Source organism: Grammomys surdaster, unplaced genomic scaffold (assembly GCF_004785775.1).
Source record: "Grammomys surdaster isolate TR1022 unplaced genomic scaffold, NIH_TR_1.0 172, whole genome shotgun sequence".
In the NCBI taxonomy this organism is placed as follows: domain Eukaryota; kingdom Metazoa; phylum Chordata; class Mammalia; order Rodentia; family Muridae; genus Grammomys; species Grammomys surdaster.
In genome coordinates, this window is record NW_021604620.1 from 3,420,879 (window position 1) to 3,490,262 (window position 69,384).

Consider the following 69,384-nt stretch of genomic DNA (forward strand, 5'->3'; position numbering starts at 1 on the left):
GGCGGCCCACAACGACTAAGGTGACTTCAATGCCACAGCAGAATGGTGACATGCTGCCCCCTTCTGGTAGCTGAGGATAATGCCACCTATTTCAAATTCCATTTTCTGTCCCTGGAACCACGTGTCCTAGCCTAGCCTAGCACTCCCACTTTATTTATATGACTCTTTCCTGATGGTTGGTCGGTCAGCCCGTCGGTCAGTCAGTTGGTCTGTCTGTCTGTCTGTCTGTCTGTCTGTCTGTCTGACAACAATCCTGGCCCGTGTGTTAATTTCCATTTGAGTCTCCCTTGTGGCTCAGACCGTCGTCCTCTCCTGAAGTCCCAGCCAGGGTTGCCATGCTTCACCTCTTGCTCGGCCGGGATCCCACAGGACATACTGTGGCTCCTGGCAGCCGGTCTTACCCACACTGCACCACTCTTTCTTCCCAAAATAGCTTCTTGTCTCCGAGTGGCCTCCAGCTACTCTCTGACTGTAACCTCTCCCCCCCTCCCCCCCCACACACACACCCTGTCATATCTCTAGTCTCCCTCCTCCCAGGTCCAACACTGAGCCCACTCTCTTCATGGGTCATTTGGGAGATCAGCACCCCTCAGACCCCTACAGGTGCAGGGGATACCAGCTCAGTTCTCTCTCTCTCTGACTTCCAGCTCTGAGTGTGATTCACAGGCTCCTCCTGGCATCTCCTGTTCAAAGCCACTGTTCCCCACCACTCTGCTGTCCTACCTCTCTCCCCAAGCCAGACAATAAAAAGGGCCTCGATTTTCCTCGACAGCGTCATGTAATCTTCTCTTTTGGCTCTGTGTGCTGGCTAGATTTTATGTCAACTTGACACAACTTGACACAAGTTCCTGCCCTGACTTCCTTCAAAGATGAACTCTGAGATGGAAGATGCTTTTGCTCACAGTAGTTCACCTCAGCAGTAAAATCCTACAACACTATGGCTTGTCACCAGGAACTTTTGTATGCTTTATTTCTGTTCTTTGAGACTGGTTCACCTTGTATGCACGATTGCAGGCATGCTCCTGCAGCAGGCCATGTTCTAAATCTTGTCAGATACAAAGGCAACCCTGTATACCAGTGTTCAGCTTCTGTCCACCTTGCAATCTCTCTGTGACTCTCTGATGACTGTACTACTACTTCTGCCTGACTAGAATCTTCTAGAAGAGCTGGGGCATAGCTCAGTTGATACAGTATATGCCTGCCTTGGACAAATCACTGAGTTCTATCCCCAGCACTGAGTAACTCAGCTATGTTGGTAAGTGCCAATCATTCCAGCATTCAAGAGTTTGAAGGAGCCAGGTGGTGGTGGCGCACGCCTTTAATCCCAGCACTTGGGAGGCAGAGGCAGGTGGATTTCTGAGTTTGAGGCCAGCCTGGTCTACAGAGTGAGTTCCAGGACAGCCAGGGCTACACAGAGAAACCCTGTCTCGAAAAACCAAAAAAAAAAAAAAAGTTTGAAGGAGGATGATCACAAGTTTAAGGTCACCCTCAGCTACCTCACATTGACCCATGGGCATGTCTGTGGGGCACTTTTCATAGCTAATTAATGTAGGCGAGCCCTAGCCCACTGTGGCTAGCACCATCCCAAAGCAGGTGGGCCTGGGCCAGGGAACTAGCCAGTAAAGCTGCTTTCCTCCAGGTCCCTGCCCTGCCTGAGTTCCTGTCGTTTCCCTCAGTGATGGGCTGTGATGTAGAACTATTAGTCATGGTGTTTATCACTGCAACAGAAGCAAACTAGAACAGTCCTCCAAGCGTCTCCATCCATCCAACAGAATACTCAAGGCATAAAAATGCCGTGGGGACCACTGAGGTGGCTCAGCAGCTGAAGGTGTTTGCAGCCAAGCCTGACCTCATTCCCAGGTGGAAGGAGAGAATCAACTCTGCCACGCTGTCTTCCGATCTCCGCATGTGCCTTGTGTCACATGCCGCCACTACCCACACGGTAATAATAAATAAATGAGATTCTTAAATCATCGCAGGTAAGATTCAAACCCAGGCAGTGTGTCTCCTGACCAGGCCTTGATCTACTGGACCTGCTCTCCAAGGACTTCCTCTGTGTGGAGGCAGGCTAGAAACCCCTTCTCAATCCTGTCATGAACAGACCCTGCCTAGAAGAGGCGCTGGCAGGGAGAGACAGGGCCCTGGAGCATCAGGTCATGAGCCAGCTGAGAGGCAGTGGTGGCACATTTTAAACCCAGCACTCAGGAGGCAAAGGCTGGCAGATTTCTGAGTTTGAGGCCAGCCTGATCTACAGAACGATTTCTAGGGCAGCTAGGGCTATAGAGAGAGCGAGACCAGAGGTGGAGGGGCTGGGGCACTTGTGACACCAAAAAACAAAACAGAACCTTACAACAATCCTCTTGGATACACCTGAATGTTGGGATTACTGGTTAATAACTTAAATTTAACCAACAGCTTGTTTCCAGTGAGGTGTGGGGGGAGGGAGCCTGTCACCCCTTTAATGAAGATGGAAGCCTGGGGATTTCTCCAGGAGTTAGCACACTTGACACTGGGAAAGCAAGCTTGCCTGCGTGTTCCCCCCACCACCACCTCCCTCTGATTACTTTTTGGAGGAAGGGGGAGACAGGATTTCACTATGCAGCCCTGGCTGGCCTGTAGACTAGACTGGACTCAAACTCACGGAGAACCACTGTCTCTGCCTCCCATGTGCTGGGATTAGAGGCCTGTACCACTACACCCTGCTTAATTTAGACCTTTTTTTCAGAAACTATTTTCTGTTTAAAGGCCACAGGACAACTTGCAGAGGTTAACTCGCTCCTTCCGCCAGGTGGGTCCCCAGGGATTGAACTCAGGTCATCAGGCTTGGTGGCAAGTGCCTTCAGCAGCTGAGCCTCTCCTCAATGCTGTGTTGTTCTTATGACATAAGAGCAGGCAGTTTTATAACACACACTATGTGGTAAGCACTCTCCACAGCTGTCTCATATGATAATTCATTCAGTGCTCACAATCACCCAGGGAGGTATTCACTCCTGGTTGTAGATGCTCCTGCCTCCTCTGGTATACCCCGTGACAGGGAGGCTCTGCCACTTCTGTTCCTTCCAGAGACAACCAGGATTCTGAGGAAGGAGATAGGGACAAGAGAGGGAGGAGAGACAGAGAGAGAAAGGGTCCAAGATGTACCTCCCAGGCCGGAGCTGACAGCAGGATGGTATTGACACCATGGAAAAGATTCACAACGCCTGTCATCACCCCTGGCGTCTGAAGGTACATGGAATTCAGAAGGAAGACCGAACACTCACACCCAGGGAGGAGCCTGGCTTCCCACCTGTTGCCTGTGCCCTGGACTACTCGCCACCGACCCTACATGCCCTTGAGGGTTGGAGGTGAGGTGGCGCAAAGTCAATAACACGGACTCTGGGAGCAGGTGAGAAATGCTGCAGCAAGCTCATCTGAACGCTGCTGCAAGGTCCTTTAATACCTCCCACCCGCGCCCCATTGGTCCCAAAGAAAGTATCTCTTCTAAACGGCGATTCCTGATTGGCTGGCATTGTCTGCACCAGCAATCCTTGGTCTCTCAGGCAGTCCTCAATTAGATCCTCCTGCGGGAGATGCTTCTGTGGCTACGAGGCCCCCAGCGTTTACTCAGAGGCAGAGCTGTTCCTGCTACACCCACCTGGGACAAAAGCCTCTTCCGTATTTTCTGTGGCATCTCTCCACACGGGCCTTAGTGCCAAGTAAGTGACGAAGCCTGCCAGGTTCCTGGGGCTCCGTGTGACTGAGGAGGAGACAGGTGCACAGTCTGTCACTCCATCTGTGACCACGAAGATGATGACTCCAGGGTCAGAAATAACACCACAGTCAGCTTCCATGTGTAGGTCCTCCCAGCCATTCCCAGAGAGTCTGGGCCCTGAGTCAGAGGGAAGAGTCTAGAAGTAGCCATGGACCCAGGTTACTGGGCTGGGACACCATGGATCCATCCTTCAAATTTTTTGATAAATCAAGGGCCTGTTCCTTCAGAAATCCCTCTCACCCCCAAGTTTACTTCCCTCATAGCTTCGAAGACCTAGGCTGTGGAACGAGGGCAAGAATGGATGGAAGACAGGCCAGCTTTGTTTTTGCACAGAGAGAAACAGAGGTTGAGCCTTTCCGGTAGTGAGACATCCGGTCCTGCCCTCAGGGAGCAGCTAGGCTTTGGGCATGGTGGAACACATGTGAGTCCAGCATAGAGAGAGGGGACCTGCAGGATAAGAGGACAGGGTCACTCATATGTCAAGTATCCCCCTATTCATCTCCTCAAAATAACCTAGATGTCTCCATCCACGACTGAGTCACCCACCCCAGTCCTCCGGGCAGACTTGGGATGAATGGGACTCCTCCTCCACTCTATCCCTCCCCAGCCCAAAGGACTTGTAACTGATTCCCCAGGATGGAAAAGTGACTTCCACAAGCCCTAAAAATAACCGGACCACTTAATACTCCGAACATAGCCTCTCCCCCGCCTCCACCCTCACCCACCCCCAGCCAGCCAGATAAAGGCAGCTGCCTGGCTGCCTGAGAACAGAGACCCAGAGCCAAGGTAGAGAGAGGCGTGGGACCCAGGAACAGAACAGAACCAACAACAAAGAATCCCAGCAGAGCGACAGACCCCAAGGTAGACACTCAAAAGCACCCAGACACCAGCCAGACCTTTGGTGAGTACCCTCCCCTCTGGTGGTATAGGCTAGGCTACCTCTCTAGGCCATGGCCCTCTGGACTTTGCAATGGTGGGTGTCAGGAGGGAGTCTGGTAGTAGCGGGGAGGGTGTCGAGAGGATGTGGCATAGGTGTACAGGCCCCAGAGAGAAAAGCCACCAAGACTTTTCTCTAGAAGGTAGCAAGTGTTTGGATGTGGTCAGCAGTTGCTGTGGCTACCTCAGGCAGGCCCATAAGCGGATTCCCTCTGACCTAGTATAGTCAAGAGATAGTTTCAGATTGTTGCCTGGAGCTTTGTGTTTTTTAATTTTTAAATTATGGTTTTATTTTGTGTGTGTGTGTGAATGGGTCCATACATCATGGTGAAAGTGTAGGGCTCAGACCCCATTGTTTCTCTCTTTTCCCATGTACGTGGCTCCCAGGAATAGAACCCTGGCCCTCAGAAAAAGCAGGAGGTACCTATACCACTGCTCCATCATTCTGGTCTGGAGTTTTGATTGTTTTTTGTTTTGTTTGAGACAAGATTTCTCTGTGTAGCCCTGGCTGTCCTGGAACTTGATTTGTAGACTAGGCTGGCCTCAAACTCTGAGATCCACCTGCCTCTGCCTTCAGAGTCCTGGGATTAAAGGCGTGTACCACCACTGCCCAACTGGAGTTTTGATTTTTTCAAATACAGCTATGAGCCTGGGACATAGCTCAGCTAGTCAAGCACTTGCATAGCATGCACAAAGCCCTAGGTTCCCCACAGAAAACCAGAAATGACGTTCCATGCTTGTAATCTGTCTTGGGAGGTGGAGGCAGAAGAGTCTGAAGTTTAAGGTATCCTCAACTACTGAGTTCGAGGCCAACCTGGACTGAGTGAGATTCTGTCTGAAAAGGAAGTAAAAATGCTGATATGGGGTTCCTCTTGCTTCAGGGCTTCCTCTCAAGTAGCCTGAGCCTGCGAGAAAGAGAGAAGAGAGGTGGAAGGTAAGGGACCCGGGACAGCCAGGGCAAGCCCAGTCCCCAGCTATTGTTGGTCACAGTCTTGGCATAAATGGCCCCAGTGATTCTGTGCCCAGGCTAGCCTGTGAGCAACTTTCCTCGTGAGGCAGCTTAGGTAGCATGACTTTGTCTCAGGCCATTTTCTTGTCCCATGGGGAAATCCTCCAACGAAGCCTGGAGAGATCGGATCTGAATATGCGTGCCCAGCAGTGGGCATCTAGAGCAGGCTGGAGCCAGAGAGGGGTCCGAGGTGGAGGTGGGTAGTCCTGAGTGGTCGGCAGTGCTGAGAGGCGATCTCAGCATATCTATGTGCGGATAGTCTTCGAAACTTACTATATCCTAAACCTGGCCCCATACCTGCCCTTAGAAGTCTCAGGCCAGATGACAGTAGAGCTGGGAAGGCCAGGAGCCTGAAAGCCTGCCTCAGGCTTTTCTGAAGCCTCAGCTGAGCCTCTATGGGCAGCCCCTGTCTTCTCACTGGGCTACTATATCTCCTAACAACAGGCCATTAGATTCATTGGCCTCTGTGGCTCCTTGTCTGACCTTTCTGGCCTCTGTGACCCTAGCAAGGATTTTGGGGATCCCTGGGAGTCTGGGTTGAGGGCAGCTGGTGGTCTGTATAGGAAATCTGAAAAGGCCGCCCTCATGGTGACCAGATAGAGCAGAAGTGGGGACAGGTTTGTGTGTGGTCTCCTACTCAGAGCTCAGAGACAAGAGGGACCACCCAGAGGTTTTGCTTGGGGCTCCATAAGGGGATGTCATATCTTGCTTCCTCTGCATTTTCAAATCCTCAGTGAACAGGCCAGGGAGGGAGGAGGCAAGCAGCCTTTCCTTCTTCTCCTTCTAAGGTAGGAGGTCAGGACAGGAGGTCAGGAAGAAGCCCTCTCTTGTCACCAGTATTCCTGCTTCACCCCACAGCCTCTGATCCCTTTGAGTGATGGGTATCTCCAACTTGACCTACAGGTCAAATACCTGGGCATATCACAGGAAGCATAAGGCAGCGTATTCTAGGAGCCCAAAGTATGGAAAGAGTTGGGGCATGGGCACACCAGGTCTCCCTGGCTGAGCTGGAACCTCCTTCTGAGTGCCATGATGTCTGGCTGAGGCCTGGACCTCAGCTATATTTAGTGCCAAGTGCAGGGCAGAGGAGTGGGTCGGGGCAGCAGGAGGGGGCACATATTTTACATTCTTTCCCTAATGGCCTCTGGGGACTGTCATAACACCTGTCACAAGACAGATAGGACATACATGAAACAGAGCAGGAGATGGCTGGAGATTGTGAGGTGTGAGGAGAGTCAGGGAGACGCATGCCTCGGTGGAAGCAGGATCTAGATTCTGGCTGGAAGCCCTGCCCTAGAGACTCTGCAGGCTATGCTTGCTGGTATACAACTGGGGAGGGCACTCTGTGAGCCAAGGGAGGGCTCTCATGTCCAGAGCTGCTTTGGCAGAAGGGACCTTAACCCTACAATCTTCTAGTGCACACACATACCCTGGGTACATGACCTTCCTGTTCTCCCAGGGATGCAGGACAAGAGGGGTGCATGAGGAATAGCAAGGCCCAGCACACCCAATCCTGCTATTTCCTGGGAGTCAGGCCTTTGGTAAGGTCTAGGGACTCCAAGTCAGCATAGCCTATAATTCATTCTGTAAGATCTGACCCTGAAACTCGAGTTTCTTATTACAGAGAGCCGTGGGGAGAAAAAAACTTAGTAGACAGTTCGTCCAGGACTGGCAAGGTGGCTCAGTTGGGAGAATGCTTGCCCAGAATGCACGAAGCCTAGGTCTAATCCCCAGTGTGTAGACTGGTGGCACATTCCAGAAATCTCACACTTGCAAGGTGGAGGCAGGGGAGAGTTCAAGGTCACAGTTAGCTATGCATCGAGTTTGAGCCCAGTCTGGGCTACTTGAGGCCCTGTCTGCCTGTGAAACAAAAACCCTGATCTGGAATTCAAATATTGGCTCTGCCTTAACATGGGCAATTTCCTCTTCCTTGGGCCTCTATTTCACCAGCAAGGGCTGTGGACCCAGGGGCCCGGGAAAGGTTAGAGAGAGCCAACCATCTGGAGGTTAGAGAAAGGTTTCTAGTAAACATGCTAAGTGGGCCCTCTGGTGGTGTGTGGGGGAATTTCACCACTATAGGAAATGAGTCTTCATTTAAGGACACCTTAATTTAGGCTTTTCCCAAGAACGAGCTCTTCAGCGCGCCCACTTGGGAGTCTGCCGGGGGTAGATGATTTTGACAGAGGGAGATGTAGGTGATTCATTCAGCTTTCCTACTGGATATTCGGATCTCTCCAGAGGCTCGGAAGAGTCTCCATCCAGCTGTGTCCTGCTTGAGTCCAGTGACCCAGGTGAGATTAGGAAGCAGGGACTCATACTGATGAATGAATGGACTGTCATACATCAGCCAAGCAGTGGTAGAGTGAGCCCCAGGCTAGAGATCTAGAGATGTGGGAACCCCTCAGTAGCGGCCACACAGTCCTAGCCTTTCTCCTGCTAGTTAACCCAGGAACTGCCCCTCACTCAACTCAGCTTCTCCCCTCCTTCCCAGAAGGATGGCTGATGCCCAGATGCAGGTAGCTCCTACATCAACCATCCAAATGAGGACTGGAGAGGACCTGTCCCTCCCTCTTCCCTCAGCCCCTGAGGGTCTGCCGCCGCCGCCCCCCAGGGAATCCTTCTCCAAGTTCCAGCAGCAGCGGCAAGCCAGCGAGCTCCGCCGTCTCTACAAACACATCCACCCTGAGCTTCGGAAGAACCTCGAGGAGGCTGTGGCTGAGGACCTGGCCGAGGTACTTGGTTCAGAGGAGCCCACGGAAGGCGATGTTCAATGTATGCGCTGGATCTTTGAGAATTGGCGGCTGGATGCCATTGGCGGTCACGAGAGGCCAGCTGCCAAGGAACCTGTGTCAGGTGGCAACGTTCAGGCCACCTCTCGAAAGTTTGAGGAAGGCTCCTTTACCAACAGCTCAGATCAGGAGCCGGCGGGACCCCGGCCGTCAGGGGGTGATGTCCGAGCTGCCAGACAGCTGTTTGAGACCAAGCCACTGGATGCACTAACAGGCCAGGAGGAGGCGACACAGACAATCACGAAGGAACCTGCAGCCACTGGAGATGTACAGGGAACCAGAAAGCTTTTTGAGACTAGGCCCCTGGACCGGCTGGGTTCCCGCCCCTCCATCCAGGAGCAGAGCCCTTTAGAGCTGCGCTCAGAGATTCAGGAGCTGAAGGGTGATGTGAAGAAGACGGTGAAGTTGTTTCAGACGGAACCTCTATGCGCCATCCAGGATGCAGAGGGCGCCATCCACGAAGTCAAGGCTGCCTGCCGGGAGGAGATTCAGAGCAATGCAGTGAGGTCAGCTCGCTGGCTCTTTGAGACCCGACCTCTGGATGCCTTCAACCAGGACCCCAGCCAAGTGAGGGTGATCCGGGGGATCTCCCTTGAGGAGGGAGCCCTGCCCGATGTCAGCGCAACTCGTTGGATCTTTGAGACGCAGCCTCTGGATGCCATTCGTGAGATCTTGGTGGACGAGAAGGACTTCCAGCCATCTCCGGATCTCATCCCTCCTGGTCCAGATGTTCAGCATCAGCGACATCTGTTTGAGACCTGTGCCCTGGACACTCTGAAGGGGGAAAGAGAAACGGAGGCAGAGGCTCCACCCAAGGAGGAGGTGATTCCTGGTGATGTCCGCTCTACACTCTGGCTATTTGAAACAAAACCCCTGGATGCTCTCAGAGACCAGGTCCAAGTAGGTCACCTGCAACGTGTGGATCACCAGAAGGGCGAGGGGCTTGTGACTGAGTGTCTGTCCAGTAATGGCACTTCGGTGTTACCTCTGTCTCAGGGTGTCCCCCAGAACAATGGGTTGAAAGGGGACGTGAAGACCTTCAAGAATCTTTTTGAGACCCTTCCCTTAGACAGCATTGGGCAGGATGAGCCTTCAGCCTATGGCAACATAAACAGAGGACGAAAGACTGATTCTGCTGAGCCATCCCAGGGCTCAGATGCCCCTGTATATGCTATGCAGGACAGCAGGGGACAGCTTCACGCCCTGACTTCTGTCAGCAGAGAGCAGGTAGTTGGAGGTGATGTACAGGGCTACAAGTGGATGTTTGAGACACAGCCCCTGGACCAGCTGGGTAGAAGCCCCAGTACCATTGATGTAGTACGAGGTATCACTAGGCAGGAAGTGGTGGCTGGGGATGTTGGCACCACTCGGTGGCTCTTTGAGACACAGCCACTGGAGATGATCCACCAACAAGAACAACAGAAACGAGAGGAGGAGGAGGGGAGGGGTCCAGGAGGCCCCCCTCCAGAGCCCCCCCAGAAGGGAGATGTACAGACCATCCGCTGGCTGTTTGAGACCTACCCTATGAGCGAGTTGGCAGAGAAGCGAGAATCCGAGGTCTCAGACCCCATGGCCGAGGCTGAGACACAGTCATGTACCTGGATGTTTAGACCCCAGTCTCTGAACCAGGCAGAAGGCTCTGGGGAACAGCACCTGCAAACAAGCCAGGTCCGGGGTGGAGACAGACAGACAGATAGGCATGTCTTTGAGACTGAATCCCTACCAGCCTCAAGCCAGTCCAGTGGGAGAAAGCCTGTAAGGTATTGCAGCCGGGTGGAGATTCCTTCTGGGCAGGTATCTCGGCAGAAAGAGCTTTTCCAGGCCCTGGAGGTGGGCAAGAAGGAGGTACAAGAGACCACAGTAGCCCCAGAATCCATCCCCCCGGGCTCTGTGCATAAATTCACCTGGCTCTTTGAAAACTGCCCCATGGGCTCCCTGGCAGCTGAGAGCATCAGAGGGGATAACCTCCAGGAAGAACAGCCAAAAGGCTCTGTAGACCGTGGGACACCAGAGAGGCAGGAGACAGAAGCCGAGAGAACCCTTAGGATTTTGCATGCCACTCCTGGCATCCTACACCATGGAGGAATCCTCATGGAAGTCCGAGGCCCAGGGGAGCTCTGCCTTGCCAAGTATGTGCTCCCAAGCCCAGGGCAGGGACACCCCTATGTACGGAAAGAGGAGCTGGTGTGTGGTGAACTCCCCAGGATTGTCCGTCAAGTGCTACGCCGGACAGATGTGGACCAGCAGGGACTGCTGGTTCAGGAGGACACAGCTGGCCAGCTCCAACTCCACCCTCTCAAGCTGCCAGGGCCTGGTGACCCTGGGAATATTGAAGACATGGACCCTGAGCTCAAGCAGCTGCTGGCCTGTGGCCTGGGAGTCTCTGTGGCAAAGACGGGGCTGGTGATGCAAGAGACAGGACAGGGCCTAGTGGCACTGACTGCCTACTCCCTCCAGCCCCAGCTAACTAGCAGGGCCCCTGAAAGAAGCAGTGTGCAGCTGCTGGCCAGCTGCATAGACAAAGGAGACCTACACAGCCTTCACAGTTTGCAGTGGGAGCCGCCAACAGACTCAAGTTCTGTGCCAGCTACTGAGGAGTCCCAGAGGCTTCCCCCAACTGAAAGCATCATACATGTTACCCCATTAGACTCCACCATGGAGATGGGGCATCTGAGAGTCCCAGGGTCCACACCCTGTCCACCCCCACCTCGGGCAGCTGGAAAAGTGGTCTTTCCCAATGGCAGACCTGTAACACAAGCTCCATTGCAGGAAGCAAGCAAACAAATGCATATCAGTCATGCTGGGCAGAAAGAGAAGGCAGCCTCAGGAAGACCAGAAGGAACCACTGCTTCCCCTCTAGGGTCTGGAGCTCCAGATCTCCAGGTAGCCATGCAAAATCTGCGTTTCGCAACTGCTGAAGCCCAAAGCCTGCACCAGAAGGTTCTGAGCAGGAATCCACAGGGTTCTGACCCTGCAACCACCTCTATGCCTGTCCAAGGTGTTCTGCATATGCCGACTCCTGCCACTGGGCCTACTACCCAAGGTAGCATCAGGCCTGTGGCTGGAAGTGAAGCCAGGATCCCAGCAGTTCCCAGAAAGGTCAGTGGGGACAACAAAGCAGTCCCCAGAGGGCTGCCTAGGGGGTGGGTGACCATACAGGATGGTATCTATGCTGCTCACCCTGTGAGAACCTCTGACCCACTTGGGGCTATCCAGCCTTCTGAAAAAGAGCCCCAGCAGAGGGACAGCCCACTCCAGGCAGACCAAGGTCAGAGTCCCAGGCCAGGGTATCATGAACCTGAGGGTCATACACAAAGGGCCTGGGGACCTGTGGGGACAGCGATGCCCCAAATCTGGCCTGAGTGCCTTCAGGCAGCAGACACATCCCTGAAGACTGTCCCTCTAACTCACCACACTCTGACATCTAAACCCCAGGCTGCAGGTGCCAGCCTGCACTCCCATAATGCCTCTGTTCCTCCCCCTCCTACTCTCCCAGCTGCTGTGACAGAAGAACCTGACCACCCAGTTCAAGATCACCACCAGGAGGACTCCATCCAGCAGGCCTCTAAGCCCCTGCAGGAACCCCTTCTTCATACTCACAACAGACCCGCTGGCCAGAAAACCCCTGAAGGGTCAGAGACGAAACTCTCCAAAGCGGAATCCACCGTACCTCCAAGAAAGAAACCCCCAGTGCCTCCCAAACCTGCACATCTAAGCCAACTCCACCCCCCTCAGAGGCTGCCCAAGCCCTTAGCAGGCTCTGCCAGAAGCTCAGAAGCAGGACAAGACCATAAGCCAGGTAAGCCAGGTGTAGCCAACCCTGGGTCAGCCAAAGCTCCCACAACAGCAGGCCAGGATTGCCTGCCTCTGGCTGAATGCTCTAAGGAGCAGAAACAACCTGTGCATCAGCATCTACTCAGCACTACGGCTTCCAGGCCTAGCAGGGGTCAGACAACCAGCAGCAACAGTCAGAGCCCTGAGTCTCCTAAGTTGATTGTTCTCAACAATGACTCCAGCCCACCACAAAAGCACCCTAGCTCCCCCAAGAAGCAACCTATGGACTGTTCCAAGCAGGGGACCCCTGAGAAACCAGAGATTATACAGGGCAGCCATCAAGAGCTCCAGGGCCTCCTGAGCCAAGTGCAAATCCTGGAGAAGGAAGCAACCCACAGCGTGGATGTACAGGCCCTGCGGAAGCTCTTTGAAGGTGTACCCCAGCTGGGAGGGGGTACCCCTCAGACTCCCACCGCCTCCCACAAGACTCAGGCCTCAGTGGAGCAGGCCTTCGGGGAACTGACGCGGGTGAGTACAGAGGTTGCCCAGCTGAAAGAACAGACCCTAGCCAGGCTGCTGGACATCGAAGAAGCAGTGCACAAGGCTCTTAGCTCCATGTCCAGCCTCCAGTCTGAGGCTCACCCAAGCAGCCATCCACAGGGAACTGCAAAGGACCCCAGTGTGAACAAGGTCTCTGCCAGCAGCAGAGCCAGACCGACAGGCTCCAGCCAGGCCAAAGATCCACCTGTAGTCAAAAAACAAGAAAAGGTTGAGAGCCATCTTGAAGAAGAAGGTCACGGCAAGATCAGAGATCATGCAGAGGCCAGAGGTCAGGCAGAAGTGAACCTCCTGCCCTCCAGGAAGCCGGAGACACCAAGAGCCGAGCCTGGCCTCCAACAAGTCTCTCCTTCCTGCAGAGGATCCTCCTCTCCAACTTTCATCTCTATCCAATCAGCTACAAAGAAGCTTCTGGAAGCTTCTAGCCCTCAGGGAAGCCATTATATCTCAGGGAAAAATGCACACCTAGCTCAGGACATAGGTCAAGCCCTGCTCTACCAGAGAGATATCCAGGATCAGACTGGGACAAAGGAGATGGTCATCAAGGGCTCTGTTCCCACAGGGCAGCAAAACAATGTTCTGGAATTCCAGAGCGGGCCAGCTACCTCCAAGTCCTATGGAGCCACTCGAACAGTGACTGAGCAGTATGAAGAGATGGACCAATTTGGGAATACAGTCCTCACTTCCTCCACCACGATCACCCAGCAGGCAGAGCCGCTGATGGACCCTGGCCCCCATCTCCAGCTCCACACTTCTCCCATGCTAAGGCAGTTCCTCCACAGCCCCTCCCAGTTCAATAGGGATCTGGCAGAAGATGAGATATCATGGGCTCCCTGTAGCCATTTCCATCCGGCTGCCCAGTGAGCCCCTCTGTCTCCCACCAGTCTTGGGTACCTCTCCCAGAGCTCTAGGACTAAGTCATGGCCCCACCTCCTGTACGTGTGGAACAAGGACCAAGAAAGATGGGGCCTTCAGAGAGCTGACGAGGGCTGTTGGCCTTGTTAGTTCCAGTTCTTGAAAAAGGACAAGAAAAGTAAAGCAGCCATCCACAGGAAAGCCAGATGTGTGTGTCAGGACCTAACAGGTGCTTGTGGAGAACTAGCCCACACTGGCCCATCTCACACTCACACATGTGAGTCTGTACCTCACTGACTAGAGCTGAAAGGACACCCCTCCACCGTATCTCTCCATGGCCAGCCTTTTTCTTTGATTATGGAATCTGGCTGTCTTTATCCCTGGTGAGGACCTGGGGCTGAGCAGACTGGATATGACATTGGTCTCTGTTTGAGATTGGACTGAGGGCTCCAGAAAAACCTGTGTGCCTGCCTCTTCATCACCAGTGGTCCAAAGGGCACAGAGAGAGCGCTAGCAGTCGATAGTGTTCCTAGAAGCTGAATACACCACCCTTCCTGACCCCATCACCCCCACTCTGTACCTCGAATGGGAAAAATGATCCAAAAATAAACCGAAAAGAGATTCTCTGCTCTGTGTGTCAGACTGTGTATGTGCTACCCCAGAGTCTGCATTCACAGGGAGGACAGACATGATCACCGGGTGCCTGTTCTGACTGGCAGTACAGACAACGAAGAACCAGCATTTCCTAACACTGAACGTCAGAAAACAGAAAGGCCCTGCCCACTCCCCTGCTCTGTGTTATTTGTGTGCACACATACCCACCACACTACACACGCATATACACATACCACACATGCATAAGCACACCACAGGCACACACACACGCCATGCACGTACACACATGCAGATGTGGACCACAGACATCAACATGCCACAGACCTACACACTGCTACCCCCTTACCTCTGCCTCCCTCCTGATGTTCTTAGATGTCATTCCAGGGAAAATTCTTAAAATCCTAGCCCAGAATAGGAGAGCAACCCCATACAGCCAGGGAGGAAGAGGTGGGAACATTCCCACTAGAATTCCCATGCTCAGAGTGGCTCAGTCATTTCTTGTTCACAGAGGGTACTGTGTGCCAAGCATGAGGTGTTCTTGGGAAAGGAGCACTCAGATCCTGACTGGAAAATGCAATAATTTTAGTGAAAACCTTTCTCCCTCTCTCAGAAGCCATTGACATTTTATGCCAGGTCCATTGTAAGTCACAGGAGTGACAGCAAGATCCGGTGGGGTGCTGTCTGAGGAGACTGACTTTTAACATGAGGAGGAGGAGAAACAAGAAAGATGACATCAGAAAGAGGGTGAGTGCCTAACTTTCCACCCAGAAGACATGAGTCATGAGTCATGGCAGTGTGACCATGACAAAGAATAGACTCAGAGAGGTGGCAAGGGTGGGCCTCCTTAAGGAAGAAACATTTGATATCTAAATGTCAAGAGAACAGGACTCACAGGGTGAGTGGTGTGTGCATGTAATCCCAGCGTGTCAGAGGAGTCAGGAGAATGCCAAGTTCAAGGTCATGGCATTAGACTGCCCCAAAAGAAAGGGTGTGGGAGCCGGGTATGGTGGTGCACCCCTTTAATTCCAACACTAGGGAGGCAGAGGCAAGAGGTATCTGTGAGTTCAAGGGCAGCCTGGCCTACAAGGCAAATTCTAGGTTAGCCAGGGCTACATCATAAGATACTGCCTAAAAAACCAAAAGTGTGGGGGTGAGTATATACTCAGCAGTGCCTTGTTCACCTAACATGTACAAGGGCCCTGTAAATCAATCCTAAATCCCACAAAAGATAAAATGCCTGTGCCAGGTAACCACAGGTCCCCATCTTGTCTCTCTCCTACACATTCCACAGGCTCTCACTTGGCTGCTGGGCTCAGCAGCTTAACACAGGTGTGTTTTCTTCTATGTCCTCCTCTGTCAATGGGTGTGACAGTGGCAACAACCCTGTGAAGACTGAATTAATAGGTGCTAATAAGTCTTTGGCTGGCATTCACTCTTAGTACTGCAATTTAGAGGAGAGTTTTTTTTTTCTTTCTAAAATTCAAGACACAGTCTTGAAACTTAGCATGCAGATCAAACTAGACCCGAATTTGTAATAATTCTCCTGCCTCCCACCTCCCATCTATCTGTACTGAAGATTACAAATGTGTACCACCCTGTCCAGCAGCCTTGGTTTTTGTTTTATTCGGTTTTGAGAGTCTCTAATCAAATCGACTGGCCTCAAAATTGCTCTGTGGCTGAAGATGATCCTGAGCCCCTGATCCTGCCTCTACCTCTCAAGGCTTGAAATCCGTAGGCATGTGTCCACAGCCTTCTGGAATTTTTTTTTAAATATCTCTTTTCTCACCTGCAGGGGGCATATGCCCGGTGTTGTTCTTCTTGGTTACTAGTCAAACGAGCACACAAATGAACGAAACGATTGAGTCAATCTGTGGATTCACGCTCCTGGCATTCAATAGCGCTTCGTGCCAGGATCTGTTCAGGGTGCTAAAAATAGAGATGAACAAGGCAGAATTCATTCTTGACCTCACAGGGCTGACAGAGACAAATATATAAGCTGATTAGGTCATTTTACACAGAAAACTGTGTGTGAAAAACAAGGTCAAGTCCGCAAGGGCAAGCTGAGTTTGGGTGGTCTAGGAGGCGTTGCTGCAGAGCACCCCGAACAGAAGGGGTAGGTGAGCGCAGCTGCAGAGCGGTGGATGCAGAAGCCCCGCCCCGCCCCGCCCCGCCCCGCTCACACCTGTAGCCGCACCTGCCTCCGCACCTGCCCAGACTCCGCCCCTCTCCACAAGCGCCGCGCGCGCCGCGCCCAGGCCCCGCCCTCGGGACCGACGGGGCGTGTCCCTACGGCCGTCGTCAAGGTGACGGTGACGTCGCGGGCTGTAGAGTTCGGAACGTTCAGGCGGTGGCTGGTTGCCAGGAAACGCCCGGCAGGCGTGCTGCCAGGGCTGGCTCCGCGAGCAGACGCCGGGCGCCAGGACGCGCCGTCCCGGCCAGCCCTCGCGCGGAGCCTCCCTCCCGGATTCCAAACGGATGCCGGTTCCGGGGCTCACCCGGGAGGGCGCCTGGTCCCTCGGTGCTCTGTCCTTGCCTGCGTCTGGAATTCGTCCTCTGCTTCCCGCTATCATCTATCCCTGCCTCCTCAGTTTGATACTCTATATCAAAGTAAAACGTTAAGGGCCTGGGCAGGCAGAGATAGCTCTGTCGATAAAGACGCCTATGGTGCAAGTTTGGCAAACTGAGTCCCAACCCAGAATGCAGGTAGAGGTGGAAAGCAGAAAATCTACAGAGTTATCCTGTGACCTCCATACACAGGAAGTGGCATCCTCACCTACCCACACACATCATGCACACACAATAATAAAAGACTGAAATTTTATTATTAATTATTCAAATATGTGTCTCTGTGTAGGTATATACATGTGACTGTAGGAGCTGGAGTTTGGCTGCTGTCTGTGCTAAGAACTGAACTCCCATCTTCTGGAAAAGCAGTACAAGCTCTGAACCATCTCTCCAGCCCCAGTAACAATACATTTCTTAAATTAGTTTATAGAGTCAAGAGTGTGGTTCAATCTCTGGGAAGTTGAGGTGAAATATCCTGCCAGTTTAAGACCAACCTGGCTACATGGTAGGACCTCGTCTCAAAAAGCCAAATATACATAATTATGTATCCTTTGGGAGACAGAGGGAGACAATTGGAGGCTAGCCTGGTCTACAGAGTGAGTTCCAGGCCAGCCAGGATAACATGAGATCTTGTCTCAAAAATAAAAGTCTAGAGATATGGCTTGGTGGTAAAGTATTTGCTTAGCATGTACAAGGCCCTGGGTTCAAAACACACACACACACACACACACACACACACACACACACATCCCACTCTTTCCTAATACAATCCCCGGCTGCCCAGGTTACTTGGTCTGGAATCTAAACTCTCAGTAGCCTGTAGCCTGTAAGACCAGAATGGCTTGTCACTCCACATTCTTCTCCAACCCCCCAGGCCCCCGCTGCTCCTCACCCTCCTCCTCTAGTCATAAAACACACCCAACACACCCGTTGGTTCCTGCCCCAGGACCTTGGTCCTCTCCATCTATTTTTTTTCTTGGAGTCTCTTCTCCCAGATCTTCAGTGGCTGAAATCCTCAATTTTGATCTCAACCTAACTTGAAAGGCTGTCCACCTCAGTAAAGTTGTGTGGTCTTTTCTCGGGGCATAGCAATCATCCACAACCACCAAGGAGTACAAATTACCTTGGATTGGTAGCCATGGCAACTCACTGAGCAAAACAATACAGTGATACATGTATGTACCTTAATGGAACAGTTAACTTTCCCTAGAAGGAGGCTGCCTAAGGTCAGGGGAACTTCACCTAGGATTCCAGCCATGACCCCTCCTGCTCCCTATGCCAGGGTGCAAGTCTCAAAGAGAAGCTCCCATGAGCTCAGGATCCACTACTAGGTGGGACTTTCCCATGATGCAGCTGTCACCCACGCTGCAGTGAGTAACTCTCATCTGTACTCTGGAAGTTAGTCCAATAAACTCATTTGTCTTGCAAGTCAGACTTGGGTGGGATTGTTACTATGTTCATGTATCCCCAGGAAAAGTTTACCACACTCCCAGCCCTTCCCTCCGATCTAAACAGGAAGGACCTCCTCCGTGTTTCCATGTCTTGTCAAGTTTTCCCTAAAACTTATCAACCTATAAACTGAGGGCAGGAGTTGCCCGGCTGCTGGGCTGCAGAACCACAGCTGTGTAGCTTTTCTTTCCTTCTTCTCTTTTCTTCTTTCTTTTTCTTTCTGTTACTGTTGTTATTGTTTTGTTATTTGTTTGCTTGTTTGTTTGAGGCAGGGTTTCTCTATCTATCCTTGACTGAACTGGAACTCACTATGTAGACCAGGCTGGCCTGGAACCCACAAGGTTCTGCCTGCCTCTGCCTCCCTAGTGCTGTGACTAAAGGTGTGCGCCACCATGCTGGCTTTTATCTCATTTCTAGGCATACTTCCCATAGCACTTGGGCTTTCTCCCCAACATTTATTTGAATAAAGAACAGAGCTCTTTATTAATGTGATTATTAATTTTATAGTGTGATCTGATGCCCTCCTCTGGCATGCGCGTGTACATGCAGATAGAGCACTCATACATACATACATACATACACACACACACAGACACACATACATACATACATACATACATACATAAACCTTAAAAATTTTTTTAAAAATGCACCGTGTATACTTTGCACAGGCATGAGTACACACCCTAAGACGACTGGAGATAGATAGTTCACTAGTTCAGCTGTTAAAAGCACTTGTTGCACTGGCAATGGTAGCACAGGCCTTTAATCTCAGCACTCAGGAGGCAGAGGCAGGAGGATCGCTGTAAGTTTTGTTTTGCTTTGTTTTGTTTTGGTTTGGTTTGTTTTGGTTTGGTTTGGTTTGGTTTGGTTTTTCCGAGACAGGGTTTCTCTGTGTAGTCCTGGCTGTCCTGGAACTCACTCTGTAGACCAGACCGGCCTCGAACTCAGAAATCCGCCTGCCTCTGCCTCCCAAGTGCTGGGATTAAAGGCGTGCACCACCACTGCCCTGTGAGATCTCTGTAAGTTTAAGGGCAGCCTGAACTACATAGCAAGCTCTAGAACACTAGGACTACATAAAGAGACCTTGTATCAAAAAATAAAAAATAAAAAACACTTATTGCTTTTGCCAAGGACTAGGTGGCTCAAAGCTGCTTGTGATTTCATCTTCAGGAGCCCAGGACTATGCCCTCTTCTGGTCTCTGTGATCACTGCACACATACATGTACATAAACTTAAAATGAATGAATTAATCCTTAGAAATCCTAACTGGTCTTACCCATGTGTTTGTTGGTGCATGTTAGCATCACAGGCACAATTTCTGCACTGGAAACCTTCTAAACTCTAGCTTAAGTAGTTCTGGGGTGCTACTCACATGTGAACATGATGTGGAGTCCAGGAATTGGAACAGAACCCCAAGAAGCATGGTTTTTCTCTGTCCTGTAACGTGGAGAACATCCACTCTCTCTGTGACCTTCCTCAAGGCATGGCTGTGTCATAGACACCACTTATTATAGCGGGGCACTAGGTGTGTGGCCCACCTGGCAAAGTAGAAGCTGCATTCAGATTCCCTAAGAATAAAGCTCTGTCTGTGGATTATAAACTAGTCACAAATCTCTCCATCTTAAAAAGAACAGGTGATGGATGACACCCTTTGGTGAGTACGAGGCAAATTTGTAGACTGTTCTAAGTCCTTCGCAAGTGCCATCTCCACTGCCAGCCCCTCTTCAGTGGAATCTTACTTTTGTGAAGAACACATCCCTCTGCCAGGGATGATTCCTGACACACAGTAGGTACATAGTTTGTACTTTATAGTGAATAAAGGTCTGTCTGTCAGAGCATTACAGGACGCAGCTACTAACTTCTCCTGGCTGTGAGAAACACTTGCAGCAACAGCTTCAGGGAGCCCTTACATTTTTCTGGTTGTCTGGGAGTGCCATCCATCATGGTAGGGAAGTCACAGCAGAACTGAGACAGCTACTCACAGTCAGAAAGCAGAGAACAGTGGACACTGCTGCTCCACTCACAAGGTGGATGGTCTCCCCACCAGCCTTCCCTCATTGAGGCACCAGAAGTTTGTTCCTATGGTGATTCTAAATTCCATCAAACAGATGATGAACCTCTTACTCGTATTTAAGATGGCAATCAACTGGAAATTTTTAAAATTTCATGTATTTATTCATAGAAGAAGGGGGAGAGGATTCTGCCATGGTGCCCAGAGGACAATGTGGCCAGCCTTACCTTTTATTTTCTCTAGAGGGACAGATGCAGCTACTGGACAATAGGAAATTTTTATGAAAGGTCTGAGGATATGAAAGCTTCCAAAACACTAGTGGTCTAAGAAAGTCTTTAAAGGTCTAGGAAGGTGTTCTGAAGTTGCTAAATGCACATTATGAAGGATGTATCTTTTTGTAAGCTTCAGGGAATCTACTGGAATTCACCTCCCACAGTCAAATGGATTCTGAGTAAGTACTGTCAACTAACAGCCTGTCTCCCTCCCCACTGACCTATTCCTGAGGGTGGGATCTAGATCCTTTTCCCTGGCCCTGGGACACCCCACCCCTCCTCCAAATACTGAGAGCATGGACCTAAGAATTTCAAATGTACACCCAAGAAAAAGTTTATCTCCCTAAACTTTATCTTCTGCCCCTAACATCCAGGTGTTTGCTCAGAATCTGCCTCCAGGAAAGCTCAAAAACAGTTACCAACAGGTGCTCTGGTCCAGCCTACAGACTGCTTCAACTGGGCCTACACACTCCTACCCACAGATGGTCCCACAGAACCCAGACACCAGTGAAACCACCAGCACTTCCTAGAGTTGGCCAACGTTCCAGCCTTTTGGCCACACCCCAAAAACAAAACTGTGCCCCAAAGTCAGCAGGAGGAAGTAGGTCCTTATTCTTTTATAATCAATAAAAGGCTGGGATGTTTGGTTTCAGACCTGACGAGGCACTGAGGAGCATATTTTACATATCAAAGCAGACCTGGCCTCCAGGTTCTCCCAGCATCCCTCAGTCACTACCTGGCATACCCTGGCCCCAACCCTAAACTTTCATGGCCAGAGGCTGGGCTGCTTTTCCCCCAGAGGCTCTACCCTATTTAATTTCGGTCTCTCTCTCCAAGTGAGGTGGTTTTGACAGGCAAGCCTCAGAAACAGGAAAGTGGATGCTTGGGAATGGAGCTTTTGGGAGGGGTAGCAGGCAAGAGTTATTTTATCATCTTAAAATAGTCTAAAGAGAGAGAACTTGTGAACTCCCTCCCTTTGGATGATGATGATGAAGATATTCTAAAGAGAACTCGTGCACACAGACCCCTGTCTATCATACTGTTGAAATAATGAACCCTTAGCCAGAGGAATTACCATTAGCATTAATGAAGCCAGAGGCAGGTGGATTCGAGGCCACCCTGCTCTACAGAGTGAATTCCAGGACAGCTAGGGCTAAACAGAAATATTGTTTCCCCCTACCCTACTCCCAGAAAAGAAAAGAAAAGAAAAGAAAAGAAAAGAAAAGAAAAGAAAAGAAAAGAAAAGAAAAGAAAAGAAAAAACAGATCCCAAGAAACTGAAAATTTCCCAGAAATCCCATGATGGAGAAAGAAAAGATGGAAGCCTGGTGCCGGCCAGAGAGAAACCATCTTCCAGGAAGGGCTTTCACACACTAGCTCTTGCAGGAGGACCTGGAATGGCAGTGGTTGGTGACCATCAGGACTACACCTGGCCCAGTCCGACTTGGTTGTGTGTACCTCTTGCCTCTTATTTAAATTTAAATTAAGGACCCTGGGAGGCAGACTTAATGAGTTCAATGGATTTCTTTGTTCTTAGTCTCCATGTGCTACACTGAATAACTCTTTTTTTTTTTCTTTTCAGTGTAGCTTTGTCTAGCAGGGTCTGACTTGTCAGGGATGCCAGGACCCAGGCCGACTGGCTCCATTAACAACCCTGAAGCTGAACACAAACCTGTGAAGTTTCTCAAACTGAACTTAAGGGTCAAGTGGATGTCTGTCCCTCGTGCCTGCTTATTCATGATGGATGTTCATTTGTTTCCTCCCAAACCTCCACATTATTTCTCTGTTTTTCCCCTTTCATGTGAGAGTGGCAGCAGGCACCACCCACCCAAGCCCCACCTCCCAGCTGCCTGGCCCCCAGGTCCCAATAGACTCCCCAGATCTCTGTTCCCATTACCGCCCGTCTCCACTGTCCGTCTACACTGTCTATGGCCTTGTGCTTCAATGACAGCTTCCCGTCTCCGGTGAGGCCCTCAGATCATCACTCCTCCTACCCAACCCTTCTGGGTGTCTCTCCACACTCACTTTCAAATTCCCCATGTGTGGGTGGTCCAGACTCTCTCTTCCTGGCAGCTGCTGCTTATCACCCAAGCCACCCTCCTTTGAGGGCCTTTGCAGTTTGTCCAGAATGTGTCACTCTTCTGCCTTGGGCCAGGGCCAAATGACCCTTTCAGGTCTCAGCCTGTTTAAAGCCTAAAATACTTCAGAGACCCTTGAAAATCTAGCTTCTTATAACATCTGAAGGAGAACCGGAGGTGATGGCACATGCCTTTAATCTCAGCAGGTGGATCTCTGAGTTGGAGGCCAGAATGAGTTCCTAGTTAGGGTTAGGGTTAGGGTTAGGGTTAGGGTTAGGGTTAGGGTTAGGGTTAGGGTTAGGGGTTAGGGGTTAGGGGTTAGGGGTTAGGGGTTAGGTGTTAGGGTTAGGGTTAGGGATTAGGGGTTAGGGGTTAAGGGTTGGGGGTTAGAGTTAGGGGTTAGGCTTTGGTTTAGGTTTTGGCTTAGGGTAATACATAGAATATCCTCTCGAAAAGTCAAAAATTTGAAGAACAAGGGTGCATGTGAACTTTTAGACACACAAAAAAGTTTCTCTCTGTCTCCTTCTCTCTCTCTCTCTCTCTCTCTCTCCCTCTGTCTCTCTCTCTCTCTCTCTCTCTCTCTCTCTCTCTCTCTCTCTCTCTGTCTCTCTCTCTCTCTCTCTTTGTCTTTGTCTCTCTCTGTAATCTAGGGTAAGTTCTTGCTCTGTAAATGAAAACTCATTTTATAGACCAAACTGATTTTGAACTTGTAGTCATCCCCCTGCCTTTGCCTTCTCTCAGCTGGGATTTCAGGGGTGAGCCATCATGCCCTGTAAGGAAAATGTTCATTTAAATTAGTTTCAAGTAGACGAGGCAGGCTCCCAACTTGCTGTGTCTCTAAAGATGACCTTGAACTTCTGATTCCCCTGCCTCCAGCTCCTGAGTGTTAGGATTCCAGGCTGTGCCACCCATCACACTGGCATACAAGGTGCTGGGGATCAAACCCAGGGCTGTGGATGCTAGGCGAAGCAGACTACCCACAGAGCACTATCTCCAGCCTCTAGAGAAAATGCTTTAATATATAGCATAATAAATATAGTATATATAACATATCGCATTAACATATTTGCCTTTAGTATATAGCATTAATATATCCATATGTAAAGTACATAAAGAAAGAGAGGGACTCCTATTAAGGCAGGAGAGCCCAGTGTCCTGGCTTTGTATGGGTTAGACTCCACACTCCTGTTTTCCATCCACCTTTTATGGAAAGCTTGACCTGAAGACTCAAGTCCGAGGCTCCCCTGAGGACTTGACATCAGGAATACCCATCTTTGGCCCCAGCCTCAATTTCCTGAAACCCTATCCCACTGTGGGGCACCCAAGCCTCTCGTTAATGGGACCTATTGGTGCATCCCTTCAAATCCACCTTGCTCTTTTTCCCCTCTCAGTACCCTCTGCCATCCACTATCAAAGAGCAGCCTTCGATACTTACTTCATTTTAAATGGCTTAGGCTCAACCTGGGGCTCTAAACTGTTAAGAGTAGCTGCATGGGCGGGCGGGCCCTCCCGTGCGCGCTGAGGGAGGGGCGGGTCTGGGGACGAGCGCATAGCAAAGTCTGCAAAGCTCCGCCTCGCCCAACCTCCCCCCCTGCTAGATTTCTTACGAAAAAGTGTGGCTGAGAATTCCCAGAAGGTTCCGGATGTGAAGTCACGGGCGTGAGGTCATCGAGAGCGGTTCCAGGAATCTGAAACTTGTGGGCGAGAAAGGAAAACTCAGAAGAAGGAAAGAAGGAGTATTGGGGGTTGAGGGGGTGGGAGCCAGCTGTCTGAGCCCAGGCTTGTCCCCTGCCGGAACTTGGCTCTTCAGACCCCAGAAAAGATGACGCCTCACCCTGCCACATATGAGAAAGGCCAGTTGAATGAAGAAAGCGATACTCATCCTTATGAGCCAAGAGCCAAAAGTCCGAGACGAGTCGTGTTGTTAGCAAATAACACAAAAGCAGAGTGTCTGCCTGCGGGGTTGAAGAATAACTTGAAAATGTGACCAGATTTTAAATGAGCATGTCCTTTGACCTAACAACTGCACATGCAAGAATTTGTCCTTAAGCACACAACAGAAGGATAAATGCTGAGGTGGTTTGGGGCCAGAGATTGTTTAAAACATCGAAGACCTAGATAATTCCTCTGTAGGGAGCTAATTTTAAAATACGGCATGGGAAATCAGCACTCCATATGTTGTGTTTGCAAGACAACTGGCTTGCCGGTTTGTTTCTGCGTATTTGTTTGTTTTTAAGACAGGCTCTCATAGCCATGCCGACCTGGAACACTGTGTGTGTGTGTGTGTGTGTGTGTGTGTGTGTGTGTGTGTGTGTCCCAGGCTGGCTTTGAACTCTCCACCCTCCTGCCTCTGCTTCCTGAGTGGATTATGTGCCAGATATCCAAGATACTTTATAATGAAGCCCAAGAATGCCCTGCCGATATTTTCGCACCCTGTGCTGGTCTAATTTTTTTTCTTCAGCGTAGAGGATTAAGCTCAGGACCTGTGCATGTTAGGTGTATAAGTATCAAGTTATATCCCACTGTGAGTTTTTTATTGTTGTTGGTTTTTATTTGTTTGTTTTGTGTTTTTTTTTTTAGTTAGGTTTGTTTTGTTTTTGTTTTTGGGGTGTTGTTGTTGTTGTTTTTGAGATTTCCATGTGTAGCTCTGGCTGTGTGCTCGAAATCTTCCTGCTTCTGCCTTTAATACCAGCATACAGGTGGCAGAGACAGTCACCAGTCTGGTCTACATATCAAGGTTCAGGCTAGCCTTGGCTATACAGTGAGACCTGTCTCAAACAAAACAAGTACACTGAGTACTTTCAACATGGAGGACACCACACAGACCCTGGCAGAGCTGTGACCAGCAAGAGTCTGGTTCCCTAAGCCTGTGGAGGGAGTAATCACAACGCACTGGCATGGGGAGAATGGGAGGACAGGGACACAAGTTGACGTCTGAGCAGAGAGCAGAATGAGGTGTGAACGTCTTGTGTCTGCCAAGGTTGGAGAGGTATGAAGGACACTGGGTAGGAGCCAAGGGACCCATGTCAGCAGTGAAACCCTCAGAGGATTTTTGTTTTGTTTTCTGAGTTAGGGTCTTATACAATGTAACCCAGGCTGGCTTTGAACTCTCTCTATAGCCAAGGGTGAACTTGAATTTCTAATCCTCCTGCCTCTACCTCTTGAGTGTTTGTATTACCACACATAGCTTTTTTCTGGACTGAAGGGGCTCGCTAGGCAAGCACTGTACCAATTGAACTAAAGCCCCAGCCCCTTGGTGGGTCTTGAACAATGGAATGACAGGTCTCTCTGGCTATTGAATGGAGATCTATCCTAGAGGAGGCCCAGGAGCGGGAGGAGATAGGGAACAGGATTCTGCTCTGACATGTATTTTGACGACAGAGTTAATAGAATTTGCTGACCAGTAGCTGGGATGTCGGGGAAGAGGCCCCAGGCCGTTGTGTAACCAGAAGCAAGTGTCTGTCTTTTACAGGTTGGAGGAGACTGAGGATTTGCTGAGACTAGGTGAAGAACCAGTAGTCTGAGAGGCTTATTAAGGCTAGGGTCTCAGACTGGTAGAAACAGAGGAGTGTTTGGAATTTGAACAAGAGAAGGCTCCAGGGAGAAACAGCTGGCCTGCTTGAATGAGAAATTTGAGGAGAGCTTCATTAAAAAAAAGTCAGCCTCTGCAAGTCAAACCAAATATACAGAAGCCATGATGATGGTGTGGGACCTGGGCTACTGTGTGTGAATTTGAGCATCTCCACTTCCAAGGGGGAAAAAGAGGAGTCTCAGCTGCAGGGGGGAAGTTGTAACTTTGAGGCTGGCTACCTTAGCAAAGCCCCAGCTCAAGAGAAGAGGCAGGAGAGAGTGAGTGCAGGGAGTAGAAATGAGACGTCCAACTTGTGTGACTTCATCCAAGGAAGGGGATTGACTGCTATACAAGGGTGGGTGCCGCCAGCTGGCAGGAGCTGACTTTTGTTGGAGCCTCTTCATGACAACCTTCCAAGGGGAACACACCTCTGACCTCAGTCTACTCTCCCCAGAGCCCCTGGAAAGCCTGGAGCCAAGGAGGCTGGAGGACAACTTGCAGAGTTAGTTTACAAATGCAGTCAAGACCAGAGAGCCGATGGATGGACAGGGTCCCGCAGGGAAGAGGGCTCATGGCCGAAGCCATGGGCCCAGAGACTGAATTCAGCTAGAAAAAGAAAGGAGGTCACTCGCTCCCATCTGGCAATTAGAGGTTGGGAGGGAAGTCAGAACTGAGATAGGGTCCTCTGGTGAGACCGGAGACCAGAACCCTGTCTGTTCCCAAACAGAGTAAGAACAGAGTAAGAGTATGATCAGTAAGAGAAGGGGGTAGGGAGAATGGGGAGAGAGAGAGAGAGAGAGAGAGAGAGAGAGAGAGAGAGAGAGAGAGAGAGAAAGAGAGAGAGAGAGCAGGCTGGGATAAACACTCCAGACAGTCTAAGGAGTGAGACAGACAGACAGACAGACCCGCGACACAGAGAGACAGAGAGAAAATACTCTCCATGTAAAAGTCAGGCTTTGGCAGCCTGTTTATAAGTAACCCCAGTGCTAGTGGGTGAGGAGGAGGAGCAGGAGGAGGAGGAGAAAGAGGAAGAGGAGGAGGAGGAGCAGGAGGCCAGCTAGTCTAGTAGAGACAGCTTTAGGTTCAGTGGGATCTCTCTCTTAATAGCTGAGGTAGAGGGGCTGGAGAAGGGTACATCAGTGTACCCCTGGGACACATATACAATGCATATATAGCATACAAGTAAACAAACAAACAAACTTTTCAGTTAAAAAGACAGAACTTGTCAGTGCTGTGAATGTACCCTGTGCCTCACACATCCTAGGAATGTGCTCTACCTTGAGGTGCCTCCCCAGCACCGAGAGTAGATGTCAGGACTTCCTCTAACAGCCAGACTTGCCATGATGGTGGGCTTTCAGGGGAGTCGGCAGAGTCTGGGAGGGATGGATCCAGCCACCCTCCCAACCAGTGGCTTTAGGAATAATGACCATGGACACATGGATTAAATCAGTTCCTGCTGTGTGCTCTGACCTTCTCCCCCACAACTGCATCTAAGACCTTCAAAATCAAAAAAGCGATCTTCAGGCCAAGTGTGGTGGTGGCACTTGCCTTTAATCCCAGCATTCAGCAGGCAGAGATCCCTGAGTTGGAGGCCAACCTGTTCTACATAGTGATTTCCAGGACACCAAGGGCTACACAGAAAAATCCCAGTCTCAGAAAAAAACAATCACTCAATCAAAGAAAAGCTACCTTCATATCGTAGTTTCTTTTGTTTGTTTGTTTGTTTGTTAGTTTGTTTTTGTTTTTTCAAGACAAGGTTTCTCTGTATAGCCCTGGCTATCCTGGAACTCACTCTGTAGACCAGGCTGGCCTAGAACTCAGAAATCCGCCTGTCTCTGCCTCCCAAGTGCTGGGATTAAAGGCATGCGCCACCACTGCCTGGCCATATCTTAGTTTCTTAAATTTTTGTATATGTATCTATTTATTTTGTGTGCATGTCCATGTGAATTCAAAAGTCAAACACAATGTACAAGAACTGGTTCTATCCTTCACCCTGTGGATTACAGGGCTCAAACTCAATCTTCAGGCTTGACTCTTAAGTTCCTTTCCCTGGTGATCCAGCTTTCTGCTCTGACATCTCAGTATCTCCTAAGTGTTTTTTAATACATTAGCCTTTTAGTTTTTTTTTTTAAATGGGTATTTGTTGTCTGTTGTTGTTGTTATAGGGTCTAATATATATGAGGCTAGTCACTATATAGTCTATAGAGTAGAGGCTAGCCTTGGACTTCTGAACCGCTTACTTCTGATTTTCCAAAGTGCTAGGATTATAGGCTTCTGCCACAATGTTTGGGGTGCTCTTAGTAGTTCTTTAATTGAACATCTCCTAGGGATTTATTTTATGTGTATGAGTGTTTTATCTGCATGTATGTATGTGTGTGTAGTGTCCGAGGGGGCCAGAAGACAGTGTTGACTCACTTGGAACTGAGATTATAGTTAGTCGTGGCTGTCACATGGCTGCGGGGAACTGGAGAACCTGAGTCCTCTACAAGAGTAGCAGGTGCACTTAACTGCAGAGCCATCTCCCCAGCCCTGCTTTTAGTATTTTTAATATTCCATACCAAAAAGCTACATTTCAAAGGCAGGATGGGTGGCAAGTGCCTGTAATCCCAGCATTTGGGAGGGAGAAGCAAAGGTTCAAAAGTTCAAGGCCACCCTCCACTATACAGTAAGTTTGCGGCCAGTCTGGGGTACCTGAAGTTCTGTCTAAGTGAAACAAACATAAATATCGTCCATGTGGCTGAGGCTCCCCTTGAACCCCTGATCCCCCTGCCCTCACTTCCGGAGTTTGGGAATTACATGGGTTGGCTCTATCATAGCTCGCTCTTTCTTTCTTTCTTTCTTTCTTTCTTTTTTTTTAAATTATTTATTTATTTTATTTATGAGCACACTGTAGCTGTCTTCAGACACACCAGAAGAGGGCATTGGATCCCATTACATATGGTTGTGAGCCACCATGTGGTTGCTGGGAATTGAACTCAGGACTTCTGGAAGAGCAGTCAGTGCTCTTAACCGCTGAGCCATCTCTCCAGCCCTGGTTTGGTTTTTCGAGACAGGCTTTCTCTGTGTAGCCCTGGCTGTCCTGGAACTCACTCTGTAGACCAGGCTAGCCTCGAACTCTCGAACTCAGAAATCCGCCTGTCAGCCGGGCGGTGGCGGCACATGCCTTTAATCCCAGCACTTGGGAGGCAGAGACAGGCGGATTTCTGAGTTCAAGGCCAGCCTGGTCTACAGAGTGAGCTCCAGGACAGCCGGGACTACACAGAGAAATCCTGTCTCGAAAAACAAAACAAAACAAAAAAAAGAAATCCACCTGCCTCCTCTGCCTCCCAAGTGCTGGGATTAAAGGCGTGCGCCACCACCACCCGGCCATCATAGCTCTTTCTGATGACAAAGTATTTCTCTCTGCAGAACACAAACTCTTTTGTTTTTCAGTTACTTACCAGTCTGTCATCCCAGTTACTTAGGAGGCCGAAGCAAGAAGGTCATCAGTTCAAGGCCAGTCTGAGCGACTTAGTGACACCCTCAAAATTTAAAAAATAAATAAATAAATAAATAAATAAATAAATAAGAAGGGGTGGAACTGGGGTGATGATTCCTGGCTTGGAGCAGCCTGTGGGCTCTTGCAGAGGAGTGGAGCTTGCTTTGCTCCCAGCGTCCACATTAGATGGTTCATAACCACCTGTAACACCAGCTCCAGACCCAGCTTCAGGACAAGTGGACTCCCCTAAGCCTGCTTGGATACACGTTCACACACACACACACATGTATGTATACATACCATATACACACTGAAAACAAAGAAGTATACCTTTAAAAATAAAAATAGAAAGGGACCAGATTATAAATTAGTGATAGCATACTTGCCTAGCACACAGGGCCCAAGATTGATGACGGCAGTGTTGAGGAGTTGTGATGGTTTGTATATGCTTGGTCCAGGGAGTGGCACTATTAGGAGGTGTGGCCTTGTTGGAGTAGGTGTGTCTCTGTGGGTGTGGCCTTGTTGGAGTAGGTGTGTCTCTGTGGGTGTGAGCTTTAAGACCCTCATCCTAGCTGCGGGGGAGCCAGTCTCCTCCTAGCAGCCTTCAGATGAAGATGTAGAACTCTCAGCTCCTCCTGTACCATGCCAGCCTGGATGCTGCCAAGTTCCTACCTTGGTGATACTGGACTGAACCTCTGAACCTGTAAGTCAGACTCAATTAAATGTTGTCCTGATAAGAGTTGCCTTGGTTATGGTGTCTGTTCACAGCAGTAAAACCCTAAGATAGGAGTGTACCCTGATTTTTTGTTTCTGTTGTGGGTCCTGAGAATGAAGACCCTAGGGAGGTCCCCACTGCAACCACTGTCTTAGGAACCACAGGCCAACTTCAGGAGGCTCCTTTTACTCACAGGCAGATTGGGCAGTGAAGAGGAGGGTTGTAGTGGGTCGGGTGGCTTTCCCTGCCTCCTTGGGTCAGGGAGGGGATTTCCTATCTAATAGACTCCATGCTTTCCTTACAAAGGGTTTCCCAAGAGAGAAGAGGAAAGGGAGCCAAGGGGCTCCACATGCTAAGATCAGCACGGGCCCTACTTCCCTCTCCATCAGTCACTTGAGGATAATTCAAGTATCTCCATATACCCTGTGCCCAGAGTCTTACTGTAAGCTGGGAGGTGTCACATGCTTTTAAACCCAGCACTTGGGAAGCAGAGGCAGGCAGATCTCTAGGTTCAAGGCCAGCCTGGTCTACATAGTGAGTTCCAGTGCAATCAGGGCTGCATAAAGAAACCCTGTCATGAAAACCAAAAAAGAGCCAGGTGGTGGTGGCGCACACCTTTAATCCCAGCACTTGGGAGGCAGAGGCAGACAGATTTCTGAGTTTGAGGCCAGCCTGGTCTACAGAATGAGTTCCAGGACAACCAGGGCTACACAGAGAAACCCTGTCTCGAAAAACCAAAAAAAAAAAAAAAAAAGAAAAGAAAACCACAAAACTGTCTCAAAAGGAGTCAGTCTAGCAGTGATGGACCACTGATGGACCAAATGGATGTCAGCTTAGGACAGTTCAGTAAGAAGGATTGGATGATGGATGGATGATGGGTAGATGGATGGACGTGTAGGAAGTGTGTGGGCCAGACAAGCTCTCTGCCTCTGGGTTACACCTTCAGCTATTTTTTTCAAATAATTTATCAATCAATTAATTAATTATGTTAAGTCAAATTTCCTTGTAGCCTAGAATGACCTTGAACTCCTGTCTCCACCCCTCAAGCAGCTGTCAGCCACACAAACCAAGCATACTTTTTATTTTTATTTTTCCCTTTCCCTTCTCCCTCTCGTATTTATTTATTATATGTAAGTATACTGTCGATGTCTTCAGACCCCCCATAAGAGAGCATCAGATCCCATTACAGATGGTTGTGAGCCACCATGTGGTTGCTGGGATTTGAACTCAGGACCTCCGAAAGAGCAGTCAGTGCTCTTAACCGCTGAGCCATCTCACCAGCCCCAGGCATACTTTTTACTTTGGGCCAAGACTCGAACTGTTGTTTGGTTTTGTTTTATTTTATTTTGTGTTTTGATTTTTTTGTTTTGTTTTGTTTTTCGAGACAGGTATTTTGTGTTTTGAAACAGGGTTTCTCTGTATAGCTCTGGCTGTCCTAGAACTTGATTTGTGGACCAGACTGACCTTGACTTATAGAAATCTGCTTGCCTGGGCCTCCTGAGGGCTTCGAGCAAAGTTATGTATCACCATGTCCAGCAGGCCTCGAATTTGTAACGCCTGTGTCAGCCTCTGGCGTAGCTAGGATTGTAATCCTGTGCTATCAGTGTGTGTGTGTGTCATGTGTGACAAAGAATAGTGGGTGTGTTGAGTTGACTACTAGACAAGGCTGCTGTGGCTCATTTCATAGAGACAGTATCTGGAACATTCCTCAGAGAATGCCATCCTACTCACTGCAGGTGAAAAGCTGAATTCAAAGCCACTTCCAGCCTTCCCTCTGGGTAAATTGAACTCAGTTCCCTTGAACAGATTGCCCCAGGCTGAGTTAGTTGTTTGCAATGATATGCTAACCACATGTGAGACCCATGACCCTGCAGGACTGGGGAAGAATTGCTATGCAGACAGGTGTTTCATTCAGGACATCTCAGAAGTGTGAGATCAATGATATTGTCATAGAAATCACTGTTTCCATAGTAACTGTTCTGTGCTTGTGCGCCACCAGATTGGAGTTGGCCAGTTCGAGACCAACTCCATAGTCAGTAAAAACAAAGCCGTGTACTGTAAGGCAACTAGTTAAAATATACTCACACCATCTTCACATTCTTGCTACGACTGTAATATTTATCTTCATCTAATTGCTGTAACGTGGCCGTGTGGCTTTAAACCTTGCCGATGTATGAGGGAATAAAGTAGTCCTTGCCAGAATGGTGTACGCACCTTAAACCTCAGCACTCGGGAGATATAGGCAGATGAACCTCTGTGAGCCTGAAGTCAGCCCAATCGATGTAGTGAGGACCTGTGTCAAGAAGAGTGGGTGGATGACAAGCATAGACACGAACACCTGAACCTGGTGCTTGTTGTTGTTTGAATAGTATCTCAAGTAGCCCAGGTTGACCTTGAATTCACTCTATAGCTAAGAATGATTCAAGTTCCCGATCCTCCTGCCTTAACCTCCCAAGTGCTGGAATTATAGGTATGTATCCCCTAGCTTTGTTTTCTGTGGTGCTTGAGGGTAGGACAAGGCAATTTGTGCACACGGAGCAAGCATTGTACCAACTGAGTTACATTCCTGGCCCTGTATTACGAAATCTTGTGAAATGCTATGAATCCCACTGGGGCCCTGGTTAGCAGTTAGAAAACCAAGTTAGTTTGTTCCCAGGATGTGGGTAAAATTAAGTAGTGTGTGTGTGTGTGTGTGTGTGTGTTCATGAGGTTTTTTTCAACGTGAGAGAGAATAAGGCTCTTGAAGCCTCATTGAAACTGTTCAACGTGCATTGGAAATTACACAGTTCGTTCGGGTGGGGCTTGTATAAACAGAGCCATGGGTTGCTGAGAGACATTATGACCAGAGAAAAAGGGCAAGCTCTCAGTAAAATTAGTTGATTAAATAACCCATTTGGATGACACACAGAATCAGTGGCACACACTGCGATCGATCCCCAGTGAATGCCAGCAGATAAGAGGCTGCACTGCCAAACAAAACACTGCAAGAGAGCCTTGCACCATGTCGGGGGAATTCACCCCATCCCTTCTTTCTTGATAGCAAACCCTTCATTTTGACCTGTGCACACACACTCTCCAAGCTCAGACAAAAAAAAAAAAGTTTTAAATCAATCTTGACAACTCCATTTCCCACTGTGATAATGCCCCTTGCTGCTGGAGGAGAGAAATTCCTGGCCGAAATAGGATGAAATATCTACTGAGGGGCCTCTTGTGGTAATTTTTCTTTTCTTTTTTCTTTTTCTTTTTTTTTTTTTTTTTCAAGAGAGTGTGTCATGTAACTGGGCTGTGGTGGTGCAGATCTTTAATCCCAGCACTTGGGATGCAGGAGCAGGCAGATCTGAGTTGGAGTCTAGCCTTCTCTCTATATAAAGTGAGTTCCAGAATACCCAAGGCTATACAGAGAAACTCTATCTCAGGAGAAGAGGGAGAGAGAGGGGGAGGGAGGGAGGGAAGGAAGGAGAGGAGGATGAAGGAGGGAGAGGAGGGAGGAGAAGGAAAAGGGAGGAGGAGAAAAGAAGAGAAGGAAGAAGAAAAAAGAAAAGTAAAAAAAAAAAAAAAGACATTGGCTTATGTAATCCAGGCTGGGCTTCACTTTACTATGTAGGTAAGAGTGACCTTTACCTTGAGCTGCATACCTTCACCTCCAAAAGGGAGGTGCTGGGATTACAGATGTGTGCTAAATATCAAACCTAGGGCTTCATTCATGCTATGTAGGTATTTAAACCCAATCTAAATTTTTGTTTCTTAATAAATACAGTATATGGGTTCCTTCACATTGTCCTCTCACCAACCACACACATACACACATGCACACACACGAACACAAAAGTACACACAAGTGTACACACACACACAGAGCCCTGGGTGGGGAGGCGGTGGAGCTTGTGGGGATTGAGACCATCTCCAGCCAGTAAGTCTAGTCAAGTCAGAGAGCCTGTCTCGAAAAATAAGGTGGATAACAGACTTTGTTGCTACTGAATATTCAATTGACTAAAGGCCCATACCTCACGTGGGTCTGAAATGTACATGCACACAAGAATTCACGCACTCACACACACACAGATTAGAGTCACACTGGGGGTCATGATACATACTTTTAGTCTCAACACCTAGGACTAAGAGGCAGGCTGATCGCTGAGTTCAAGACCAGCTTCGTCTACATAGTAAGTTTCAGGGCAACCAGGGCTACATTATCAAATCCTGTCCAAAACCCAAACCAAACCAAACCAAACCAAACCAAACCAAACCAAACCAAACCAAACAAACAAAAAAAACAAAAACAAGAAAATATTAGAGTCACACTCTAGTTTCCAGGTGGCTTCTGCCATAAGTACCCCCAGGAGGGAATAGAGAGGGCAGGAAGAGAGACTGGGGAGTCCTTCCCGTCAGTCACTACGGATTATACAGCCCCCTGCCAAGAGAATTCTATAGAGTCTCTCTTCCTTCTGGTGAAGCCCTGGGTCTCTTCCTCTTCTTTCTCTGAGACCTATCAATGACAGCAGGTCTGGCTCTTCCGGAGCTTGTCCCCTGGGGAGCTCCAGAACCCGCACTTTTGTAAATAAGCCTTCTTTGTAACCATCCTATCTTAATCGTTTTATTATTTTTTTGGCATACTGACTAGTCCAACACTAATTCACAGATTTAGAACAAAACCCTGCATCTGAGTGTCAATGCACCTTAACAGCCATCTGCTGTCTGGTGACAGTCTGACTCCTCATTTTGAAATATACAGCAAGGAAAGCCAATGGTCTCCATTCATGGCCTCTGGGTATTTTTCAGAGCTCTGTGTGGAGAAGTGGATGGTGTCTGCTGAGGGAAAGAGACTCCCAGGAGGGTGTGTTGTTCTCTCTTACTTTTGGTCATCCTGAGACCTTCATACTTGACAAGTGTTCTACTATATAACCCATCATTTTTATACTTAATAAATTATATGTATAATTTATTATATATATATTGTATTTGTGTGTGTGTCTGTAAAATTGTACAACACCCTGGAGGAGGTTCTATGTACACTTGACTGACCTGGAACTCAAGAGTCCACCTACTTCTGCCTTCCCAGTGCTGGGGTTAAAGATAGGTGTGCACTATCATGTCCAGTCTGTACTTTTAATTTTGAGACAAGATCTTTTAAGATTTAATTTTATTTTATGTGTATGAATATTTGCCTGAATGTATGTAATTGTGCTATGTTTGTGCCTGGTGCCCTTGGAGGTCAGATGATATCCTCAGATCCCCCAGAATGGGAGTAACAAGACAGTTGGGAACCACTCTGGAGCCATGTTGGCTGCCCACATTTTTTTTTCTTTTGACTGCTGCTTACGTGGCAGCCTCAGCTCAGTGCTTCCTGATGCCCTTCAATTTGCTCTTTTTACCTGAGATGTTTAGGTAACAATGTATCCTTATGTGCGTAACAGAGTAGGGCATCTCTTCCCATATCAGCCAGTGTAAGCAGCTTTTGGTTGTGAGGGTGAGTTTACCCCGTTTACACTTGCTGTATAACAGACACATTAACCTTCTTTGTCATCTTATCCTCTGCTCTGCCTCTTGTTACAATGCAACCACTTTTATTTTGTTTACCGTGATAAGCGTGTATGTGCACGTGCTTGTATTTTTGTGGCTTAGAATCTTCCCCTCCTCCCACCCTGTGGTTGATTTTTTGTAGCTATTTCTGCTAAGAGAAGAAACGAACAAAGAGCTCCATTCTCCAAGGCTAAAGTTTGGCATCATAGTTTTGTCTTTGAAATCTTAGTGTCTCTTCCTCAACAAGAAAGACGGTAATAGCCTCTTCTTCAGGCCAAAGATCCAGACACTGAACCTGAGGGCAGGAAAAGATCAATAGTCACCAGCACTTGTTACTCAGTCACCACGAGATGGATCCCAGGACACATGCAATAAGCCAGGCATCTCACATGCCCTGACACCCTAACCCCAAGATGGACAGAGACAGGAGTGCCGGTAACTTGCTAGCTTCCAGCCTAACCTAGAAAGTGTGAGGCCCAGCTTCAAGAAGAGGCTTTGTCTCAAAGAAACAGGTGGAGACAGAGGAGGAGAGGACCCAACACTTTATTGTAGTGTGTAGAGGTGTGTTCCTTCACACACGGTTTCATGTATTCACAGAGACACATACGCGCACATAAATAACAGATAAACACATAAACAATGCACATAAGACTTCAGTTTGTTTAAAGCACATCTTAAACTAGTAGTGAAAACAAATACCCTTAATGGAACATCTATATCAACCCCCCTCCCTCGCTGGTCCCCAGACCTCAGGGAACAGTGCAGAAGTGGGGATGGAAAGGACGCAGATGCCAGAGGGATGCAGAAGAGAGTTGTTTAATGCTCTCCCAGACATGTTACACTGAACTCAAGCAGCTGCAGTTACTTGCATTACACCAGGTCAGTCAAAAACCCCAGGGAGGAGCTTAGACAGCTCTGCTCCTATCTGAGAAGCTTTGGCCATTGCCTGCAGCTGGAGAGGAAGAGTCAGTTCTTAGAGGCGTGGCCACTGGTAGATTACTGGCGCTCCAGAGGCCTCACAGCTATTTGCATACTGGCTGGACTAACTGCACTCAGCTGGATTTTTGTTTTTTTTTGGGTTTTTGTTTTTGTTTTTTTTTTTTTTTGGTTTTTTGAGACAGGGTTTCTCTGTGTAGCCCTGGCTGTCCTAGAACTCACTCTGTAGACCAGGCTGTCCTCGAACTCAGAAATTGTATTTTGTTTTTTTTAAAGATTATCTTGAAGTTGGGACAGGGAATTTATGCAGTCAGGAGTGGGACTAGGGAGAGTTGGAAAGGGGAGTAGTGGATATAATAAAAATAAATTGTATACCTGTATCGAATCACACACACAAAAAAAATAAAAACAAATGTCGCAAAGGTCGAGGTGAGATGGCTCCATGTGTAAAAAACACTTGCTGAGAGCCTGAGGTCAGGGCCTGGGTACTAGGAGGTACGAGAGACCCAGCTTCCAAAAATTGTCCTGTGACCTCCACTTGGGTGTCCCATGCCACATGCAGATTCCCCCCACCACACACGAAATTAATGAAAATATATAAAAACAAAAAATGCAAAGGGAAAGGTAAGTAAGAGAAAGATGAGAGTAAAATTAACAATTAGGAAGAAAAAATACAGTAGGAATTCTATTCCTTTTCCCTGCCTAAATCACTAAATGCAAGATGGTTAGAAAGGCCAACTTTCTGTGGTGGCTTCTGTCTTTAATCCCAACTCCCAGAGGCAAATAGAACTCTGAGTTCCAAATCGGCCTGATTACAGGGACCAGTTATGGACCAACTATGGCTACACAGTGAGACCCTGTCTTAAAACAAAGCAGAGCTAAAGAAGTAACATCTTTAATTTTCATTTTTCATTGTTACTTTGTTTTGTTTCAGAGATAGAGTTTCTCTATGTAGCCCTGGCTGTCCTGGAACTAGTTCTGTAGACCAGGCTGGCCTTAAACTCAGAGAGCCACCTGTCTCTGACTCCCAGATGCTGGGATTAAAGGCGTGGACCACCACCATCCCGATATTCGTCTTTTACATATATGTATCAACATAAAACCATAAAGAAAAAAATGAATTTGTACTATAGTGGAGAACAGAGCCCTCACAACTCAGGATCTCTAAGGTAAATATGGCAGCTGTATATGGTATTACATCCCTGTGGTCCCAGAACTTGAGAGGTGGAGGCAGAAACATCGATTGTTCATGGTTACCCCCAGGTGTATATCCAGTTTAATATCAGCTTGAGCTACCAGAGTTAAAACAAAAATAGAAATAAAATTGCCAAACTTCTTGTTTTTCCAGCAGATGAGCGGGGCCAGAGAATGTGATGACCCCAGATCCAGGGAGGATCTTGGGAAATAGCCACCCCAAGATATTTGCTTGTGAGTGAAATTGGTGAATTTTGGGGAAAGGCAATTTGATAGTATACATAGAAAATCTTTTACCCAGAAAATCCAGAAACCAATTGGTAAAGTTGTTCTGTTTTGTTTGTGAAGCAGGATTTCTCTGTAGTCCTGGCTAGCTTCTGAAGGCTGAAGACTGTCCTTGAACTTACAGAGATCCGATTGCCTCTGCCTCTCAAATGCGGGGATTAAAGGTGTGTGCCACCACCACCACCACCTGGCTGGGGGCTTTTTTTTTTTTTTTTCCCCAAGACTGGGTTTCTCTGTGTACCCCTTTGCTGTCCTAGAACTCAGTCTGTAAACCATATTGAGCTTGAACTCATGGTTCTGTCTGTTTCTGCCTCCTGAGTGTTGGGATTAAAGGCATGTGCCACTGCCCAGTAAGTTTTTAATTCACAAGATGTTTACACAAAGTCTTCACATTTTTAAAGCTGGGCTAGAGCTGGACAGTGGTGGTTCACATCTTTAATCCCAGCACTTGAAAGCAGAGGCAGGTGGTTCTCCAAGTTCAAGTCCAACCTGGTCTATAGAGCGAGTTCCAGGACAGCCAGTGCTACACAGAAAAAGCCTGTCTTGAAAAACTAATGAGTAAATAAGAGATAAATAAATAAAGAAAGAAAGAAAGAAAGAAAGAAAGCTGGGCTATAGCCAGAAAGTGAGACATGACTGGGCTGCATAGAGACACTCTATCTTAAAATAAAACAGCCTTTTCCTTTTTTCTAACGTCAAACTTGCTACACAGCTGAGGTTGACCAGAAACACCTGATTGCCCTGACTCTGCCTTCCAAGTGCTGAGATTCAGGCCTGTAGCTCTGATACTCACCTAAGCCTTCCACTTACTCTGATATGCAGCCTCCCTAATAAGTTTTCTTTCTCCGCCTTAGCTCAGAGGGTGGGTCTTAGAGTTGACAGGCAACAGGTCATGTAGAGTACTTGACATCAGAAGGTGCTGGAGCCTGGCCAGGGTTACCAACTCAGCCAGTCTAGGAGAGTCTATCAATCATTCAGCCTTCAAGTTTTCAGAGGACACTGAGGGGCTGGGTGCTCAGGCCCAGTCTCCAGCGGCTCTGCCTTAGGCTGCCAAGGCAGGGTTGGGGTGGAGGGTTTGTTTCCTTTAAGTAAAGGAGACAAAAAGGCAGCATGGAGCTGGTCAGAATTTGATCCAGGGATGATGAGGTCACTGGGTTGAGTCTCCAGAAGAGAATATTTGAGATAGGACTGTGGCCCCCTTTCCCTTCGACACCCAACTGTGGCCGGAGGCACTAGGGTCCCCCAGCTACTCCTCTCAGCAAAGTACACGCACAGGGGTGCAAAAGAGCATCTCTGCCATGAACAGAGCTTGGGCTGTGAGAGATTACAGACTCTGCCCCTGCAGAGACCACATCTCATTTTCTCTACACCTTCACTAAGCTCAGAGACCTCCCCCCCCTTAACTCAGACTTCTTACCTATAACGTCTATAACAGCAAGTAAGAGTTGTTGAATCTCCTTAACCGGCTTCCCCAGCTTGTAGTGGCTGCCGTTCCTAGGAGTTATCTCACTCAGTGCATTCAAAAGAACTTTACTTAAAGTCAGGCAGTGGTGGTGCACACCTTTAGTCCCAGCACTTGGAGACAGAAGCAGGCAGATCCTGGAGTCTGAAGCCAGCCTGGTCTACAGATCGAGTTCCAGGATAGCTAGGGTTACACTGAAAAGCCCTGTCTCCCCCTACCCCCAATAAAACCCCTCAACACTTGTAATAATTTTAATTTGCCTAAATAATAAAATCCTTCGTACTTGCAGGTCTCCAAGTATTCAGAAATTCCTTGAGGATTGAGGATATGTGGGTCTTTTTGCCTGAGAGTGTGTGTGCAAGCACATTGTATAGTGTGTGTGTGTGCCATATTTACAGATGAGTGCTCCACACCCCCACACCCGACTCTGCCTGCCTTGGAACAGATACTTTATTCCCCACCAACAGGAAGAGTTCAGATGAGATCCCTGAGGGAGATATTTCCCATCACCAGCAACATCTGGGCAACATCTGGTGAGGCATCCCAGGACAGGGAGATGCTTCTCTGCAGAAATACATCACTTATTTGATTATATTTTCCCCCCTTTAATCTCCTTCTCCTCCTGCTCACCAGACTCCCTCACCCGTCAGGTCCCTCGATCTAAGCCCCCAGTATGGTCCTTGCCAACTCCCTGCCCTCGTTTTCAGCCTTGTCTGGTTTCCTAGATACAGAGCCTAGCAGGATGCAGACCTAGGTAGCTCCAGAGAACCTCATTAACTCTAGAGTCCAGCCCTGCTCAGTTCCCTCAGCAGCATTTTGCAGAATCGGAGGCAAAGAATGTTGCAGCTGGTTGGGCTCACTGGTTCAATGTTCCCATTTTATGCACTGGAAGCTGGAGCTGAAAAACAGGGCTTGTAGGCCTCATCAAAGCCCTCCTCCTGGGCTGGAGAGGTAGCTCAGTCTGTAGTGTGCTTGCCTAACATACACAAGGCCCTTGGTTCTACCCGCAGCACTATATAAAATCTGCACTATGGTACCTGCCTGCAGTTCCAGCACTCAGGAGGTGGAGGCCAGAGAACCAGGAGGCCCAAAGCCATCCTCGGCTGTACAGCAAGCTGAAGGCCAGCCAGTCTGGGGTACATGAGACCAGTCTCCAAAACAATAAACCCCTCTGCTGGTGATGATGAGGAAGACTGGTAGTGCCAAGATTGTTGGGTCATCGAGAGCTGCAAACCTGTGGGCACAGGGAGAGATGGGCTGAACCTGGTGGTGGGGAAATGTGGGGCCTGGAAGGACAGCCCTGAAACCTGTGCCACCTGTGTAGACTGACAAGCAGTTCTCTGATGTGTAGATTTTGTTTGCTTTTTTTTTTTTTGCCATGTAGCTTTGGCTTTCCTGGAAGTCACTATGTAGAACTGGCTGGCCTCGAACTCACAGAGATCACCCTGCCTCTACCTCTTGAGTGCTGGGATTAAAAGTGTGCAACATCATGCTAGGCCATGTTTTGTTTTAGAGTTTCTCTGTGTAGCACTGGCTGTCCTGGAACTTGCTCTGTAGACCAGGCTGGCCCTGAACACAGATTCCCCAGCATCTGCCTTTTTTTTTTTTTTTTTTTTTTGAGACAAGGTTTCTCTGTGTAGTCCTGGCACTCACTCTGTAGACCAGGCTAGCCTCGAACTCAGAAATCTGCCTGCCTCAGCTTCCCAAGTTCAGGGATTAAAGGCCTGCGCCACCATTGCCCTGGCAGTGTCTGCCTCCTGAATGCTGGAGTTAAAGGCCTGCATCATCACCACCACCGATCTGCCATGTTTTGTTCTCAAAATGGGGTGGAACCCAGGGCTTTCCACAAGCCGTGGAAAGTGCTCTACCATTGAGCTACATACATCTTCGGCTGCCCTGTAGACTACTATTTCCTGAGCAGACTCAGCCACTCAGCGGCTTCAGAGTACCAAAGCTGTGTGTTGAGGAGCTCATCTGGCCCCCAGACCCCAGATTACCACAGATAAAGGGCAGGCTGACCCCCACCCCAACCCCTACTTCCCTTGTCCTCTGTACATGTACATCCAGGACTGAAGACTGAAGAAAGGACCCGCCATCCTCCCCACCCTCGGTGCCATTTAGGCAGAACAGAAGGTCACCTCCCAACTGCACACGGGGGAGGGGAGAATGGAATTCTGAGGGTTGGACTAGCCACTGACAGCATTCACCTAGGACAGTCAGAAGAACCCAGAATGCAGCGGGAGCGGGGCTGGGAGGGGGAGGGTCGAGCTTCCACGAAGGCTTCCAGGAGGAGGAGGCAGTACTTGCTGAGCCATCCTAGGCGTTGTTGGGATTCCCTCAGGTGAGTGGAGAGAGAGTGAAACATTCCAGGTGGTGGGTGCAGTCAGAACAGGAGAGAAAGCTCTCTAGGTACTGGGTCGAACTGGCCCTGCCGTGGGCCGACGAGGACTCGGGTGGGCTCTTGAGAAGTTGACTGCTGGAACACACTTTCTTCTGCCTAGTAGTACAGGGAGTTGGCTGCGAGCCTAGGGAAGGTCTTGGCGGGAGCAGAGGAGGCAGCAGGCCGCTGTAAGTAGCCAGGGTCCTGCCTGGGAGAAACCAGATTCCTTTTTTTTTTTTTTTCCTTTTTCTTTTTTTTTTTTTTAAAGGAGGGATGGGGGTGGGGAAGCTGGTTCCAGCAATCTCTACTTTAGGTATTGTTCGGGAGTAAGGGCTCTGGCCCGAGGGCAGAGGTGAAGGCCAGGCCCTGGGATGACCTTTTCTTCTCTCCTTATCCCTGGCTGGTCTCCAGTCTGGGCTAACTTTCTGCGGGTTCTGGGAATGAGAGGTAGGGTGAGGGCCCGGGAAGGGTCCTCAGATTGGATTGATGATAAACTGCCCCGGGCGGGTGGAGGCAGGGGGAGGGGCTTCCATCGCTCGCAGCCTCAGTCTACCCAGTCTGCAGCTCGGGACTGCTCGGAGCGGAGAGGCGGACATCTCTAGGACCCGGCTCTGCACGAAGCTCGGCTCGGCGATCGGAGGAGTCGAGCGCGGAGCAGCGGCGCCGGGGTCCGGTCAGAGTCCGCCGGGAGGCTCGAGGCGGGGGAGGGGGCGGCGCCTCCGGGGCGGGGCCGCGAGCTGCTGGCTGCCGGGCGGCCTGGCGGGAGGCCCGGCGTGCGTCAGCGCCGTGAGCCCCGGAGTTTTCCAGTGACGAGGAGGGCGGAGCTGCGGGCGGGGCCGGGGCTGAGCCAGTCTCTCCCGCCGCCGCCGGACGCGCAGACCTGGGTCGGCTGCACCGACGGCCGCCTGGCCGAGCGCACTGCGGGGTCGCTGCGCTCGCTGCGACCCCGGAGCCGGCACACGAGTGGCTGCGGTGTCTTGGGCGAGCGTTGCTAGCTTAGGTGAGTGCCAGGGAATCTGAACGCGATCGGATGGGAATTGGGGCTGGGGGCGTCTCGGGTGAGTGGCGCTGTCACTCCAGCTCCCCGCTGATCTCCCTTGGGTCTTCCGGAGGGGACGCCGGGATCCGGCCTCCCAGCCCGGCTGGAGATCGCGCGCCTGGGGTGGGAGCCCACGGCTGCGAGGTGTGTGTGGGGGAAAGGCCAGGCTTCCCCTCCCCCGCCTCGCTGTGGTTACCCCGAGATGTCCAGGCGCCCCAAAGCCGGGCGCAGGTGCCAGAGGGACGGGGCGCGCGTGCCCGCGGGTGAGTTTCCTTTTGACCTAGTTGCCTGAGAACTTTTCAGAAGTTACTCGCGTGGCCGGGGCAGGTGACATTGGTCGTCTTCCTCCTCGGGCTCCCCAGGGGGAGGGTGCCGGAGCTGTGGCGTGTGCCGGGCGCCCCCGGCAGGCGGGGGTCAGAGAGGGTGTGGAGGGATGAGTGAGGAATGAGTGAGGCTTGGTGAGTCACGGACCCTGGGAGGGAGGGAGGGGGAGGAGGATTGTGTCGTATGTTCACCTGTCACCGTCACACGCAGAGGCCACTGCCGTGAGTCACGGGGCGCAGCTACACCGGCCACCCGTGGGCACACGTAGGCTCTCTCCCACGCACCTCTACTTTTTCTGCACGCATTTCCTCTCCTTCCTCAGTTTCCCCTTCCCGGAGGTCCTTTCGCCTTCACGTAGTGTAGAAATGCCCACACTACAGCACCGGCCACACACTTGCCGGTACAGTCACTCCCAGACATAGCCTACCTTCCTGAGAATCACTCCCTGCTCTCTACCTGCCCACCCAACACCTCTGGACCGAAGTCTCACCCTTTTGCAGAGAGTAAGTCAGTACTCCCTGCCCCCAAATCTTTGACAGCCCCGCCCACATCTCTCAGGCTGTCACCAAATCCACCCCCTTTTCTCCTCTGCGCTTGTCCTGTCACCTGGCCCTGCCCTGTGTGTCCTACGGGTCACACCCTCTCTCGCCAGGCGCTGATCCATCTTTTAACAATGCAAATCTAGAATTGTCGGTCCCTACTTACACCCTTGGGTGGCTTCCTGTGCCCTCGGGCTAACACAGGCCCTCTTAACTGCATCACCACCAGAAGGCGCATTGGCTGTCCTTACTCCAGCCCCTGGACTTCGCTGTGACCCCCTATCTGGAACTCTGCCAATGTCCCTCCTTCAGAGGAACTTGCCTCGTCTCCAGTTGTACCCTTCTTGCCTATCTCCTGTATAACTCCAGCTTGAGAGGTGTTGGTTGTAGGTCCTTTCCCTGGGTGCCCAGTGTCTGCCATAGTGCTTGGAATCTTTTGGAAGCTTAGTTAGGATTTGATTGATGAATGAATGAATGAATGTGAAAAACTGGCTTAAAGCAGAGGAAGGGGAAACTGTCAAATGCAGTTTTCCCTGGGTAGACAGCAAACATTTGGCACTTCCCCAGGGCAGGGCCCTGGAGACTGAATTGAAGGAACTGTCCCCTCCCCCCATCACTTTCTGAGGCATGGATGGGGGAGGGGTACACCAGTGCTTCCTGTCTGCTGTCTCTTGAGCTGCCCAGCACTTTGTTTCCCTGAGGTCCAGAACTGCTTGGAGGTGATTTTCCACGTCCCAGGAAGCCCTTCAGGAGGGTCTGGGGTCCTGTGACCCTAGGTGTTGGGGGTGGGGGGCATGACTGATCAAGACCTGGGGTTCTGAGGTCAAAGGACACATTCTTCAGATTCCTGGAAGGGGGATCGAGGCAGCTAGGGGCTGGGGAGTGGAGCACACTGGCGGGATGAGACTTCCCATAGCTGCCCCTTGTTGCCTGGGTGGAATAGCCTTTGCAGGTTCAGTGTACTAGATAGCTGTGGTCACTAGACTGAGGTGACATTCCGTTCTCTGGGCTGTCAGCTCCTGTGTGTGGTGGCAGGAAGGGGGCGGCCCCAGATTCTCAAGCTGCTACCATCCCGGAAGGAGCCCAGTTCCCTTTGATTCCGGGGCCTGCCTCTGGGGCTCCTCAGGGGGTGTGGTGTTTCTGTCTGAGCCAGCTCCTGGGAATGGCTTTTCCTTCCTCCAGGACCCTAGGACAGGACTGTGTTCACCCTGGGAACAGGATCTTGGTTCCTGAGTAGCTGCTGCAGCCCCTCCCCCACCCCCTGACTCACTGTCTGGCACTTTTCTTGGGCTCTTCAGCTATCTTTCATTTCGTTTTCTGACTTGGCCTCCTCTCCTCTGCTACGCAGTCTTTCTGTCTGCCTTCTTTCAGCCTCTGGATCCCAGGTGGCACTCTTCCTTCCCTCCCTCCCTCTCCTTGGACCAGCCAGGGGTCCAGCACTCATGCCTGAAGCAACCTTCCCTTTCCAGAACTCTGCCTGCAGCTTTGAATGTTAACACCCTTCAGCCTTAGCTCTTATCTTGGGTACACTTGACTGTGGATCTCTCTCCAGTCCACACCTACCTCCCTGACATCTGTTTACTCTTGGGGAACCCGGAGCCTCTGAGATGCCACCTCACACTTGCACCAGAGCAAGCGTCGTCGTCCTCTCCCCCCACCCCCATCCTCAAAGCCACCTTTGAACACCGTTCTTGCTTAGCCTACACTGACCCTGACTGGGGGATGGGTGTGTGTCTCCTCCTTAGATTAGCTTTCAGAGGCAGGAAAACGTCACACTAAGACCCCTGGGCTAAAACACTGTCTGTGTGGCTGTCCTGCCCACTCTTCTGGGCCTCTCTCCCAGACTTATTATGGCCATGCAGAGGTAGCGTTTAGCCTAGCCTTGTGTGAGGAGAGGCCGCTACACTGTGCTCACTTACAGCTCTTAAAGAGCTGAACCCAGGGTTTCATGAGTGCCAGACAGCTGACCTATGTCCCTGGAACACATGGAGGCATATGTCTGTCATCCCAGCACTTGAGAGGTGGACACTGGAGGATCAAGATTGAGACCATCAAGGGCTACACAGACTCTAGTTCTAGTATTTCCTGAAGCACTTGCCTCCAAGGTCATGGCATGGGAGATTAACCTTTGATTGGGATTATTTTTGTTGGAAAGTGTTCTGTCCATAGCAGTATCCCAAAAAGGCAGAAGTGTGTGTGTGTGTGGGGGGGGAGCTTTTGAGTTTCTTTTGGTAATGCCGTTTTGGAGGAGGAGATTTTTCTCTGTAAATCGGGTTGGCTTAAAACTCCAGGCAATTCTCCTGCCTTGTGTGAGGTTGGATCAATGTGAGCTGTGATACTCAGTTCAGAAATGACTTCTGGAAGGGCGTAAGGCTGGGTGGGCTGTTCTAGTCTGTGGAGAAGCCTGGGAGGGTAGTAGGGACATGCCCTTCCTTGTGGGGGACTGCAAACAGTGGAGCTCAGCATGGGGGCTGCAAACAGTGGCGCTCAGCATGGGGGCTGTGGTGCTCACCATGGGGACTGCGAGGTGGTGTTCCTTTCTGTCATTTGACTGTAGGGTACAGGGTAGCTCAGGGTGGCAGCAAGTGGAGGCAGAGACACAGAACAGGTGATAAGCTCGGTGTGTGTGCTGTGCTGAGAAGCCACCTCAGGGCTTTGCAGGAGCACTTCAGGGAGCTCCGCCATCAGGTGACCTACATAGAATGCCTACAGTATAGGAATGTCACTCGCAGTGGAGGAATTGTTAAGCATTTAACACCCTTGCAAACTACCACCCTCTAACCATCATCACACACACACACACACACACCAGGAAATCCCCTCACAACTGTCCTCAGGTCACACACACCCCCTCCTGGACTGTCCTGTCCTCTAGCTTGGCTGTGGAGAGGGCGGGTACAGTGCCCCTCTGATTGGTTCTCCCCTTTGTCAATCTCCGTTTGCATTTTCTGGTGCGTTCACTCCTGTGTCTCTGCTCATGAGTCCCAGGGCTTACTGTTTTTTGCACACTCACGGAGCACACGATTCACTGACAGAACGTGATGTGTGTTGATTCCTGTATTCCTCCCCTCCTGGTGGGGTTCTAATGTTTATTTATTTCCTTCGGGTCTCAAATAGCGGAGGCTGATCTTGAACTCTTGATTCTCCTGCACCTACCGAGTGCTAGGATCGGTATCAAGTGTGCACCACCCTGTCTGGCCTTCTGGGGCCTTCAGACAATTGGAGACAGTGATTTTCATGAACCTGCCCAGGATCACTCAGCCAATAGCTAATCAGGCGGCTGATTTTGGCCCCTAGGATACCACCCAAGTCTGCCTAGCCTGTAGGTGAACTTCCAGGACTGAGGCTGCCTGGGTGTGGGTGCAAGAAGAGGGGAGGGAGAAGCTGAGGGTGGCTGCAGGCTGCAGGTTTCTGGCTTGAGCAACTGGGTGGGTGGCAGCAGTTACTAAGACAGGGAACACAGGAAGAAGAACAGATGGCTTGGAGGGGGGCAGAGAGGTTTAGTTTGGGGCCTGTGGAATTGTGTATTTCCAGAAGTGGGTCCTTGGTTTTGGGGTCTTGGACCTGTGCCTTTTGTCTCATGGGAAGCAACTGGAAGGGGGGGCGGGGTTCCTCCCTTCTCCCCTCATGCATTAGGCTGCGGTGGTGACCGGATATTCATGGGCTACCTGTCTGTCAACTTGTGTATATAAGTGTGTCTGTGGTAAGGGTGCGTGTGCACGTGTGTGTGGTGCCTGGCTTATGACAGAGCAAACACCCTCATCTCCTGGGAGAGTCTACAGGTTAACTGGGCTGTTTGTGTTTGCGGTTTGACTCTGGGAGGTCGTGTAACCTAGCCTGAGAAACTGCCCCGGAAACACCTGCATGTCCTTCTTCCCCCAGGCCTGGGGTGAGGGCTTGGCCTGGTAGTAAGATTTTCTTGAGCCTCTCCCATGGCTGTCTGGAGGAGATGGCTGTCACTCCCATGAGTGCTTTTATCCAGTGAGTTGACAGCTGGTGCCCTTGGATTTAGGGACCTGCTGGAAGGCTAGGAGAAGGGACCACAGGATATCTCAGTGGAGGAGATCTAGACAGCTTTCTGCTTAGTTTTCCTGCCTCTTTCACTTCCTGTGATGGTGGTGGGGGAGGGGTCCCCAGCTGTGGGCATTCAACCCTGAATGAGAGAGTACTGCAGACTCAAGCCAGCCACCCAGCAGGTAGCTACACACAGCCACCATCCTTGAACTCTCTGAGCCCCAAGTCCTGGACGCACTGTTACTTGTCCAAGCACTGGGGGGTTAGGGAAGGAGTTTTGACCCCTCCAGCCTGACTGGTGAGTGATTGCATCTTAACGGGCTCCAGAGAAGCTATAAAGAAGTAAGGGGGGAAAAAAGGATAGCAGCTTTCTTAGATTGTTTCACTATTAGAGGTTTTGTTTTAAAGAGAATTAACCATAGGGGTTAGATATTGGAGGTAAGTTTAAGATCAAAGTAAAGTCTCCTGCCACAGTCCAGCCTAGAGCAAGGGACTTTTCTCCTGTGGCATGGGGGTTTCTGAGGGAAAGTCTAAGCTCCATCCCAGGGAGGGGAGGGGCTTCGGAAAGTCCTTCTGCTGGGAATTGAGCCAACCAGTCGAAACCAGTGCCTGGTCTCAGAGCTCCTGGTCAGCCTGGCCCAGGAGTACGGACCGAAGCTGTCAGTGGGTGAGGCGGTGGACCTGTGTCTGTGCGGTTGGAGAGGAGTGGCCCCCTTAGAGGGGGGCTCTGGAGATTTCAGAAGGCCCTGCACAGGCAAGTGCACAAAGACCTGAGTGCCTGGGAATCAGTGAGTCGGCCTCCAGGATTCCTGTGAAGATGAGCCAGGCTGGGAGTTCTGTCAGTCCATCTGTTGGTCTGTCTGCCTGCTGGCGCGCACGTGTGTGTGTGTGTGTGTGTGTGTGTGTGTGTGTGTGTGTGTGTGGTGTAGGTGGCAACAGGGGAAGGTACCTGGCTGTTTTCCAGAGAAGGCTTGTTATCACGATGGGGCCAGGTCTTAGGAGGCCAAAGTCTCCGAGATTTGGATTTGCATTTTAGACTCATTTGAGGGACTAGGTACTGTGTTGTTTGGGGCTGGGGACCCTACTGGAGACACTATCATGAACCTACAGCTTCTGGCCAGCCTGGAGGGCTCAGAGTCTGGGAGATACCATGGAAAGTAAGCTGGGGATGGGGAAAACATGGCTTGGCTGGAGCCTACCACTTAACAGTTCCATTACCTTCATTCCAGGTGTCTGTCCTCAGCTGCTGGAACCCCTGACATCCCACTATGGCTGGGCTACTGAAGAGGAAGTTTGACCAGCTGGAAGAGGACGACTCCAGCTCCTCTTCCTTGTCCTCTGGCAGTCTCTCTCTCTTCTGTTCGCCCGCCTCTTCTGCCTCTTCTGCCTCCTCTGCCTGGAACTCTGATGAGGAGGGACCGGGTGGTCAGGCACCCCAGCCTGATCAGGACTCCTGTGGCCTCCAGAGTTTCACTCGTGAGTCTCCGTTCTGAGCACCCCCTCACCACACACACCCCTTCTTCCTTCCCTAAAGCTGAAGTTGGCCTTTTAGGCCTCGGTAGCCCCCTCAGGGCGCCTCCTTCTGTGAAGTCTTATGACTGCCCCTCTCTGCAGAGACACCTTGACTTCCTGTTGACCGTGGGGGTTGTGCTGTCAGAGACATTGCTCCCTGAGTGGCTCTGGGGCCTTTCCCCTGTACACCCTGCCCCTTCCGGAACCCCGCTGGGGCTATCTCTGTCTCCTCACACACCCGTGCCCAAGGCCTGCTAAGCCACTTCCCTCTTCCTTGCTTTTTAGCTTTTTTTTCTGACCGTCCCCAAAAGGGTTTTTCCTGAATAGTTTTTCTTTTCTTCCTTTTTTAAAATTTTATTTTATTTAAAATTTTGAGAACAGACTCTCGTAAAATGCAGGTTGTCTTCCAACTGTGTGGCATCTGCCTCCTTAGTACAGGGATTACAGATACGCTTCACCATGGCCGCCTTCCTGGTTATCTTCCAAGCTTGTATAATTTTAATTTCAAACTGAAAGATGGTCCTTGTAAAAAAATGATTTTGATTTTTGAGATATATAATTATATCGTTTACTCGACGATCCTTCCCTCCCTCCAAATATTCCCATGTATCCCTTCTTACCCTTTTTCAAATTCGTGGTCTCTTTTTTATTAATTATTGTTACAGAAGTCTATACAAATATTTTCCTAAATATATAACTACAGCCTGCCTCGTCTTTATAATGCAAAGACAACCTTTGATTTTCAACATGCTCTTTCTACTTCAAGAACCATTTTAGACAGTTTTCCCCTACAAGGGGATTTTTAAAACTTTTTTTTAATTTAATGTATGTGATTACACTGTAGCTGCCTTCAGACATACCAAAAATGAACATCGGATCCCATTATAGATGGTTGTGAGCCCCCTTGTGGTTGCTGGGAATTGAACTCAGGACCTCTGGAAGAGCAGTCAGTGCTCTTAACCGCTGAGACATCTCTCCAGCCCAAGGGAAATGTTTTTAAACATTTAAACATGTCTCCCTATGAAGTTCACACTTCCATGTCTTGTATGCATACTTGCATGTTACATATTTTTTTTAAAAAACAGTATGATTTTTTTAATGCTCGGAATCTAATATTACAAACAAAAAACCTTTCAGAAGGAATTTTCTCAGGTAGTTGAGCACAAAGTTAATATGTTAAGTTGAAGTCACTCAGCATAGTGGCAGACACCTACAATCTCAGAACTGGGGAGGCAGGACGGTTAGGGACTCAATGTCTCTTGCTATAGAACCAGTCCTAGCCAGCTTGGGATGAATGATGGTATATGCCTTTAATTCCGATTCTTGAGAGACAAAGCCTGGTGGATCAAGGCCAACCTGGTCTACATATCAAGTTCTAGGACAGTCAGTCTTACATAGTGAGACTCTGTCTTAAGAAAGCATAAACAGGGGCCGGGCGGCGGTGGCACACGCCTTTAATCCCAGAACTTGGGAGGCAGAGGCAGGTGGATTTCTGAGTTCGAGGCCAGCCTGGTCTACAGAGTGAGTTCCAGGATAGCCAGGACTACACAGAGAAACCCTGTCAAAAAACACAAAAAAAAAAAAAAAAAAAGTTTGAACTGAGTGGTGGTGGCACATGTCTTTAATCCCAGCACTCTGGAGGCAGAGATAGACAGATCTCTGAGTTCGAGGCCAGCTTGGTCTACAGAGCTAGTTCCAGAACAGCCAAGGCTACACAGAGAAGCCCTGTCTTGGAAAAAAAAAAAATCATGTACAAAAAACAAGTAAATTTGGAAACAACAACAACAAAACCATTAATACCAGTGAAGTGGCTCAGCAGGTAAAGGTGCTTGCGGCCAAGCCTGATGTCCTGAGTTCAAACCCACCTGGTGGGAGAGCCACCTCTTACAACTTTTTTCCATATGTAATCAATAATTTCAGAGAGAGAGAGAGGGAGGGAGAGGGAGGCTTTCTGGATCTGTTGCAGAATACTTAAACAATAAAGAAAAAGGTCAATAATATACATATATATTTTGTAATTTATCTTAGTATTTTGCCTGTGAGTATGTCCATGTACCTGAGGAGGCCAGAAGAGGGCGTTAGATCTCCTGAAACTGACTTCCTTCGATGTGACTTCACATGGGGTACCAGGGCTCTTAACTGCTGTGAGCCGTTCCTCCAGTTCCTTGATATATGTTTTTTATTTTTTTATTTTTTATTTATTTTTTTTGTTTGGTTTTTGGAGACAGGGTTTCTCTGTGTAGCCCTGGCTGTCCTGGAACTGACTCTGTAGACCAGGCTGGCCTGGAACTCAGAAATCCACCTGCCTCTGCCTCCCAAGTGCTGGGATTAAAGGCGTGCGCCACCACCGCCCGGCTATATTGTTTTTATTACATGTAAACAATAAAAATTACAGAAAGCTATACAAAAAATTTATGAATCCGGGGTAAGGATGGCAAGACACTTCATCTTTGAATGCAGTTCTTTGGGCTGATAATTGACAATAAGCTGGTGTTGGGTTGGATGTGGTATTATTCTCCAGATCCAGCCAGGCCTAGCTTTTAAGTCCAGATCTAAAGTGGGTGGAGAAAGTGAATGGGTACGTATCTTCCTAGAGATTTGACTGCATCAAGGAGAACTCAGTCCCCTCTCTTGTCCCTTTCAGCCTCATCCATCCTGAAACGGGCTCCTCGGGAGCGCCCAGGTCACGTGGCCTTTGATGGCATCACCGTCTACTATTTCCCACGGTGCCAGGGATTCACCAGTGTGCCCAGCCGTGGCGGCTGTACTCTGGGCATGGCATCTCGTCATAGCACCTGTCGCCGTTTCTCCTTAGATGAGTTTACACAGGAGCAGGTCCGGGCTCGGCGTGAGAAGCTCCGACGGCGTTTAAAGGAGGAGAAGCTGGAGATGTTGAGGTGGAAGGTACGGAGGCCCAGGACGCGGGTTTCCACATTACAAGTGCAGAGATACGGGCCTGTGTTGGTGTCAGGCGAGGTTCAGTGGCTGGGGCTGTAACTCAGACAGGAAGAGTGCCTGCCTGGTGGGAAGGAGGTCCTGGTGCCCATCCCCATCACTGCATAAACCAGGGGTCTTGGTGCACTCCCGTCATCCTGGAACTTGGGTGGTGAAGGCAGAGGAATCAGGGATTCCAGGTCATCCTTAGGAAGCTTGAGGGCCTTTCTCAAAAGAAAAGTAGTCGACTTCAGACAAAATCCGATCAGCCCTCTAGACTGGTCTGACACTGCCAGTACGTGAATCTAGTTAAGAGAAGGGGTTTATGTCTGAGCTGAGACGATGTGAGAGGCCCTTGGAGGTGCTAAGGACAGTGTGTTCCCCTCCCCCGTGTACACTGAGCGCCCCTCACTCTGGGAGAGATAAATCTCTATCTCTCACACCCCTCTCCTATCCTTGTAGCTTTCAGTGGCTGGAGTTCCGGAGTCAGGGGCAGGCGTGTCTCTCACAGTAGATACCATCGATGATGCTGCTGTAGAGGAGGACTTGGCAGTGGCCGTGGCGAGTGGCCGCCTGGAGGAAGCGAATTTCCTACAGCCCCATCCACCTCGGCAGCGACGTGCCCTACTTCGGGCTTCGGGTGTTCGAAGGATTGACCGAGAGGAGAAGCGCGAGCTGCAGGCGGTCCGCCAATCCCGGGAGGATTGTGGTTGTCATTGTGATGGCGTCTGTGACCCTGAGACCTGCAGTTGCAGCCTGGCCGGCATTAAGTGCCAGGTGTGTGGTTGGACTGGGTAGGATAAGGGGGTGTGCCTGTAATCCCAGCACTCAGGTGGGTGTCGGGCTGGTGGATTTCTGAGTTCCGCAGCAGCCAGGGCGACACAGGGAAACCCTGTCAGTGGGGAACTGGGCCTGCTAGCTTCTTGCACCCCCAAAGTCCTCACTTTGGCATTGTCTTTCTCTGCAGATGGATCACACGTCCTTCCCCTGTGGCTGCTGCAGCGAGGGCTGTGAGAACCCCAATGGTCGAGTGGAATTCAATCAGGCAAGAGTTCAGACACACTTCATCCACACGCTCACTCGCCTGCAGATGGAGCAGGGTGCCGAGAGCTTGGGGGACCTGGAGTCCCCCGTGGAGGACACTCCTGTTGAACAAACGCTGGTTTCTCCTTTTCCGCCTTCCAAGCCCCCTGTGAGCAGTGAGCTGGGAGACAATAGCTGCGGCAGTGACATGACAGATTCTTCTACGACCTCGTCCTCTGGCAGCAGCGAGCCTCCAAACCACCTTGCTCACCCTAGCCTGCCGGGTCCCAGCTTCCGATCTGGCGTAGATGAAGACAGCCTGGAACAGATCCTGAATTTAAGTGACTCTGACCTCGGTATTGAGGAAGAAGAGGAGGAGGGAGGGGGTGTGGGCAACTTGGATAACCTCAGTTGCTTCCATCTGGCTGACATCTTTAGTACCGGTGACCCCGGCAGCCTGGCCAGCTGGACTCACAGCCAGTCTGGCTCTAGCCTTGCACCGGGCATCCTAGATGAGAATGCCAACCTGGATGCCAGCTTCTTCCTAAACAGCGGAGTTGAAGAGTTGAGAGAAGGTAGCCTCCCTGGCAGTTCTGGATCCCCTGAGGGGGAGGCCGTCCAGAACAGCTTATCCTCCTGTGACTCCTTTGAGCTTCTCCAGGCTCTGCCAGATTATAGTCTGGGACCTCACTATACTTCCCGAAGAGTATCTGGCAGCCTGGACAGCCTTGAGGCCTTCCACCCTTTGCCCAGCTTCTCTCCACCAAGGGATGCCAGTGCTTGCTTCCTGGAGTCTCTCATGGGCCTGTCTGAGCCGGTTACGGATGTCCTGGCACCCCTTCTGGAGAGCCAGTTTGAGGACACTACCTTGGCACCTTTGATGGAGCCTGTGCCAGTGTAAGGGTTAAGGTGCCTTTTTCCTGCCCTGAGACCCTGTTGCTGCTTTTTATGTGATCTTAGGGTTCCCTGAGGTCTATGTATGTAACGGTCTCCCATGGGCTGGTCCTGCCTATGGTGCCATGTGAGCACCCTCTATTTTTACATTAACACTCTGAATTTATTTATTTTTTTATGTTTTTCTGTACTGAAGGGAGGGTGGGGAGGGTACCCCTCTTTCAATGCCTGGTCTTTTTATGTCCAAACAGAGGTCTTCCACCTCCTACTGTATGCCTGGAGGAGGAAGGGGTGGGGGCTCTCCTGGAGCCTCGCATCCCCTCTCCTTGTACTGTAAGATGCTCCTTGGTTCAGAGACAGCGACAGCTGAAAGCAGGGCCTTCTGCTTTCCTGTGAACCATAGGAGCTAGGTCTTCTGGACTGTGAAGATGTAATTTATTTCTGTAATTTATTGGGGGGAGTGAAACAGAAGTGGTTGAGCCTCTCTGTCAGGTGGGCAGTGTTAGGGCCCAGTCTTCAATGTACCCTGCCAGTCTTGGGCTTTGGTATGGCGTGTGGGTTCGAGCTTATGATCTCCTATATCAAACAGTGGCCTGGCTCAGCTACACAGACAGAGACTGTGCTTAACCAGCGGTGACCAAAACCCCCTCTGCCCCCAGCCCAGACACTCCACATGCTCTCTGTCCAATTCCCTCTCCCCCTAGGCCATGGGTTATAAAGCCCCTCTGTAGGATGGGGAGCCAGAGGCCCCAAGAGGGGTAACAGGCTTGCCTAGGACATGAAGCACACCTCAGGTTGTCTCAGGCCTTTCTGGGCACTGAATCCATCCTGGCCCACCACACGCCCCCAGGCAAGTTGGCAAGGGGTGGCTCTTGAAGACTTTTATGCCCTTCATTAGCTGATGTTGGATTTTATATGCATTTTTATATTGTCTCTAAGTGTCAGAACTATAATTTATTCATTTCTTTGTGTGTGTGTGTGTGTGCCAAGAAACGCGGGCTCTGGGCCTGCCTCCTTGCTCGGGAGGCCTTGCCAGCCTGTGTGCTTGTGGGAACACATTGTACCTGAGCTGACAGGTACCAATAAAGACGCTCTATTTTTAAGTGTGGTCTCCTTGGTGGGGTGGGGAGCATGGTGCACCCCCAGGAAGCATGTGGGGTGGAGCATTGCAGTGTAGCATGGACGGAGGCTGTACTGAGGCAGGAGGACAGCACGTTGGGCTTCCTTCCAGGCGGGCCAGTCAGGCTGTAGGCAGAGAGCCAGCTGAGAGGTTGGCTGGGCAAGTGGAACAGTTTTCCCTCTGGATTAACCCATTCCTCCATGATGCTGTCTGTTTGGGCTGGGTGAGGGCACCCTTCTTTGCATACATACACCCTGGTCTGGGTCCAGGGAGGGCAGCCTAGTATATAAGGCCTGGCCTGGTGACAGTCTGCTCAGATAAGCTGTAGTCCCTGGGGACTTGAGCTCTAGAAGTGTCTCGACCAGCCAGACCTGCCAGACCTGTCCTGAGGCAGCCAGAATAGGACTTAGGTCAGGGGTGCAGAGCAGGCTGCTGCACCCTGTGCTGGGGAACCCCTGTCTGGAGCCTGTCTGCTACTGATTTGCACAGGTCCTCCAGAGAACGACCACAGGAGAGAGCCTTCCTATGCTGTAGCCCCTCTGCTGTGTTCTGCGGAGAGGATGGATTCAATCCCACAGCTCTCACTGCCCAGTGAGGCGATCTGTAGGTTACCCACCTGGGTTTCTCCAGTCCTGTGCAAATGATTACTGCTCCTCTCAGATTGGCTTGGTTCATGCTCATGCAGAACCTTGAATGCCTGGGTCACGATTCTGTTTGTGACCTTCTGCTTTTGGCAATCGGGGACAGGACTTTATGGCAACACCAGTGACCACCAGAGGGCTGAGGGCTTGGAGCGTTGCCTGGAGTGGGGCCACGTGTACCTGTGACTGGCTTATTTGTTTTGACCTCTCAGGATAGAGTACTCTGGAACATCCTGTTGTCCTGTCTCCTCTCACTGGGGCTGGGAAACGCTTGTGCAGAGATGGAGCTGGTGTGCAGCGTCTGTCTCTCTTCCAAAGGTTCTGAGAGGTTTCTCTGGTAGTTCAGGGCATCTGGTGGGAGCTTCATCACTCCTACAGACTCCCCCCACAGACTCTGTCCCTGATCAGACTGAGGCTTTCCCAACTCCCATCTAGGGCCATAGGGTCAAGTCCTGGGCAGTCTCGTTTGTGGAGTCAAGCTGAGATAGATAAAATATGTTCAACACACAATCTCTTTATGGCAAAGCTCTCCCAGAACAGACTTTCCTCCTAAACCTGTCTCAAACAAAACGGCTGTGAAACAGATCATGGGAAAAGGAACCTACTCTCCCTATAGGAGAGGGTAGGGACCTGGGGGAAGTGTTTTAGATCTACTCGTGACATCAGCAACAATGGAGGACTGGCTGGGGCTGGACTACCAGCCAGGTATCATCTAAGCCCTTGGTTCTAGTCCCAGCCTCAGAAGAAAAACTTAGCAACCCTCCAGGCAACTCAACTTCTTTCTAAAACTGTTGCTGGGTAGCTGAGGGTGACCTTGAACTCCTGATCCTCCTGCCTCTATCTCCCAAGTGCTGAGATTATGGCAAGTTGTCCCAATACACACATGTGCACACATATACACACACACTTTTTGAGACAAGGTCTCTTGCAGCTCAAGCTGCGCTTGCTTTGTTGTGGATGGAGGGTGACCTGAAGCTCCCGATCCTCCTGCCTCCACTCCCCAAGTGCTGGGACAGTAAGTAAGCAATTGCACCAGGATGGCTCTGTGAAAACCGCATGGACATTCTACCGCACTAAAGCTTGTTTTGAGACTGCTTTCTTTATTCATCGATTGGATCATCATTACATTTTTATTTTGTGTATACACCTGAGTTTACACATGCTACAATTTGTGTGTGGAGGTCAGAGGGCGACTTACAGGAGTTGGTTCTCTCCTTCCACCGTGTGGGACCCAGGGAGTCAATTCAGGTCGTCAGAGTTGGAACAGGAACCTTTACCTGCTGTGCTATCTCACCTCTCTTTTGCTTTGAGGCTGCATCTGGCTACATAGCCCTGGATGGTCCTGGAACTCACTGTGCAAGCCAGGGTGGCTTTGGGCTTGCAGCTGCCCTCCCTATGCCCTCCCCCCCAAGCACTGGGATCGTAACTGTAGAATTGTACCATGCTTGCCTGTAGTTTTCTTTAAATAGAATATATCAATAGCCTTAAAAGTGAGAGATCCTGTTCACCAGCGCCTAAGAATTCCTAAATGTGCTAGCTATTATATAAACATGGATAAGCACAGGGTTGTTCAGTTTAGGGGGTGAAAAGTATAGCTTCGGGGTACAGAATGTATCCCTCATTTCAACCCCAGGACCATAAATAAAACATTTTTTAGACATTACTGGCAAAGCATAATACAATGATTTGAGAAACAGAGTCTTCTTTTTTAAGGTCTGGTCTCATCAACCCCAAGACAACCTCAGACACTAAGTTAGATGACCCTGACCTAATGACTTTATTGCCTCCAACATGCTAGGGTTCCAGGTGTAGACCACCAAAGCCAGTTTAAGTGATGCTGGGGCTCGAACCCAGGGCTTCATGTATTCTTGGCACATCCTCCGCTCCACCAACTAAGTCAACATGCCCTGCCCAGGTCTATTCTAATTTCATGCTGAAGAAGAGGGCACCAAGACCCAGAAAGGGCAAGCACTTGGGAAGAAGAGTACTCGGTGAGAACTTGGGCCTCCAGGTACTCAATTCAGAGTTCCTTCCCTTGAGGCTGGGGTGACCCATAATTTCATCCTGAGAAACAGGAACCCAGTTAAAATGATCATTAGCCACCTGAATTCAGACCATCGTGTCTGCCCCCTTAGGCATTAAGTGGGATCCTGGAAGGTGAGCTGGTTGGCTAATATCTTTGACAAAAGGCAAAGCATGGTTATGTGGAGGCGGAGGATGGGGCTCCATGATAATCTGGCTTATCCCAAACTGGTGCGGTCCAGCTTGGAGGACGTGGGTAAGAACAGAATGTGAGGACAGGGAAGCCCAGTGAACGGACCTTGAAAAGCTGCTGCCCTCTTGCACAGGGCCTTAGCTTGGGGTCATGCTGTGGCTGGTCCTTCTGAGCCCACTGCCGGGCAGACCCGATGGGCATCATGGCAGGGAGGGGCCGTGCTTCTCTAGCTGGGGATAAGACAGGGGTACACTTGGAAGTAGCTATAGGGTACTTTCCTAGCCATCAGTGTGCTGGGGGTGGGGGTGGATCTCTGTTCCACGTCTTCAAGAGTCTGGAACAAATGTGAGGTTCATGAGAAAGGCCCAGGAATCCCTGGCACAGGCTAAGCCAGCCATCTTCCTTCCCCAGGCAAAATTACTTCTTAGGCCTTAAAAACATAAAGCTTCCAGACATCCTCGGGCTACATGAGGCATGAATCCAAATAAAGCACAGCCGATACAGAAATGGGGAGAATATGCATTTCTCACTTGTTTCTCCACGGCTTCACTTCCTATTCTCCCCCTGAATCGTCTATAGACTGATGCTTCTCCCGGCCCAAGCCCTTTCCAGCTGCAGCTAGGGCCTCAAAGACCCCTGGGCTTTCTCCAAAATCTCCTCCCTGATCTTGGGGTAGTTGGGGTGCTCCATCAGGACCTGGTACAGAGAAAGATCAGATGTGTAGAATCAGGCAGGAGTCCTACCACGGCACCTTCCCCGCCTGTGTTGGTGACTTACGCTGTGACAGACTTCAATGGCATCTACGAACTTCTTGTCTTTCAGGTAGTTGAAAGCCAGTTTGAAACCTGTCCAGGGGTAGGAGGGAACGCTCTGGTGACTGGGAAACCCTCGGGCTCCCTGAATTGCCAAGATTCAGGACTTGAGTTCTAGGATCGGGACAGTAGCCCCTGAGTACCTTGGCTTTTGTCTTACCAATGGCAGGGTTGGCCTGATGACTGTACTTCCAGGCCAGCTCATAGTTGGTGGCTGCGTCCTTGTATGACTGCTCTTTCTCCATGATGAAACCCATGTACTCATAGGCCCTGCAGCAAGACTGTGGGGAAAGCCAGTTAGCACCCCTGCCCAGAAGCAGCCACCATGGTCCTCAGGGTGGGGGCCAGGAGGGGCAACTGGTTGGTGGTAAGCAGCAGTAACCAAAAGTGCATAGGGACCCCTGAAAGCACCTTCAGTTTTTTAAAGGGTTAACTGTGTACCCACTCTTTACTCAAAAGCTGGTATAACCCCCTTCAAATAAAGCCCCTCTAACCAACAATCCCATCTCCCAGAAGCTAATTCTTGCATATAGCTCAAGTTAACTGACCTACCTCTCTTGGGCATTCTGTTTTCTTCTCTTCCTGGCTATGCCTGACCCTCGTAAGCCTGGTCCTTTCTTGGCCTGTGGCTCCTGCTTCTGGCTCCTCTGGCTCTACCTCTCCCCACCCTGCTTACCCTTCCTTATTCTCCCATGCCAGTGATCTTTGCCTTGTTATACTGCAGGCAGCGGCACAGCAGCTCCAAGGCCAGGTCAAATTTGCCGCCTTGGCAGTAGATGTCTGCCAGCAGAAGCCAGCTCTTTTCCAGGTCTTCGGCCTCGTCCAGCATCCATGGGAATTTGGCCAGGCGCTTCAGCTGCGTTCGGGCCTTGGGGACTTGCTTCAGGAGTATGTAGGCCTGTGCCATGGCCAGCAGTGCAGGGATACTGTCCTTCTGCACACATCCACGGGAAGCAGACATTGGGGCACTTTGGCAGTCACCCCCATCTTGACCCCTGCCCACCGGAACCCGTCCCTAGCCCTCGCACCTCAGCCTGGGCCATCTCGATAAAGGCGCCCAGAGCCACTTCTACGTTCGCCTTCTCCCTGGTGGCTAGCAGGCACAGGCTCTGCAGCAGCCGCAGCTGGGTCTGCCCGGATTCCGAGTGCGGGTAAAATTCCCGAAGTAGCTTCTCTGCAGTGCGCACCCCGTGCTGCTGAGACTCTTTCCTACTGGCAGAGCTGTGGGTACAGGACTCATACTGATAGCCTGCTTGTGGGGCACTCACCTGGCCTCCGCCCGGAAGTTGAAGCCCCATCCCTCCTCCTCGTCCCGCCTCCTCGCCCCGCCTCCGAGTCCTCTTACTTGCTGTCACCCACCAGGCTCTCAAAAGCCTCTCCACCAACAATCTCGTTGTCAGGGTTCAGACAGATCTGTACCATGTAGCAGGTGGCAAGCTGGCCCCAAGTGCTGTCCTTTCGGGCTTTGTTCAGAAACCTTAAGGCTTCATTGGGCTGTCCAATGTGCCTGCAGTGAGTGAAAAGAAATGCCAGGAGCCGTGAGGGGAACTGTGAAGCCAGGGGTGTCTCTCTTCTAATTCTACTGAGCAAGACCCTAGCTACCTGCTGCGGGGTGTGTGTGTGTGTGTGTGTGTGTGTTTGTGTGTGTGTCTTATCCCACTGCTACCCCTCTGTCTCCTCAAGCCTAACTCACCAGCAGTAAATGCCTTGGCAGTAGTTAAACCCTGGCTCCAAAGGCACCCGGCTAGACATCTTCTTGGCCAGTTCAAAGAAAGCAGGGGCCTCTTCAATCTTGCCGCTCCGTCGTAGCAGATCAATCAGTTTATTCAATACCAAAAAATTGTCTAAAATAAGAGAGCAGAAATCTGCAGCGTGTGGTGGCCAATAACTGCACCAGGCTGGTGTGATGGGGTCTGCTGGGGGAGGGGTGCTCTGCACCAGGCTGGTGTGATGGGGTACCAGGCTGGTGTGACGGGGTCTGATGGGGGAGGGGTGCTCTGCACCAGGCTGGTTTGATGGAGTCTGCTGGGGGAGGGGTGCTCTGCACCAGACTAGTGTGTCTGGTGGGGGAGGAGTGCTGGACCTTGAGGAGGCCCTAGGAGACACTACTTGTTTAGGCTGAGCACAGATAAGTCTGTATGGAAGCGTGAGTAAATTATATAGTGCTTGAAATAGCTACAGCAGGGGCTGGGGAAATGCTTCCATCAGCAAAGTCCTTGCTGGACAAACATGAGGACTTGAGTTCAAATTCCCAGTGCCCATCTAAAAAGCAAGGGATGGGCTGTGAGTGTGGCCATGTGTCTCTTGAACCTCAGGCTTTGGAGGGCACAGATGGAAGGGTTTCTGAGGCTTGTTGGCTTTGGACCAAGTTCAAGTTCCGATAGAGATCTTTTTCCAAGGGAACAAGGATGAGGGTGGTAAAGGAGGATCACCCAGTGTGGTCCCCTGACCTCTAGCCACACTCTTTGTGTCTGTTTGTCTGTCTGTCTGTCTGTGTGTGTCTCTCTCTCACACACGCAGAGTAACAGCACAGTTACACACACACACACACACACACACACACGCACGCATGCACACGTGCACACACACACAGTGACAGCACAGTTACACACACACACACAGTGACAGCACAGTTAACTGTCTAGCACTTGCACTCTACTTGGCTCTGTGTTCTGCCTGTGTCTTAGCTATAGATAAATATTCTTTGTTTCCATTTGACAGATGAGACAAAGAGCATGAAGGAGTGACATAGTTTTTCAAAGGTCACACAGCTAAGTGATATCAGGATTCAGACCCGGGTACCCTAACTCTAAGACTGTATACCTAACCACAATTGCTGGGCCCGTGGTGACTACTGTGGACTGGCTGGGCCCGTGCCTTGGGCTTCAGGTTTGACCCTTGAAGCAGCTGTTTCATTCAGTAGCAAGTAGGGGTGCAACTACAATTAAGAGAGAACATCTAGTGTCTTTCAAGTGGGTGTGACGTAGAGGAGACTGTTCAGTCCCAGTGGCTGGAGAGATATGGGGACAGACAGGCTGTCCTGGCTCCAGTGCCAAGTGCCTGGGTCCAGGAACTGGTCCCTTGGTTTCAGGAAGGGCTGCCATGTTCTGGGTCTTTATCAGTTTCCTGCCTCTCTGGGAACAATTGGGAAGAAAGGGGCTTCCTCTGACCAGCCAGGAAGGAGAGGAGAAGGCCCACCCTTCTCTGGGATAGCCGTGCTGGCTGGGTAGGGAGGCATTCTGCTGGTCCTAGTTACCTGGAGTTTTCTCCAGCACTTGGCGGTAGAGATTGATAGCGGATTCGTAGTTTTGTTTTCTAAACATCAGGTCAGCCAGCATCTATCAGAAGACACACAAGCTGTGTATTCCTGACAGCGGCATGTATGAGGGCTGGCAGAGAGGACAGGAAGAAAAGACTCCCTGGTCCAAAGAGCCTGTGGTACCCGGGACACCCTACCCGAAGGTGAAGATCACAGGTTACTTTCTGATTCTGAAAGGTGTGAGCCTGGGGCGGCCCTGGAGAAGGTGTGAGTAACAGACAAGCTAGAAGGCCTGACCAGGGAGGGTTATTTTACAGACTTCCAGTCACCCGACCTTCACATTCACCTCATAGTGGGTGTGGTTTCCCCTGAAGTCCGTTCAACCACGCCCCGCCCCCACAGCCCGGCGCAGAGGTTGCTGCTGCCCTCTGCTGGCCTGCCTATCCCTCCCTATGAAGAGCAGAGCAGGAGGCTGGGGGCTGGGCCCTAAAGCCACCGAGGCATCTGAGTGAGGGTCGGCAATTAGGAAGCAACCCAAATCCCGTCACAGGGCCCCCGGGGTGGTGTGAAGCATGGCATCTCCTACCACAGCAGCTCTCTCGCGGGTCTGCTCGATCTCCAAGAGGGGGCCACAGCGCTGTTCACACAAGTCCAGCTGCCCCTGAAGCAGGTAGAGCTGCGCCAGCTCCAGCACCACCTACGACAAGACCAGACAGAGCAAACAAGCCAGTGCCGCAGGCCCGGGGAAAACCGTGCAATCTCCTTAGACTCCGAATTCCCTCCCAGCGAACCCAGCCTATGAGCTGGCTTCTAAAGCAGGCCCCTTGCCTCGAGCTAATGATGGGATGGCTCTTGCCCTCCCATCCCACCAAATTTCCCTGCCATTCTGTTGGTTTTAGCAGCGGAATGAGATGGGGCCTGGCTAACCCACTAATCTTATCCTTTGGCCTTTGCTCCTTCCTCTGGGGATTCTTCTGTGTCCTCGGATAGATGGCAGGCAATTCCCACAAGCTTCTCACTTTCCTCTTGCCCAAAGGAAATCTTTAGGCAAGACTCATGCCCTGCCCTGCTGTCTCCAAGGCCTAGAACCATACCTGCTACAAACCTGGGATCTGTCAAAGGATGAACAGTTACCGGCTCCCCCCCCCCCCCCATACATGTAGGTATATATTTGAGACAGGGTTTCATGTATCTCAGGCTGGCCTCCAACTTATTGTGTAGTCAAGGTTGACCCCCTGCCTCCACCTCCCAAGTGCAGAGATGAAAGGTTTGATGTGGTGTTGGGGGACTGAACCCAGGGCTTTGGACATGCTAAGCAATCACTTCCACTGCTGGGCTTTCTTCTGTGTGAACTTATTGTGAACTGGTTCCTCATCTGGAACCACACCCCTCCGACAACTCTCAGCTGGCTTGGAAACTCAGCCTGGGCTCCATTCCCACGCAGCCTGGCAGCCACAACTCTTACCATCCCCCCTCACCCCAAGTGGCTGGAACCTGCAAAGTTTAGGTGAATGTGGCTTTCAGAGGTATCTTCCCCATTCTTGGGTCCATAAATGGTCCACAGATGGTTATCCTAGCCTTCCTCTAAGAAGTTGAGGTCCCAGAGTCAACCAGGGCCACTTCCAACCCCGGGGGCCTCCCTCCCCCTATACACCTGCAGCTCCTCAGAGAAGGCCTCATTCAGCAAGGACACCCCCAAACTCCTGATCCTGCCTCTACCTTCCAAGGGCTGAGGTAACAGATGCATACCATCTTACTTAGTTTGTAAGCTACTGGGGACTGAACCCAGGGCTTTATGAATGCTAGGCAAAGTTCTTTTATCAACGGAGCCACATTCCCAGCCTTCGGGGTGTTACTCTGAGGGCCACACACCTGATTGTCTGTGGGCGAGTAGGTGAGGGCATCCTTATAGGATTTCACGGCGCTGTCGTAATCTTTCTCTGTAAGATGATGCTCTCCAATCTGGATGCAGATGGAGGCTGCCAGCTGATTCTGGAAGGGGATCATTTCTGGCTGCTCCAGAGGGACCCGCTTCAGTATCCGGGACTGGAGGTCCAAGGCCTTGGGGGACCAATGAGGTTGGGTTCAGAAACCCTGAGCCCATGTGCCAGAGCACAGGCATTTCCAGTGTTCCACGGCTGGCAGGGTCAGAAAGGGTGCCTTGAGGAACTCAGGGCCACGCCCTCAGCACACAGGAGGTAGGCTAACACTGCTCCTGGGGACGGAGCAGAAATTACTGTACTCACTCTCCTGCCTCATCACATTTTGAGACTGTGTCTAACTTGCTTTGCTGTCTTGCAGACTGGAGAAACACACAAGAGGTGCACAAAGCAGGCTGGGTTTTTGTTGTTGTTTTTTTTAAATAACTGGTGGTGTTTTACTTTTGAGACTTGGTCTCATTATGTAGCCCTGGCTGATATGGAACTTGTTATGTAGACCAGGCTGGCCTCAAACTCACAGAGATCTGCCTGCTTCTGCCTCTAGAGAGCTGGGATGGGATCAAAGACATGCATCACCACGCGGGGCTCAGGCTAGGCTGCTGTTGTTGTTTGGAGACAGGCCGGCCTGGAACCCATTATATAATCAAGGATGACTTTGAACCTCTGACTCTGTGCCACCATGCCTGGTTTATGTGGTACTGGAGAGAAACCAAGGGCTTTGTGTATGCTAGCAACTAAACCATGTCTGTGGGCTGTTGCTTTGATGGGTACGTTTGCTCTGTGCTGCTCTCCTTTCTAGAATCTGAGGCACTTCTCACACATCTGACACGTGAGTGGATGAGGTAAGGAACAGGAGAGACAGGCAGGTTTCAGGAAGAGGGTATGGACTAGCACTGGGCTCCTTGATGACAGAGCGATGAGTGGGCACTGGGTGGTAAATAAGAAAAGTCATCTCAAGTAGTGGCACTGGTGGTTGTCTCCCTCTAGAACCACACAATGCATCCTGGGAACAAGCGGGAGCCTGCCCTTGTGGGCAGGGAGGCAAGGCAGGAGCAGCCAAGGGTGCCTGGATCAGGGATGGCTTGGAATGGAGAGAAGACAGTTGGTACATGCAGACGTCGGATCTCACCTTCACCTCTCTGACTTAGGATAAACCCATTATAAGGTGGACACAAGTGAAGGATACACTGTTCCTGGTGTGCTGGCACACACCTTTAACCCTAGCACTTGGGACGCAGACACAGGAGGCTCTTTGAGTTCCAGCCCGGGTTAGTCTATTTCAGTGGTTCTCAACCTTCCTGATGCTGTGACCCTTTAATACAGTTCCTCATGTTGTGGTGACCCCCAACCATATTTTTGTTTTTGTTTTTTTCGAGACAGGGTTTCTCTGTGTAGCCCTGGATGTCCTGGAACTCACTCTGTGTAGACCAGGCCTGCCTCGAACTCAGAAATCTGCCTGCCTCTGCCTCCCAAGTGCTGGGATTAAAGGCATGCGCCACCACTGCCTGGTGATAAAATTATTTTTGTTGCTACTTCATAGCTATAATTTTGCTACTGCTGTGAATTGTAATGTAAATATCAGTGTTTTCCAATGGTCTTAAGGCAACCCCTGTGAAAGAGTCATTCAACTCCCCAAGGGGCCGAAACCCAAAGGTTGAGAACTCTTGGTCTATATAGTAAGTACTAGGCCATCCAGGGCTACATAGTGCGAGCCTGTCTCAGAAATAAATAAATAAATAAATAAATAAATAAATAAATATTCAAATTTTTTGGGCTGGAGACACATCTCAGCAGTTAAGAGCACACGATGTTCTTGTAGAACATCTGAGTTTGGTTCCAAGCACCCATATAGGGCAGCTCACAACCACCTATAACTCCAGTTCATGGGATCTGATGGCCTGGTCTCCACGGGCACTATACGCACATGTAGTGCACATACATATGTGAAGGTAAACACTCAACCAGATAAAATAAAAAATACATTGGATGTACCTAGCCCCTCTGAGCATCATAGCTCAGCTACAGTTACACTGTAGCCCATCAGGTGAGCCTGAGAGTGAGCGGCCAACCGGAAGCTGCTGCCCACTGCTGCTGCTAGCATCTGAGGCAGCATCATATACCTCCAGCCCAGGAAAGGTAAAAATTCAGAACTCAAAGTACAGTTCCCATTGAGTGTACGCACACTGCTCTCAAGCTATTGAAAGTTCTAGAACTCTGAGTTAAGTCGCTGTAAGCTCTAGACATCTGGACTTAGCTTCAGACTTAAGTCTTCTTGCTTTGAGCCTTACCTATTAGATGGGAATGCCACAATGTTTCGCTCAAAGGACTGCTGTGAAATTTTAAAAGAAGAGCAGAGAAGCCAGACATAGAGAGTAATGCTCACCCGAGATACTACCATCCAGTAGGAGGACTACCTTAAGGCTAGCCTCGGCTACATAGTGAACTCAAAACCAGCCTGGTAAACATACTAAGATCCTGTCTGAAAAAAACTCCCTGGATGAGGGCTGGAGAGATGGCTCAGTGGGTTAACAGCACTGGCTGTTCTTCCAGGGGTCCCGAGTTCAATTCCCAGCAACCACATGGTGGCTCACAAGATAATGGGGACTGATGTCCTCTTCTGGTGTGTGGATTGACATGCAGACAAAGCACCCATATACTTAAATAAAAATTGAAAAAGAAATGGCTAGGACCAGGCATGATCATTCAAGCTTTTAATCCTAGGGAAGCTAGGTCTACATAGCGAGTCCTGGGCCAGCTAGGGCTACATAGTGAGATCTTCTTTCAGTCAAGCAGGGTGTAGTGGAAAAACCATAGAAATCCCAGCATGAGAGAGAGGCAGGAATATCAGAAGTTCAAGGTGATCTTCAGTTAGGTAGTGAGTATCCTAGGCTAGCCTGGGATACCCCTTTCTCAAAAGGAAGGAAGGAAGGAAGGGAGGGAGGTATTGAGCATGGGAGAGCAAGAGGAAGGAAGGTGGGAGGAGAGAGGGACAGAGCTAAGCTAGCACAGAGCTTTCAATGCAGACAGCCACTATAATACCTCAGACCTCATCACCCTCTATAGGGACAAAGCCTCTCTTACTTCTGGCCCTCCTTTCCCAGCCCAGCCATCACTGATGAGCAAAGTTGTAGAACGAATGAGCAGAGGTGGAGGGCCTGTGGCCCTGGTAGACTGTGGGCAACCCCCGCCCCTTCCACAAGCCCTCAGGAAATCAAGACCTTGGCCAGTTACCTGATTCAGTGTTTCCATCACATCTTCCTTCTTGTGGCTCTTGTAAACCTTTGCCAACAAAAGCAAGCACTTGACCTCATTCATCATGGATGGGATGTCCTTGACCCCTAGAAGGAAACGCCAGTCAGTGTGGTGTGGCCCATGGGCTTATGGGGAGGGCTGGGTTCAGGTCCCCAGCTAAAGCGGGAGGGCCCTGGGGGACAAAGCTAGAAATGAGTTCTGATGCCATCTCACCCGAGTCTCTCTCTAGGGCCTGCTTCAGCACCTTCTCTGCCTTGTGGTATTTCCTCAGCTTCAGGAGCAGCTCAGCCAGCTCGCAGCACAGGAAGTCCTGCCCACTGATCTTCTGGGCAGCCTCGTAGTAGTTAATGGCCTTTGCGAAAACAGGACATAAGGGCCCTGGCTCTGTGTGGGGGTGACTAATGCCACGTCCCTTCAGCAGCTACCGCATTAGACTGTCCCTCAGCACACAGACTGCCCCACCCCTGCCCTCCAATGGGCCTCAAGCCTCAGTGGAGCAGGCTGCGGTGTAGGCTGGCTGAGCTCACCACTGGTCACATCTCAGCAGGTAGCTGGAGTGGAAACACTCTGTCCCTTCCCATCTAGAGCCCTGATGCATGGGCTTTCTTTCCTTCCCTGCATGGCTGGACCTTCCCCAGGGCAACCTCACCTTGGCATACTGGTGGGTCTTCACGTAGGCTTGTCCGATCCTGCTGACCAAGGAGGCGTCGTGAGGGTTCTTTCTATAGGCCTCGTCATATACCTCCAGGGCCTTCTCAGGCTGGTGGGGAAAGTATGGAAGGGGGTGTCTTTTTCTCCCCCTACCCCCACTGGAGGAATGATCCAGGGAGGTAGTTAGCAAGGCTAGGTTCCCCCACTTACCTCCTGAATGTTCATGAAAGCATCACCCAGTAGCAGGCTACTGTGGGGGCCGGGCAGGTGTTCACAAAGCTCCCTACAAGAGAAATCAACTGCGGATCTCAGGCCTGGGCCTGCCTAATGCCCACCTGCTAACCATTCTTGAGTCACGGAGATCCTGGGGAGCCCTGAGAGCCATCTCAGACAGGCTCTCACTCACTGGGCCATGGCTGGGGGCCACCCTAGCCCTCTAGCCCTTCTCTGTGAGCAGCCATACCGTGGCTTTCCATGTTTCTTTGTTAGGGTTTGGTTGGATTTTGAGACAGGTTCCAAGTGTGAGATTACACTCATGGTTTTATGTCACACTGAAGACAGAGCATAGGGCTTTGTGTGTATGGTATACAAGCATCCCATAACCAAGCTACATCCCTGGACACTCATCCCTTTCCTGAGAAGGCTCTGAGATGGAAGCCAGTACACGCCTGGCAAGCAGCCCCACACTGCTCCCGCCAACGTCCAATCCAGACATGCTATGCTGTTGATCACTCCTACCCTCTCAGTTCTCCAACCTCCAAACTAGTTTTTACTAGAGAAAGAGGCTGGGGAGTTCCCCCTCACCCCCGCCCTGGGGTCACAACACCAACTCCTGGGAGACAGAGGGATGGGGCCACCACCTCCACTCTCTCCTCACCCAGATAACACTGGTCATCCCCGAGGCCCGTGGTTCTTCAAGGAAAGGCAGAGTGAGGAGCCAGAGTTCGAATGTGTTCTCGTGATGCCTTTGGCATCAGTACTGGGATCCAGGCCGGATCCTCCCACCAGAT

The 69,384-nt window shown here is 50.4% G+C and overlaps 3 protein-coding genes across 7 annotated transcripts in view; 2 read left to right on the forward strand and 1 right to left on the reverse strand.

The window, feature by feature from the left end:
• Positions 1-4,488: 4,488 nt before the first annotated feature.
• Positions 4,489-14,296, forward strand: Xirp1 (xin actin binding repeat containing 1). Its single transcript, XM_028767439.1, has 3 exons — positions 4,489-4,652; positions 8,188-11,584; positions 11,982-14,296. The coding sequence occupies exons 2-3, from the start codon at positions 8,192-8,194 to the stop codon at positions 11,988-11,990; spliced, it is 3,402 nt and encodes a 1,133-aa protein (XP_028623272.1). The 5' UTR covers positions 4,489-4,652; positions 8,188-8,191; the 3' UTR covers positions 11,991-14,296.
• A 28,747-nt stretch (positions 14,297-43,043) lies between these two features.
• On the forward strand, positions 43,044-55,587 carry Csrnp1 (cysteine and serine rich nuclear protein 1). Of its 2 annotated transcripts, none has more exons than XM_028767316.1 (5): positions 43,044-43,205; positions 49,351-49,597; positions 52,278-52,537; positions 53,030-53,344; positions 53,535-55,587. In XM_028767316.1, the coding sequence occupies exons 2-5, from the start codon at positions 49,390-49,392 to the stop codon at positions 54,489-54,491; spliced, it is 1,740 nt and encodes a 579-aa protein (XP_028623149.1). In that variant the 5' UTR covers positions 43,044-43,205; positions 49,351-49,389; the 3' UTR covers positions 54,492-55,587. The 2 variants fall into 2 exon arrangements, with proteins under 2 accessions (XP_028623149.1, XP_028623148.1); XM_028767315.1 differs by lacking the exon at positions 43,044-43,205 and adding an exon at positions 48,266-48,419.
• Positions 55,588-58,402: 2,815 nt separating this feature from the next.
• The window catches only part of Ttc21a (tetratricopeptide repeat domain 21A), a 34,710-nt gene continuing 23,728 nt past the window's right edge, over positions 58,403-69,384 (reverse strand). For all 4 annotated transcript variants that reach the window (XM_028767332.1, XM_028767334.1, XM_028767333.1 and 1 more), the window contains 14 exons: positions 68,585-68,657; positions 68,373-68,483; positions 67,937-68,075; positions 67,703-67,809; positions 64,404-64,592; positions 63,118-63,228; positions 62,529-62,610; positions 60,966-61,116; positions 60,618-60,779; positions 60,301-60,493; positions 59,982-60,206; positions 59,433-59,553; positions 59,238-59,305; positions 58,403-59,156 (listed from right to left, as the gene is read on the reverse strand). In XM_028767332.1, the coding sequence (XP_028623165.1) occupies positions 59,079-59,156; positions 59,238-59,305; positions 59,433-59,553; positions 59,982-60,206; positions 60,301-60,493; positions 60,618-60,779; positions 60,966-61,116; positions 62,529-62,610; positions 63,118-63,228; positions 64,404-64,592; positions 67,703-67,809; positions 67,937-68,075; positions 68,373-68,483; positions 68,585-68,657 (1,810 nt within the window). In that variant the 3' untranslated portion in view covers positions 58,403-59,078. The remainder of the gene's footprint in view (positions 59,157-59,237; positions 59,306-59,432; positions 59,554-59,981; positions 60,207-60,300; positions 60,494-60,617; positions 60,780-60,965; positions 61,117-62,528; positions 62,611-63,117; positions 63,229-64,403; positions 64,593-67,702; positions 67,810-67,936; positions 68,076-68,372; positions 68,484-68,584; positions 68,658-69,384) is intronic.

Excerpts from the sequence above, each read along its gene's own strand:
- Xirp1 (XM_028767439.1), top strand. The coding sequence starts at position 8,192 with ATGGCTGATGCCCAGATGCAGGTAGCTCCTACATCAACCATCCAAATG.
- Csrnp1 (XM_028767316.1), top strand. The coding sequence starts at position 49,390 with ATGGCTGGGCTACTGAAGAGGAAGTTTGACCAGCTGGAAGAGGACGAC. Across the intron at positions 49,598-52,277 it reads TGGCCTCCAGAGTTTCACTC|CCTCATCCATCCTGAAACGG; the intron begins GTGAGTCTCCGT and ends TGTCCCTTTCAG. Across the intron at positions 52,538-53,029 it reads TGGAGATGTTGAGGTGGAAG|CTTTCAGTGGCTGGAGTTCC; the intron begins GTACGGAGGCCC and ends CTATCCTTGTAG.